Source organism: Amblyraja radiata, chromosome 12 (assembly GCF_010909765.2).
Source record: "Amblyraja radiata isolate CabotCenter1 chromosome 12, sAmbRad1.1.pri, whole genome shotgun sequence".
NCBI classification, from domain to species: Eukaryota; Metazoa; Chordata; class Chondrichthyes; order Rajiformes; family Rajidae; genus Amblyraja; species Amblyraja radiata.
The window spans coordinates 18,959,626-19,031,714 of record NC_045967.1 but is presented as its reverse complement, the minus strand read 5'-3'; the positions used below and the strand labels follow the sequence as shown (position 1 = coordinate 19,031,714).

General features: G+C 44.1%; 1 protein-coding gene and 3 long non-coding RNA genes across 4 annotated transcripts; all 4 read right to left on the bottom strand.

Annotated features, from left to right (window-relative positions):
- Nucleotides 1-2,634: 2,634 nt before the first annotated feature.
- On the bottom strand, nt 2,635-3,781 carry LOC116979381. Its single transcript, XR_004413694.1, has 2 exons — nt 3,627-3,781; nt 2,635-2,895 (listed from the first exon to the last, which is right to left on the bottom strand). It is a non-coding gene; the product is annotated as an uncharacterized LOC116979381 (long non-coding RNA).
- An 8,658-nt stretch (nt 3,782-12,439) lies between these two features.
- On the bottom strand, nt 12,440-46,539 carry LOC116978972. Its single transcript, XR_004413606.1, has 2 exons — nt 46,222-46,539; nt 12,440-13,948 (listed from the first exon to the last, which is right to left on the bottom strand). It is a non-coding gene; the product is annotated as an uncharacterized LOC116978972 (long non-coding RNA).
- LOC116978973 lies at nt 35,337-44,635 on the bottom strand. The gene is made up of 2 exons (XR_004413607.1): nt 44,514-44,635; nt 35,337-35,530 (listed from the first exon to the last, which is right to left on the bottom strand). It is a non-coding gene; the product is annotated as an uncharacterized LOC116978973 (long non-coding RNA).
- LOC116978971 (transcription factor Sox-3-like) lies at nt 38,581-42,256 on the bottom strand. Its single transcript, XM_033030296.1, has one exon. The coding sequence runs from the start codon at nt 41,948-41,950 to the stop codon at nt 41,030-41,032; it is 921 nt and encodes a 306-aa protein (XP_032886187.1). The 5' UTR covers nt 41,951-42,256; the 3' UTR covers nt 38,581-41,029.
- Nucleotides 46,540-72,089: the final 25,550 nt, after the last annotated feature.

Below are 72,089 nucleotides of genomic sequence, written 5' to 3'. Positions count from 1 at the left end.
GGGCAGAGCAATTCCCAAACCAGATGGTAATGTTCCCGGACAAGATGCTTTCCACCGCCGCTGCGTAGAAGCACTGGAGGATCCTCGGAGACACTCTGAATTTCCTCAATTGCCTGAGGTGGTAAAGGCGCTGCCTTGCCTTACTCACGAGTGCTGAGGCGTGTGATGCCCATGTCATATCCTCGGAGATGTGGACTCCCAGATATTTAAAACAGTTCACCCTATCCACAGGATCCCCATTTATCCTCAATGGAGTGTACGTCCTCGGATGATGTGCCCTCCTAAAGTCCATGATCAGCTCCTTCGTTTTTTTGATGTTCAAGAGGAGGCTGTTATCCTGGCACCAGAGTGCTAGACCAGCCACCTCCTCCCGGTAGGCCTTCTCGTCGTTGTCTGAGATCAGGCCCACCACCAGAGTGCCATCAGCAAACTTAATTAATGAGTTGGAGCTGAACCTAGCCACACAGTCATGTGTGTACAGGGAGTACAATAGGGGGCTGAGGACGCAACCCTGGGGCGATCCTGTGCTCAGGGTGAGGGACTTCGATGTATTCCCTCCCATCTTGACTACCTGGGGCCTGGCGGTGAGAAAGTCCAGGACCCAGGCACACAGGGAGGTGTTGAGCCCCAATTCCATTAGCTTCCTGGCCAGTCTTGGTGTTGAAGGCTGAACTGTAGTCTATGAACAGCATCCTCACGTAGCCCCCCTTCTGGCTGTCCAGATGGGAGAGAGCGGTGTGCAAGGCCTGGGAGACCGCATCGTCCGTGGATCTGTTCGGACGGTATGAGGCCAGAGGCCAGGTCTATAATCTTAGTAAACTATGTTAGTTTATTCACAGCAGGACAAAGAGGCCTGATTAACCTAGACTTACACATATCACATATGTAGATTTTTTTAAGACTGTTGTGCGAAGGGAAAGAGCTTTCATGAAGGAAGAATCATGATAACTGTATGGGCCCTGTCATTTCCCTTAGATTGGACACAAATGGAATTGGTATAAACCCTGCTCATTGTGGTTCTCTTTTGTGGTCTATTCTCTCAGTCGCTACACTGTAGGAATGATACTGTTGCACTGGAGAGTGCAGAGGAGATTTGGACTTTACCTGGATTGGAGGATTTACATTATAGGAAGAGACTGGATAAACTGGGCTTGTTTCCCCTGGAGTGAAGGAAGCTGGTGGATGACTTGATCAAAGTGTATAAGATTATGTGCGGGTGGTTAGTCAAAATCTTTTGTCCCTTGGTAGGGGTATCAAGAACAAGTGGGCAATGCAAAAGGAAGAAGTTTCAAAGAGAACAGAGGGATAGGTTTATTAATGCAGAGATTGGTTGAGATCTGAAACATACTACGAAAGCAAGTGGTGGAATCATAAACAATTAGTGAGTGCAAGACACTTAAAAGGACATGGTGTTGATGGAGAGAGACCTAAATGTGAGCTAATTGGAATGGGGGATGGATGGGCAGAAAGGTCGTCATGGAGATTAAACATAGAACATAGAACAGTACAGGAACAGGCCCTTTGACCCACAATGTCCATGTCAAACATAATGCCAAGTTAAACGAATGCGCGTGATCCATATTCTTCCAATCCCTGCATATCATTGTGCCTATCTAATAGTTTCTTAAATGTCACCACCGTATCTGCCTCAATACCAGACCACCAGAGATGATGGGTCAAAGGATCCATTTCTGTGCTGTGCAATTCTATGACTGCGTCACCCTCTTTCTATCTTTCACGTTTGTTCAATGTACAAGAAAAATGAGAGGAGTAGATCGGGTAAACGCATAGAGTCTTTTGCACAAGGTAGGGACACTGAGAATCAGAGGACATAGGTTTAAGGAGAGGGGGTGGGGGAATTTAACAGGAACCTGAGGGGTAACATTTTTACGCAAACAGTGGTGGGTGTATGGAGGTAGTTGAGACATGTACTATCACAATGCTTAAGAGACATTTAGACAGGTGCATGGATAGGACAGGTTGAGAGGAATGTGGGCCAAACACAGGCAGGTGAGACCAAAGATACAAGAGGAGCAAGATAGACCACTCCTACAAAATCCAATGGACTGACGTGTAGTACATAACGGAGCGGCACCTCCGCCGTTTTGGGAATAAGACACCGACTTCCGTTATGTCTTTCGCAGTTTAATCCACGTCAGCCCATTGGATGTTGCAGGAGTTTATCTTGGTCTATCTTAGCCTTCTATGATCTTTGTTTATAATAAGGAGCTTCTTTTTTTAATAAAACAAAAAGGGAAATTGCGTATAAAATGAGCGACAGGTATGTGCAATGAAAAGTTTCTGGACAATATGCATTCTATGATCTTTGGTGTAATCAGTATTGTGAGGGAACAGTATGTTTGTGTGATATAGCTCATCTACCAAATTCAATATTTGTTCATTTTCCTTTTTAATTGTTTTCCTCCCTGCTTAATCTATCTGATTCTGCCCATTTCCATCCCATCCTTCCTCGCCATCCCCTCTCTTTTTCTGCAGTTTCCCTTGTATTGCTCTAACACACACTATGCACAAATATCTTATTTTATATAAATAAACGTATATATATATATATTGATTATACACACGCACGCACGCACGCACGCACGCACACACGCACGCACACACACACACACACAAGGATAACACTTTTTATTTCTGTCATTCATGGTAAGATTTACATAATTTACATTGTTTTGTGTGCGAGATATACAGGGTTGCAGTGTTTCGCATATCAGCTAACCAATGAAAGTCATGTACAATTCCAATTTAGCCTGTTCTTGGTTTGCTTGTTGGAAAACTGGTCAAGTTTGAAGTGTTCAGAACAAAGACGACAAGTACTCTGTAGTTCCATGTAGGAGAACTGGTTGACGAGTATTCTGGATCCACTCTCGACATCTGAAATTACAGAGAATATCTTATAGGATGAAAAGAACAAATTTGATTATAACTACATACCTGCAGAATGGATGATTTATCACTTAAATGCAATTGTTTTCAGGGGTGGGGAGAGACATGTATTTTGAAGTTACATTTTTCCTCTGATAGGTCGATTTATCTTATATGTAGAAGAGCTTATTAAATGTTTCCTTCACTAGCATACATGGCTTACACCAAGAACAAAACCAAAATGTACAGCAGTGTAAAATAAATTATGTGACAACCACCTTTGGTGACAACCTTTGTCCTTCCACAACAAAGCCCTCGTAAGAAAATGTTCGATGTCATTAAGTAAGAAAGTGAGGATGTTGCCAGGACTTGATCCGTGTACATTTAACACCATTTATCCGTGTACATTTAACGCCATTTATCTGTGTACATTTAACGCCATTTATCCAGTATATTAAACACCATTGATCCGTGTACATTGTGTACATTTAACACCATTTATCCTGTATTTTAAACACCATTTTAAACCGACTTAAAAACAAGCCGATTTGGGACCTCCGCGGCTTGGAAAGTCCATGGCAAGCCCGCGGCTAGAAGCACCGCAGACCGTGGCTTCAGGATACTATATTCCGTGGGCCAGCGATTGGAGCACTTCTTCTGGCGACCCCTAGCTCCACGATCTGAGCTATAGGAAGAGATCGAGCAGGCTACACGACAGAAAGTAATAATATTTTTCTCACCTTTCGTTTTTTGTGGGGAACCTGAAGACAGATCGGGTCGGGTCATCTACATTGGCGATTCGAGCACTTTATAGCAGAACAGCTTGTAGATGTGGATGCCATGACTGAAGCCGATTCACACCAAAGCTCTGGTATCTTTGATTCCCAAGATGGCGCAAAAAAATTACCCATGACCTACTGCTACTTTTTTGGCCAAGTATCTTTTGGTGAGACTAGTGTAGATGGGACATGTTCATCTGTGTGGGCAAGTTGGGCCGAAGGATCTGTATTGACACTGTTTGACCATGACCCTATGACTATCTCCTCACCCTCAGCTATTAGGATGAATTAGATATGGAATACATATTTAAAAGGCCATTGTATGTTTGAAAGCTGTGTTACTGTAACTTAAACCTCACGTTGAACTCTCCGTGCAATACGATGTGCTGTTCTTCACACAATTACTTCTTAAATACAGTGGCCTTTGAAGGGGAGCTGCTAGGAATCCCTCAAATTAAACTGTAGATTAAATGAGGTACAAGATAAGCGGAGGTAGCACACAGTAGACGTGTAGTCACTTAGATATTAAAGAGCTTATGGTGTGATCTAATGAAATATTTAAGATGATTAAAGGATTTGGTATGGTGGATACAAAAACCCCTAGTTCTGTTGGAGCGAAGGAACAGCACAAAAGGACATAATCTTAAAATTTAAACGAGGCTGTTCAGGCGTGATGTCAAGAGCAATTCTTCATGCAAAGGAGGAACAGAAATCTGAAACCCTCTCTCCCAAAACCTGGCATGGGCTGGAGACCAGTTGATAGATTCCAAACTGAGATTGGTAGTTTTCTCAGGTAAGATTCACACACAGAGTGGTGAATCTCTGGAATTCTCTGCCACAGAAGGTAGTTGAGGCCAGTTCATTGGTTATATTTAAGGGAGTTGGATGTGGCCCTTGTGGCTAAAGGGATCAGGGGGTATGGAGAGAAGGCAGGTACAGGATACTGAGTTGGATGATCAGCCATGATCATATTGAATGGCTGTGCAGGCTCGAAGGGCCGAATGGCCTACTCCTGCACCTAATTTCTATGTTTCTATGTAAGATGGTTAAATGATGGAAAACCATGGTAGATGATGAACCATATCTTAATGAATGGTGAGATAAGGCTAAAGAAACTAAACAGCCTCTGATGTTGATACTTTTCACTGGAGCGTAGGAGACGGGCTAGTGTAGATGGGATATGTACATCGGTGTGGGCAAGTTGGGCCGAAGGGCTTGTTTCCATGCTGTATGATTCCATGACTATCTCCTCACTCTTCACTATTAGGATGGATTGGATATGGAATACAGGTCCAACTATTTAAAAGGCTTTTTTCATTAAAATACTTTATTGAACTGTACCCTCCTGATTAGTAAAAGTGTTAGGGGTTCTGGGGAGAAGGCAGGAGAATAGGGTTTAGAAGGAAAGGCAGATCAGCCATAATAGAATGGTGGAATAGATCTGATGGGCTGAATAGCATAATTCTGCTTCTTCAACCTATGAACTTGTGAAGATCATGAGGGGCATTGATAAAGTGAATGCTCACAGTCTTTATCCCAGAGAAAAGGGTTTTAAAACTAGAGGGCATTGGCTTAAGTTGTGATTGGCAATATTTAAAAGGGACCTCAGGGAAAATATTTTCACAGTGTGTAGTCCGTATCTGGAATGATCTGCTAGAAGAAGATATAGAAGTGAATCCAATTATGACTTTTAAAATACATTTGGTCAATATATGAATGGGAGAGATTAGAGGGGTATGGGCCAAATGCAGCAAATGGGACTAGTCCAATATGTCAACTTGTTCAGTGCGGAGAATGTTAGCCAAAGAGCCTATTTCCTGCTAGACAGCTCTATGGCTCTATGAATTAGAAAGGAGGACCATCATGGATGTTCTCTACCAACTCTCTCACCTGTTTATTCCAACCCTTTCTTCCTCAGATGTTGCGGTTGGTGGAGCATTGCATGGAGTATAGGTCAGCCCATTGAGATATTTATTGATGATAGGGGACTGTTGATAACTATGCAGGGTGACTGGTTGGAGGTGGCTGTTAATTATGTGCCCCTTTTACTGAACATTCTACCAGTGACATAATTTACCTCTATCCTCAGTAAAAACCTCTATCTTATCTCTAACATACTAGAGAAGGTAGAGCACCATGTAACATGTTACAGAACAGGGTGCACAGTGGCACAGCGGTAGAGTTGCTGCCTTGCAGCGCCAGAGACCATGGGTGCTTGTTTGTACGGAGTTAGTATGTTCTCCCTGTGACCAGGTGGGTTTTCTCCAGGATCTCCAGTTTCCTCCCACATTCCAAAGGCGTACAGGTTTGTAGGTTAATTGGCTTCGTTAAAATTGTAAATTGTCCCAGATGTGTAGGTTAGTGCTAGTGCTAGTAGGGCGTGTTGCTGCGATGTATCTCTAAACTACACTAAACTAAACTAAACATCTGTAACATCTGAGAAATAGCTCTTTCTGTGCAAGCTGAGATGACATAGACAAAGTCCAATTGAGGTGGAGGTGAATTGGACAACACCCTAGCTTATGGAAGGACTGTTTAGAAGCCTGATAACAGAGGGGAAGAAGCTGTTCCTGAGTCTGGTGGTGCTTGCTCTCAATTTTCTGTCTCTTCTGCTAGATGGAACCAGGGAGAAGGAATGACCGGGGAGGGAAAGGTTTTTGTGTTGGATACTTTTCTGAGATGGCATGCAGGTGAAGTCAATGGTGGAGAGTCTGGTCTGTGTGATGCAATGGATATAGAGAGAACTCCAAGCCATTCTTTCTCCTGAGCTCAGTAATACTATTCCTCATCTCGCATTCATTTCCTTGGTAATTTGTTAAATTCACCGATTACCATTTTCATTCATCTTGGGCTTCAGATCCTTAGTAAAGCCAGATAAATTACGGATATGGTAAATTGTTTGCTTAATTGCAGTAAAAGTTTATCCATAGTTTTATTCTGCCATCTTTTGATTCCAGAGATGATCTATTAATCTTGAAAAAGATAATTTAAAAAGAAAAGTTTGCTTTGACTTATCTCATTTGATCAGGTGCAGTCTGATGACGTGACATTTCAGAAAGGTCATGTCAGGTATCACTACATCACATCCCATGGTTTAACCCAGGTTCTGTTAAGATAAATCAGGAACAGTTTTAAATGTCAAGTTTATTGAGGCCTGTTTGATGAACAATGATGTATTTATCAAGGTTAGGAAAAAAACTAGCAAGGATTTACACCCCTATATAATAAGAATACGGTTCTCCTTGGAGCAATTGAAAGTGTTTTAATCAGTCGGTTGTATGAAATTTTCAATGTCAAGGATCAACATAAGCGTCCCCATATCTATTTGTATGATGTATAAGGTTATGAGGTTATCATATGATGAGCATTTAATGGCACTGGACCTGTAATCGCTGGAGTTTAGGATGAGGGAGGGCCTCATTGAAACTGACCGAATAGTAAAAGGCCTGGATAGAGTGGATGAGAGGAGGATGTTTCCACTAGTGGGAGAGTCTAGGACCAGAGGGCACAGCCTCAGAATAAAAAGGAAAGGAGATGAGGAGGAATTTCCTTAGTCAGAGAGTGGTGAATCTGTGGAATTCTGCTCCTATAACATATGAACGTATAAATCTATTCAATATATGCAGAGACAGTTGTCCCAATTACAGGAAGGATGTGGAGGCTTTGATGAAGTTTATCAGAATGCTGCCTGTATCAGAGGGTATAAGCAATAAGGAGAAGTTGGTTAAACTTGGATTGTTTTATCTGGAGCATCAGAGGCTGAGGGATGACCAAATAGAAGTAAATAAAATTATGGGGCATAGAGAGGGTAGACAGTCAGTTCTCTCTTTCCCAGAGTAGAAATATCAAAGACTAGAGAACACAGCTTTGAGGTCAGAGAAACAAAGTTTAAAGGGGATATGCGGGGCGAGCTTTTTTACACCGAGGGTGGTGGATGTATGGAACACGCTATCAGGGGTGGTGGTGGAGTGGGGTTTTAGATAGGCACATGGATATTAGGGAATGGAGGATTATGGATCACAAGCAGGCAGAGGAGATTAGTTTATCTTGGCTTCATGTTCAGTAAGGGCATTGTGGCCAAAGGGCTTGTTCCTGCGCTGTTCTGAAGTAACAACCCGGGTGGATAAAGGGGAACCGGTGGATGTGGTATACTTGGACTTCCAAAAGGCTTTTGACAAGGTGCCACATAAGAGACTATTGCTAAAAATAAAAAATTATGGGATTGGGGGTAATATATTAGCATGGGTAGAGGATTGGCTAACAAATAGGAAGCAGAGAGTGGGGATAAATGGTTCATACTCGGGATGGCAACCGGTAACTAGCGGGGTTCCGCAAGGGTCGGTGCTGGGACCCCAGTTGTTCACAATTTATATAAATGATTTGGAGGAGGGAACCAAGTGTAATATATCAAAATTTGCGGACGATACAAAAATGGGAGGAAAAGTAGGGGATGAGGAGGATAGGAAGAGTCTGCAAAAGGATATAGATAAGCTAGGTGAGTGGGCAACAACTTGGCAGATGAAATTTAATACTAATAAATGTGAAGTCATTCACTTTGGGAAAAAAAATGATAGGGCAAGTTATTTTCTAAATGAGGAGGAGCTGCGTTGTAATGCAACGCAAAGGGATCTAGGGGTATTAGTACATGAATCACTAAAAGTTAGTATGCAGGTGCAGCAAGCAATTAGGAAGGCCAATGGAGTTTTGGCCTTTATTGCTAGGGCGATTGAGTATAAAAACACGGAGGTCTTGCTGCAGCTGTACACAGTATTAGTGAGACCACATTTGGAATACTGTGTACAGTTCTGGGGTCCATACTTAAGAAAGGATGTACTAGCCCTGGAGGCAGTGCAGCGAAGGTTTACAAGATTAATTCCTGCAATGAGGGGATTGACATATGAGGAAAGGTTAAGTAGGCTGGAACTCTACTCTTTGGAGTTTAGAAGAATGAGAGGCGATCTCATTGAAACATATAAGATCGTGAGGGGCCTTGATCGGGTGGATGCACCGAGGATGTTCCCAATGATCGGGGAAACTAGAACTAGGGGACATAGTTGCAGAATAAGGGGGGGCTCTTTTAAAACTGAGATGAGGAAGAACTTCTTCACCCAGAGGGTGGCTAGTTTATGGAATTCACTGCCCCAGGGAGCAGTGGAAGCAGAAACGTTAAATATATTTAAGTCTAAAATAGATGGTTTTTTAGCTGCCAAGGGGATAAGGGGCTACGGGGAGAGGGCAGGGATATGGACCTAGGTATGGTTAGTATAGTAAGACCTGAGTGATCTCCTGGACAAGTGTCGATCGCCTGGATTGGGGTCGGAGAGGAATTTCCCGGATTTTTTTCCCGAATTGGACCTGGGTTTTTATCCGTTTTTTTGCCTCCCCCAGGAGATCACGAGGTTCTTGGGGTGGAGAGGGGTGATAGCGGTATAAAGGGGAGGGTAGTGTCTTGTGTTCTGTGTCTTGTGTCTACTGTTTGTGGGTAAGTGTGTCTGTTTAGTGTTCAGCCATGAGCGAATGGCGGTGCGGGCTCGACGGACCTGGTGGTCTACTCTCGCACCTACTTTCTATGTCTATGTTTCTATGTTCTGTTCTATGCTATAAGTACTTGTAGGAGAAAACAAAGTTGTGAGAAATGGTGAAAGAGAAGGATTCTGGGATAAAAACTGTGAAAACAGGCATAGATTATTTGGGCAGAATTCCCTCCTGTTTTATAGTCCCAGGACCCTTTGTCATTCTACAGGGGTTGTTAATGTAAATTGCATTCTGCGAACATTGATTAATACAAACTTCTTCAGTTCTCCTCTTAGAATGTCAACAAGTGTTGTGAACTAGACCAGCAAGTGGCTCATATATTGGTTCTGCAGCGAGCGTGTTACTGACCACACCGCACTGGCGCGGCATGGTGGCACAACGGTAGAGTTGTTGTCTAACAATGCCAGAGACCCGAGTTTGATCCCGACTACGGGTGCCGTCTGTACAAAGTTTGTACATTCTCCCCGTAACATGTGTGGGTTTTCCCCAAGGTGCCCCAGTTACCTCTCACACTCCAAAGACATACAGGTTTGTTGATTAATTGGCTTCAGTAAAAATTGTAAATTGTCCCTAGTGTGTAGGATAGTGCTAGTGCACAGGGATCGCTGTTCGGCACGGACTTGATGGGTCGGAGGGGAGGGCCTGTTTCCCTGCTGCCTAAACTAAACATCAGGTTAATAAGGGATGAAGTTGTGAATAATTCTACATTTATTAGTAACAGGGAAAAAAAAGTAATTGACTCAAAATAGGCCCTGTTTTCAGACATGTTGTCAATAAATAGGCACTTTTAGATAGGCCAATGGAAATGCAGGGAATGGAATGGTCTGGAACTTGTGTCGGCAGGTGAGATTAGTTTATTTTGACATCATGTTCAGCACAGACATTGTGGGCTGAACAGTCTGTTCCTGTGCTGCATCTTTCTCCATGAAAACTCATTCAGATTATGAACTTTAAACTTTTTTTACGTTTGTTGATAAACGGCAAAGAGGAATGCGGAGTATCTACATAATATGAGTGTTTTCATTTATTGAATGACACCAGCGTTCTTTTATTACACATATATTAATGTTGTGCATTCATTGGAATGAGTGTCGAGGACCTTTGACCCAGATCAGGGACGGCACGGTGGTGCAGCGGTAGAGTTGCTGCCTTACAGTGTCAGAGACCCTTGTTCGATCCTGATTGTGGGTGCTGTCTGTATGAAGTTTGTACGTTCTCCCTGTGACCTGGGGGTTTCCTCTGGATTCTCCAGTTTCCTCTCACACTCCAAAGACATACAGGTTTGTCAGGTTAAATGGCTTAATTGGCTTCGGTAAAGATTGTAAATTGTCCCTAGTGTGTAGTATAGTGCTAGTGTAAGGGGTGGGCCAAAAGGCCTGTTTCTCTATAACTCTAAACTAAATTAATCAGACATTTTGGTCGCCATGCATGAGATCTGGATGGCCAGCAATTGCTAATGGACAACTTTGTCTCACGAGCAGTGCAGATGAATACAAATAATCACTCTTGCCCTGAGGTGATCAGCGCTAACAAACTAACAGGCTACATCAAGATTAATGACTGCCGCCTTCACTCCTCAAGTTATAAAGAGCAATTATTCACAAGGCACTGTTGACAGTGAATTATGAACTGCTACCAGTGAGCAAGGGAAAAAATATTAGTAATTTAAAGCAGAGAAAATCACGAGGAAAAACCTTTGCAAAGGTCCTGTGAATACACAACAGAAGTTGGACAGTAGACAAAAATGCTGGAGAAACTCAACAGGTGAGGCAGCATCTATGGAGTGAAGGAAATAGGCAACGTTTCGGGTCGAGACCCTTCATTGAAACTTTCCGAATAGTGAAAGGCCTGGATAAAGTGGACGTGGAGAGGATGTTTCTAGGACCAAAGGACACAGCCACAAAATAAAGGGGTATCACTTTATAAAGGAGATGAGGAGGAGTTTCTTTAGTCAGAGGGTGGTGAATCTACAGAATTCATTGCCACAGATGTCTGTGGAGGCCAAGTCATTGGGTATTTTTAAAGTAGAGATTGACAGATTCTTGATTAGTTCCCCCCCCCCCCATGTTTTGTAATCTGGATTTTTAAATTCAGTGAAAAAAAAATCTATTAAAAATCTCCGCTTTCCGCGAGACAGCGGGGGTGGGACTGATGATCGAGAGTGCAGATTGGACGAGCGAGACGTAGTCAGCAGGGAGTGAAGGGGGGCGGGGCATGATGATTCAGCACGATGATTGGAGGAGGGAGGTGTCAGTCAAAGGCAGAAGTAGGGAGTGGGACTGAGGATAGAGCGCGGTGATTGGAAGAGGGAGACATCCTGGTGGAGCAGAGTTTGAATCGGCCCATTCGCGGGGCCTTTTATCACCCGGCTCGGCTTAAAATCAAACTGCTGCATCGAGGTGATCGAGGCTCCCGATGCCGGCAGATTTTAAGCCGCGCCGGGCGATGAAAGGCCCTGCGAACGGGCCGATTAAAGCTCCACAGTTTGGGGCGGACGAAGCTGCTGTTGCAGGAGTTCAGAGTCGGTCACCAACCAGGTCAGCTCCCGATGTTACCACCCACAGCCGTGGGGGGGGGGGGGGGGGGGTGGTGGTGTGTGTGTGTGTGTGTGTGTGTGTGTGTGTGTGTGTGTGTGTGTGTGTGTGTGTGTGTGTGTGTGTGTGTGTGTGTGTGTGTGTATGCTTCTACCAAGAAATTATGTCCCCACCCCCCATGTTTTGATACATTTCCATCCCTGAGAACTGTCAAGTTGTTATGGGGAGAAGGCTGGAGAATGGGATTGAGAGGGAAAGATAGATCATCCATGATTGAATGGCAGAGTAGACTTGATGGATTGAATTGCCTAATTCTGCTCCTGCGACTCAAAATGTTATGACATGCCCCAACTAAGCATACATGCTTTGAAGTAAACACATTTGAAATTATTGCTGTAGACTTGGGGTTTCTGATTTTCAACGTGTAAGCATTTGATCAGTTGTTTTGGGAATTAAACCCATGGTTGGTTTCACCCATGATGCTCCACACAGTGGCATTGAGACCTGGGTGAGGACTATGGCACTTCTCTTACCTTTTATCTAGAAGTTCACCAGTGAGGGCAGCATAGTGGTACAGCAGGTAGAGCTGCTGCCTCACAGCACCAGACGCCCAGTTCAATCCTGACCTTGGGTGCTGTCTATGTGGGGTTTGCATGTTTGAACGGGTGCCGTCTGTGTGGAGTTGCAAGAAACTTCAGGCTTTTGTTTTGTACTAATATTGTTTTTATTAATTTATTGATTTTTTTTCTAATGTGTTATCAATGAGTACTTATCTCAAGTGTTTACATTCCTGTTATGCTGCTGTAAGTAAACATTTCATTATTGCATATTCCACACATAAGGCAATTAAACACTATTGACTCTTGGCTCTCTTGCTAGAAAAGCAAGCTTCAGATAAACATTTGATTAGGGAGGCATCTCCTCAAACAGTGTCATGCTTCCTCAGTTTGAATCGGCTTCAAGGTGGGACCTTAATCCTTAATCTTCTGATTCACATCCAGGAAAGTGCAAGAATTGTACATCAAAGCTACATCATCATAATTGAACCGTTCAGAGAAGAGATATCTGAGAGTTCATCCCAGATGGCACAACCCTTGCAGAGAACGTGGTATTGGATTATTATTGCCACGTGCACCGAGATAGTGGAAAAACTTTGCTTTAATGCTATCCAGTCAAATCATACCACGCTTGAGTATGATTGAGCCATACACATGTGCAACAGGAGGTGCAAAGAGAAAAATACCAGAGTGCAGAATATATAGCATTATAGCATTACAGTTGCAGAGAAAATGTGCAAGGTTTGCAATGAGGTAGGTTGGAAGATTGGAACTACAACCTAGATTATGGGACTTCCATACAGTAGTCTGAGAACAGCGGGAAAGAAGCTGTTCTTGAATCTGGTGGTATGGGCTTTCAAGGTTTTGTATCTTCTGCCTGAATGGAGGGATAGACGAGGGAATGACTGGGGTGTAAAATGTCCTTGATTTTATTGTCTGCTTTCTTAAGATAGCGTGAAGTGTAGATGAAATCAATGGTGGGGAGTCTGGTCTGTGTGATGTATTGGACCACTTCCACAACTCTCTGCAAATTCCTGCAGACTTGGGCCGACAAAGCTGTGATGCATTCCGAGAGGATGCTTTCTACAGTACATCAGTAGAATTCGGCAAGAGTAATTGGAGACATGTGGAACTTCCTTGGTCTTCTGAAGAGGTGGCGGCATCGGTGTGCTTTCTTGGCCGCAGTTTGAATGTGATGATGAGCTCACAGTTGTGTTTGCGTTCAACAATATCCTTTGTCTGATACCATTGATGGCCAAGGGCCACAAACAACCAGTGATGAGGAGGGCAATGTATAGGAGTACGATGCCTACCAAGGGAATTGATACAAGGGAGGAGCAGAAGAAAGATAACTCACTGATTCCGCCACTCCCATCGCATTATCCTTCTTTGTAATATACTTGATAGTGAATCTTTCTTGTTGCCAAGCAATTGAACCTCGAGAGTGGTGGGGTTAAGTTGGGTTTAAATATCCGACTCATTACAAAGTTCCTTCTTTGACAGGCTGACAGTGAGGAGCCAGGAAGAATGAGACTTGAACTTAGCAGAGGAAACGGGATACTCTTCAATAATTGTGCTGTGTGAAACTAAACCGTGTCTTGCCAGCCACCAAAACATTGCACAAATCCCAGAGGGAGGGCTGGCAGAGAGAAACTACCTGGGGAGAAAAAAAAACAAACAGTAAATCATGAGTAACAGTGTAATGGAGAAGGACAAAGATAAGGCGACAGGAACTCAGGAAGGGAAATATTCCCTTGGGCACTTTCATCCCTATATGAGAAAGTGGGAGTCAATAAGGAACATACAAGGCCAGTAAGCTGATAGCAAGTACGCTGTGACAAAAGGAAATTAACTGGTGAGTCATTGATGGCTATGTACGTGGAAGGTAGCAAACCAAGGAAAGGCATCGACTCCTTAAACCCAGCACGATGGGAAATTTGGATCTGCTCAAATGTCTGAAGAAGGACAGCGTAGCGGTAGAGTTGCTGCCTTACATTGCCGGTGAGCCGGGTGTAATCCTGATTACGGGTGGTGTCTGTACGGAATTTGTACATTCTCCCAGTGACCTGCATGGGTTTTCTCCGGGTGCTCCGGTTTCCACCTACACTCCAAAGATGTGCAGGTTTGTAGGCTAATTGGCTTGGCAAAATTGTGCCTATTATGTGTAGGATAGTGTTAGTGTGGGGGGGGGGTCACATGTCGGCGTGGACTCGGTGGGCCGAAGAGTGCAGAAACAGGCCCTATCTCTAAACTAAACTAAACCCAAGGGGCTCCGACCCAAAGCATCTGTCCATTCCCTCCACAGCTGCTGCCTGACCCGCTGAGTTCCTCCGGCATTTTGTGCTTTACTCAGGATTCCAGCACCCGCAGTCTCTTCTGTATCAATGTTCTGTTTCTCTACCATGAGGTCCTATGGCACAGAAACAGGTCCTTCGGCCCAACTCGTCCATGTCATTCAAGGTGCCCCATTTGAGCTAGTCCCATATTCCTGTGTTTGGCCCATATTGCTCAAAACCTTTTCTATCCATGTACCTGTCCAAATGTATCTTTAATGTTGTTATAGTAAATGCCTCAGCTACTTTATCTGGCAACTCATACCATATACTTACCACCCTCTGTGGGAAAAAATCTGCCCTTCTGATTCCTCTCACCTTAAACCTATCCCTTCTAATTTTTGATTCCCCTACCCTCGGAAAAAGACTCTGGGGGAGAGAAACGGGTGTGAATCCAGGGAAGAGAGGAGGGGAAGTGGACAGGAGAAGGGGGGAATTGTAGACTTACTGAAAGAACCAGCACAGTTCTGATGGTGTGAGTGGACTCCTCAGTGGAGCACCTTCGTCTCATAAAATTATACAGCACGAACGCAGGCCCATGGACTTCATGCTAACTATTATACTCTCAATTACAGAAATCCTACACTAAACCCAACACTAAATCTTTCCTCCTCTCATTCCCATCAATTCCCAGTAGATCCAACATTCATCTACATGCTCTGGTTACCTTATAGTGACAAGCCAACCTACCAACCACCGTGCTTTGAGTTGTGGGATGAGACCAGAGCATCCAGTGGAAACCCACGCAGCCACAGGGAAAAAGTGCAAACTCCACACAGACAATTCTGGGGGATTGAACCTGGTTTCTGGAGCTGAGAGGCAGCTGCGCTAACAGCTACAACAACGAGCCACACCTTTTCTGAGCATCTGATAAAATGTTGTCGAGATGGTACAGAGGTGTATAAAATCATGAGGGGAATGGATAGGGTAAAAAGCACAGTCTTTTCCCAAGGGGAGGGGAATTATGAATTAAAGGGCATGTTTCAAGTGAGATGACAAAGATTTAATAGGAACATGAGGTGCATTTTTTCACACAGTGAATGAGCTGCCAGAGGAGGTAGTTGAGACAGGTACAATAATAATATTAAAAATAAGTTGGACGGGTACATGGATAGGATAGGTTTAGAGGGACGTGGGCCAAACTCAGGCAGGTGAGACTAATGTACACGGGCCATTGTTAGTTGGCATAGATGAGTTGGGCCTGTTTCCATGCTGTATGATTCATAAATAGCAAAGAGATTTGTGGAAAGTTGCAATCTAGCGGGAAATGAGATGGGGCCCCAAGTCTCATCCAAAGAGTCTGGAGTAGTGGTTCGTGGGAATGAGGCTTAAAGTGGTTTAGATAAAAGTGAGTTTAGAGAGCCATGATTTCCCTTCAGACATCCTTGACAGAGGGTTGATGTTGAGGAGGTCACAACATTGTGAAAATGTTTGGGTAAAGGGATTAAGGAAAAGTTTGGGAAGATTAACAAATGAATGTTCAACCTAAGTATTTTAGTAATTTACTTGGTTTAGTTTAGTTTAGAGATACAGCGAAGATACAGGCCCTTCGGCCCACCCAGTCCGCACTGACCATCGATCAACCATACACTCATTCTATCCTACACACTCAGGACAATTTGCAGAAGCCAAGATAATGTACAAACCCACACGGCTTGGAATGTGGGAAGAAACCGGAGCAGCCGGAGAAAACCCACGCAGTCAAAGGAAGAACATGCAAACTCCATATGGACAGCATCCATAGTCAAGATTGAACCCAGGTCTCTGCAGCTGTGAGGCAACGGCTCTACCGGTGCACCACTGTGCTACCACTGTGCATTGATATCACTTCTAATCAGTCAATTATATTAATAAACAGAAATAAAAGGAAATAAATAAATTATAAGTAACTTTGCGTGTTAGAAATAAATCTTGAACAGTTTCAGGAAGTGGATGTTAAAAATTCATAGAATTGGTCAGCAGAAAATTTGTGGTTTACAGGGATGTTATTTACACTTATTTTTAATTCTTCACTTTATCTTGGCATCATTTAAAAAGAAACACCACCATGAAACAGCAGAGAGAAGAATTTGATATGGGCATGTTAAGCTTTAGCACAATAGTACTGCTCGGGGTGAGTTCCCACCCATCACCCTAATCGTAATGGACAACCGTGGAGGAAGGAGAAACCAACGCTAATGATTCTGAGAGCCCATCAAGATTAGAAATGGTACGTCAGATCTGCTTATGAGCAAAGGCTTGTCCCATCCCCATCTCCCTCAATGCTCCCATACGTAATCAGGCATCAGCTGCATCTCAGTGGGTTGCCTCTGATTTAGTAGGTCTTTGCTTGAAGTCCCAGGTCTAGACACATGAGCAGATAATCTGGGCTGACATAACAGTACTGATGGAAATGCTGTACTGGTGGATGTGGGTTCTCTAACATCACACACATTCAACTTTAACACCACCTCATATTGTTTAGTCTCATCAAGTGGACTATACCCATGCCGTCATTCTAATGAAAAGGGAGATCTTACATATTTCCTTGCTATCTCCTAACTAACATTACTAAAGCACAGTACCATGTCATTTCATACTGCTGTTTGTGGGATCTTGCTGTGTCTTCATTGGTTGCTACATTTCCGACTATACAACTGTGATGACAGTTCACAAGTACCTTGGTGTGTTGGTGGACCATACAATGTTAACAGATATAGAAGTATTGCCATCTACAGTTGCAGAATGTTAGTGCCAGTATCAATAATGGAGACATAATGGGTTAACAAAAAAAAAAAAGAAAAGGCCTGGATAGAGTGGATGTGGAGAGGATGTTTCCAGTTATGGGAGAGTCTAGGACCAGAGGGCACAGCCTCAGAATAAAAGGACGTACCTTTAGAATGAAGATGAGGAAGAATGTCTTTATCCAGAGGATGGTGAATCGAATGGCGGAGTAGACTCAATGGACAGAATGACCTAATTCTGCTCCTATGTCTTATGATCTTATGTTCATTCCCATCAAGTCCCTTGAGATTCTGCCCCTTGCTAACAGACTAAGGGCAATTAACGGCAGCTAACTAACCCACCGAACGATTTAGTCAGTGCATTGAGGGATGTATGGAACTCGACAAGCAATTTCAACTCCTAGTTCAACCAGTGTCATGATGGAAATGCTGGAATCTTGAGTAAAACACAAAGTGCTGGAGGAACTGAATGGGTCAGGCAGCATCTGTGGAAGGAATAGACAGATTGTGTGTCAGATCAGGTATTTTATTCATAGTGGTATTCAAACTGAAGAAGGGCCCTGACCCAAAAGGTCACCTATCCTATCCACAGAAGCTACAGGTGGTTGTGGAAGCCAAGTCATTGGGTATTTTAAAGTGTAGATTGATGGATTCTTGATTAGTAATGACATCAAAAGTTAGAGTGAGAAGGCAGGAGAATGGTGTTGAGAGGGAGAAATAGATCAGCCATGCTCAAATGGTGGAGCAGACTTGGTGGGCCGAATGACCTAATTCTGCTCTTATATTTTATGATCTTATGATGAAAAATATTAAATCAATCATCCTTCCCTCGTCTGGTCTTTATATTGCTTCAAGCCCATCTGGCTAATTGACTCTTAATTGCATCATCGGTAGTCAAATATAGACAACAATGACTGGTATTGCCAATGAAGACTAGATCCCATGAACAAATTATTTTAATTGAAAGATACAGCATGAAAACACGTCGTCTGGTCCACCGAGTCCATGCCTACCATTGATCTCCCGTTCACACGTTCAATGTTATCCCACTTTCTCATCCACTCCCTACACACCAGGGCCAGTTTACAGAGACCAATTAAACTGCAAACCCGCACATCTTTGGGATGTGGGAGAAGACTGGCGAGGAAACCCATGTGGTCAGAGGAAGAACGTGAAAACTCCACGCAGTCCCAGGCACCACTTGCAAACTCCACCAGAGCTCAGGATCAAACCCGGATCCCTGACGCTAAGAGGCAGTGGATCTACCAGCTCTGCCACTGTGCCGCCTTAAGCAGTATTAAAGTACAAGAGTGTCATCACTCTGACATTCACCAGCAAAGTGGGAATTGATATAAAGACGTTAACAAACAAAACAATGACAATGCACAGGGCAAAACTGTTAGTGTTGGGTCGCCTCTGTTTCCAGTGTAGTAAGGAACTGCAGATGACAAATTGTGATAACATTCTTTTCCTCCACCATGTGAGGGTCTTACTATGTGAACCCCATTCTGTCTTTGGGTCACTCCAAGATAATAGCTCTTGACAACTTGATCACTTCCTCTCATATTTCAGGAAGCCTGATATCAAACGTTCTACTCTGTACAATGTGTGGCAGTGTTTGAGGCACTCTATAAAGTCAAGTTACTACTGTCATTAATTTCAAATTTAGATCTATTTGGAATATAAACAAATAATATCAGTATTTCATTGACACCAAATTCACTTGTGTCTGTTATTATGGATAATTGTTATAGGGAACACAATGTTACTGTAACAATGTGATCAAAGGAAAGGCTTCCAAAGTCACGGACTGTTCAGTCTGTAAATTCTTGGTACGGTGTTTTAATTTAAATTAAATTAAAATTAATTTAATTTAAATTTAAAATGGGATATAAAGTATAAAGAGACATGGGAGCAGGGAGTAGAATAACAAAATAATTCTTCCACTGAAAGAAAATCAGAAGCATTCAGAAAGCATTTGATAAGGTCCCACATAGGAGATTAGTGAGCAAAATTAGGGCACATGGTATTGAGGGTAGAGTGGTGACATGGATAGAGAAGTGGTTGGCAGACAGGAAACAAAAAGTAGTGATTAATGGGTCCCTTTCAGAATGGCAGGCAGTGACTAGTGGGGTACCGCAAGGCTCGGTGCTGGGACCGCAGCTATTTACAATATACATCAATGATTTGGATGAAGGGATTCAAAGTAACATTAGCAAATTTGCAGGTGACACAAAGCTGGGTGGCAGTGTGAACTGTAAGGAGGATGCTATGAGAATGCAGGGTGACTTGGACAGGTTGGGGGAGTGGGCAGATGCAAGGCAGATGAAATTTAATGCGTATAAATGTGAAGTTATCCACTTAGGTAGCAAAAACAGGAAGGCAGATTACTATCTAAATGGCATCAAGTTGGGAAAAGGGGAAGTACCACGGGATCTGGGGGTCCTTGTACATCAGTCTATGAAAGTAAGCATGCAGGTACAGCAGGCAGTGAAGAAAGCGAATGGCATGTTGGCCTTTATAACAAGAGGAATCAAATATAGGAGCAAAGAGGTCCTTCTGCAGTTGTACAGAGCCCCAGTGAGACCACACCTGGAGTATTGTGTGCAGTTCTGGTCCCCTAATTTGAGGAAGGACATTCTTGCTATTGAGGGAGTGCAGCGTAGGTTTACAAGGTTAATTCCCGGGATGGCGGGACTGTCATATGCTGAGAATGGAGCAGCTGGGCTTGTACACTCTGGAGTTTAGAAGGATGAGGGGATCTCATTGAAACATATAAGATTGTTAAGGGCTTGGACACTCTAGAGGCAGGAAACATGTTCCCAATGTTGGGGGAGTCCAGAACCAGGGGCCACAGTTTAAGAATAAGGAGTAAGCCATTTAGAACGGAGACGAGGAAACACTTTTTCTCACAGAGAGTGGTGAGTCTGTGGAATTCTCTGCCTCAGAGGGCGGTGGAGGCAGCTTCTCTGGATGCTTTCAAGAGAGAGCTAGATAGGGCTCTTAAAAATAGCAGAGTCAGGGGATATGGGGAGAAGGCAGGAACGGGGTACTGATTGGGGATGATCAGCCATGATCACATTGAATGGCGGTGCTGGCTCGAAGGGCGAAATGGCCTGCTCCTGCACCTATTGTTTATTGTCTATAAAATCATAATAAACCATATTTTGCACCATGGTGAAAAAAATGGAAAACAATTGATTTTAAAATGGAGAGAGATTCTTACTCATTATTGCCTCTCGCACACTTTTGTGTGAATTAAGAATCTAACTGCTTGCATTTTATATAGATAGATAGATAGATAGATAAATACTTTATTAATCCCCTTATTCAGGGGAAATTCTGATGTCCATGCAGCACACTAATAAAAATACAACACAGTATTCAAAGAAATTCAACACCAAAACATCCCCCACAGTGATTCCCACTGTGGGGGAAGGCACAAAGTCCAGTCCCCATCCCCTTGTCCACCCATAGTCGGGCCTATTGAGGCCTCCACAGTCGCCGCCACGGCGCCCGATGTTCTCGCCGGGTGATGGTACTCCGGCGTCGTGAGAACCCTCAGCAGCTTGGGGTGCCAGGAACGGCCGCCTTCCCACCGGAGCCTGCGGCTTCCAAGCCAACAGACCACGCCAGACGGAGCTCCGCACACTGGTGATCTCGGCGAGATGTTAGTTCAAACGCCGCAGCTGGCCGCTCCGCAGAACCGCGGCTCCAAGATGTTTTCCTCGGCGGTCCCAGCATACCGGAGTTCCAGCGCGGCGACCCAGGAAAGGCATCGCCCGCTCCGCAATAGCGCTCCAGCGCTGTGCCGCCGCCAAAGCCGACGTTCCGCGCCGCCGCCGCCGCCAACGTTCTGCACCGCCGCCACCGCCGATGTTCTGGCCAGGTCCTCAGGGAAACGTCGCTCCAGGACCCGCTGGTAGGCCGCGAGGACAGGTCAAAGTCGCTGCTCGGAGGAAGGCAACCCCTCCGACCAGGTAGGGACTTAGAAAAGCAGTTTCCCCCTTCCCCCCCACCACCCCCCACACATAAAAGATTTAGGCCCCCTGACTATACATTTAACGAACTAAAAATAATAAAAAAGAAGGGGAAAAAAAACGGACAGCTGCAGGACAGGCAGCCGTTCAGGACAGCGCCTCCTCCGGAATATCATGGGTCTACTGATTTAAGTAAACCTTCTCAATCCTTTAACATTCTATAAATTGATAGTACATGTACTATTTAAGCTTTTAAAAAAATGTATTAACATCTTTAAGAAGCAAATAATTTTGACTAATTTTGTTATCAATTTAAACAAAATAAATTGTAAAATAATGATTCTATTAATCTATCCACCAAAATAAAACGTATTAATTGATAGTGTCAATATTAATTGGTCACCAGGAGGGAGATACTCCTATACTCCTAAATTGAAAACCCTTCTGAAAATCTCCTTAAAATGTCTTTGCTGCTTAATTTTGTGGATCATCTCAAATTTGATTAAATAATCTGGTCTAATAATGTGAGCTTTTACAAAGCTTTTCTGTTCGTTCTGCTCTAGTTTAGTCCGTTGGGCTTCTGAACTAGCAAAAATATTTTTTCTGTTAAAATTGCTTCATAAATACAAATTATTTTTTATTTGGCACTGTATATTTTCAAGCACTACTGTGTTTGCACTCCATATCTAACACAAGCTGTTTTATTTTTATAAAATGTATTGTAATGAAACAAGTCTGGAGGAAAGAACTGCCGATGCTGGTTTACAACTAAAACAGACACAACAAGCTGGAGTAACTCAGTGGGTCAGGCAGCATCTTTGGAACATCAGCAACAGGAGTATGTGACATTTTGGTTTGGGACCTTCTTCAGTCTGCCTCTTGTAATGAGACAATTTGTCTACAGATCAGTAATGTTTCTCATATGTTCATTTATTTTACTCAATGAAATAAAAATTCAAAACCTGTGAACGAGAGTTTGTATTGGATGTTAAAAAAAATTTTTTTTTAAATCAGTGGAGTGCTTGAATTAATGAAATATGATAAAGTCCTTATTGCAAAAATGCTGGACGTCAAATTATTTCAGTAATTTGAAAGATGACCCACAAAATTAAACAGTGAAGAACATACACACAGCAGCCACAGAACAGGAACAGAATCATAAATCATTTGCTTCATATCACCATTCATTTATTTTAAAATGCAACATTAACCGCAGTCTATTCCATTCCAATTTATCCAATTTACTGTCATAACACAGTATATTTAATTCTCTAATTTTTCTAACGTTCAAGATCACCTAGTCATAACCAATTTAAATTTAACATGCAAATTTAACACTGCTTGACATCAGCTGAGCAGTAAGTAGTTCTGTTATTAAAAATAATTAACGGGACCATGAAGATGTAAATAGTTCTGATCTCGGTCTTCTAAGTAAGCCATTTGGACTGTTTGCTTCATTTGAGACTTTATCTCCTTCTCAATGGTGTGAAATTAATGTTTAATTAAAAAAACATATTTTCTTCAAAGCTTTTTATTGAGGATATCCTTTTCATCCCCATCTCCATCAACATTCACACAAGTACAGTTACTCAACTTTTCATTCGCTTTGTCAATTTTCCCATTTAGTCCTTCCCATTCCATGCCTTTCTTTAAGCATAACCTCAGTTACTATAAGAGAACAATTCATTTGACTCTCTCAATTCAGAATTGCTTACTGCATGTGGGAAGGAAATTCAATAAGAAGAAAGTGTTCAAAGGAAGCAAATAATTTCTAATCTGTTAAGGGAGGCGCAGCGGTAGAGATGCTGATTATATCGCCAGAGATCTGGGTTCGATCCTGACATCTATTGCTGTCTGTGTGGAGTTTCTCCCTATGACATTGTGGGTTTTTCCGAGAGCTCCGGTTTCCGCCCACATCCCAAAGACGTGCAGGTTTGTAGGTTGATTGGCTCTGTAACTTGTCCCCAGCGTGTTGGATAGAAGTAGTTTTCGTGTGATTGCTGGTCGATGCGGACTGGTTGGGGTGAAAGGCCTATTTCCATGTTGTATCTCTAAATTAATCTAAAATGGAAGGTGATAAAGGTAAATTTTGGTTTAGGGGCTTCTCAACCAATCTGCTGTTGAAATTTTGAGCCATGTCCATCATGTTCAGTATTCTTCCAACATTAACATTATCCTAAACATTGATGCAATTACGTAACTTGTAATAGGATCAATCTATTCATCAGCCTTCTGTTAAAGACTTGGCCTAAGGCCAACACTGACATACTTTGAACATTTCCATTCTCGTTTTCAAATCGCTGCACATTCACGTTCCTCCTTCCATCTTTAGAACCTCCACAAACCCCAATAACATTCAGAACCTCACCTGTACCTCAAGACTTGCTTCTTATTGCTTCATGATGCTAAATGCTTTTCCTTGTTTTCGTGTCTTCAGCTGCTAAGATATTAAACCTTGGAAGTCCCTCCCCAAATGGAAGTCCCTCCCTTTCCACCTTCAAGCCAATCTGTAAAACAAAGCTTGTAGTTTCTTGTCCAAATATTCCATGTGCTTTGACATCTAATTTCATTTGAACTTGCTCATGTGGGGAATCTGTTGAAGGATTTATCCTGGGATGAAAGGTGCTACATAAATGCAAGCTGGTGTTGAATAAGTTAGAGGGGGAGGGGGGTGATATAGTACAAGCTTGAAGTGATCCCTGGTGCAGATACCTTTCCAGAGGAACAGAACTGAAGGTTTGATAAGTGGGCAATAGAGCTACTGCCTTACAACCTGAGACCCAGGTTCGATCCTGGGTGACGTCAGTACTGAGTTTGTACGTTCTCCCTGTGAACGCAAGGGTTTTCTACAGGTGTTCTGGTTTTCTCCCACATTCCAAAGACCTACAGGTTTTGGTAATGTCCCTTGTGTGCAGGATAGTGTTAATGTATGGGTTGATCGCTGGTTGGCGTGGACCCGGTGGGCCGAAGAGTCCGTTTCCACGCTGTATCTCTAAACTAAAATCTAAACCAATGCATTACTTTGAATAAACAATTCCTTAAACTTCATTAGCGCTGTTTAGAAAATTTGCAGATTACACATGTGATTAGAGGGGAAACATTAATTATTTTGAACTTATGATGCATAGAAGAGCTCTGGAAAAATTACATATGAAAGATCACTTGGCAAATTGACAGGGGAGCTATAAATAAAGGTGGGGAATGTTGGAACAAGTAGCAGGTCAGTCAGCATCTGAAACAAGATTAGGCAATCAGTTTTAAATTTTCATTCAGACTAAGTCGCAATGAAGTCACGCCTGTAACTTGATGCTACTTTTCCTTGTCACACAAACCAAATGACCTCTTCAAGACTTCGATGCTGCTGCACCCGCTGAGTTTCCCCAGCAATTTTGTGTATCTTCAAGACTTCTACCATTTTCTCTCTTTTTTTAACGAGGTTTCTAGCATTAGTGCTTTTTCCCCACACAGAACCAAGTAGAACTCTTCAGAAGAACTCCCACTTGGAACTATGGATGCCGTTAGTCAATTAGTTTACAAGACCGAGGCAAATCTTTTTGTTTTGCCATACAAAGGTATCGAGAAACTGGATCAAATGTACAAAAACAATGCTGATGTTAAATCCAATAGATGGATTATAACCTCTTCCTGTTCCTATTCACTCTGCAGTTCTGTAGAGTATTGTCACAATCAAAATAAGATGATTTTTTCTGTCAAATGACCTCCAAGGTAAAGAGCTTGCACTGACACGAGTTTAGTAGCATATTTCTCATATATCCATCCGACATAAAAAGAGACAATTCAGCCCATTAGCTTCATGCTGCCCTCAATTTTATCAATCCCATTCTCCTGCTTCAAGACTTAAATTGCTAGTCAAGTTACGTTGCGAGTGAGTTTTGAGTGCTATTAATTGAAGGGGATGAACTCTAGATACAGATCATAAAATCTCAACAACACAAGAGATAGGAGGGAGAGATAGATCAGCCATGATTGAATGGCAGAGTAGACTTGAAAGGCCGAGTGGCCTAAGTCTACACCTATTCCTTATGACCTTATTAGCATTTGGCCCATCATGCTACTGCTGGCTCTGCCAACATCAATGGGAATTAAGGGGGAAATGTTCTCCCACTGAAGTTGAATCCAACACCAAAGGAGGCCACTTTTCATTGTTGGAGGTCAATTATCGGCACCAGGTAACATTGCAAGTCAGGATCCTTCTTTGGACATACTATCGGAGTTCTTTAAAGTTGTGAACTAGAGCCACAACCTTTAGCTGCTAAATCAATAACCATATTTTCCTTCCTGGTCATTGGGGGCATTTGCTAATGACTGCATCTCCTTAGAAATAAAATATTCCATATCTGTGTGCAACAAAGTCCTTGACATGGGTGGCACAATGGTGCAACTGGTAGAGTTGCTGCCTTACTGCACCAGAGAACTGGGTTCATGGGTTTCCTCCCACATCCCAAAGACTCGTGGGATCATAAGTTAATTGACCGCGGTAACATTGCCCTGAGTGTGCAGGGAGTGGATGAGTAAAGTGGGATAACATTGAACTAGTGTGAACCGGTGATCGGTGGTTGGCATGGACATGATGGGCCAAAGGGCCTCTGTTCTATGGTGTATCTCTCAACTAAACCATGTAGACAGCTTATAGACCAAGTGCTGACAAATGGGATAAGTAAAGATTGGTACTAGATCGTCAGTATTGGTGAAACAGGCCAAATGATTATCTATCTATTCTCTCAGTGTTGCATTGCTAACAATGGCTCTCCCTTTATCAACACTCTGGGGTCTTGCAGTTGACCAGAAACTGATCTGAATCAGTGGCGCAGTGTTAGAGTTGTTGCCTTACAAATCTAGAGAACCAGGTTCGATCCTGACGATGGGTGATGTCTGTACAGAGTTGGTACGTTCTCCCTCTGACCACGTGGGTTTTCTACAGGTGCTCCGGTCTCCTCCTACACTCCAAAGTCGTGTGGGTTTCTAGGTCAATTGGCTTCTGTAAATTGCCCCTAGTGTGTAGGATAGTACTAGTGTACAGGTGAACGCTGGTTGGCATGGACCTGCTGGGCAGAATGGCCCGTTTCCAAGCTGTATCTCTAAACCAAACTAAAAAAACAAATGATTCTGTAGCAGAATATTTATCAATGGTGCTAGCCACGGAAATGAAAGTGTGAACAACATATGATACAAAGTAAGCAATCTGTAAACATTAGAGATACAGAACGGAAACACGCCCTTCAGCCCACCCAGTCTGCGCCGACCAGTGATCTCTGTATTCTAGCACTATCCTACACACTAGGTACAATTTACAATATTATCAAAATCAATTAACCATCAAACTTGAATGTCTTTGGAGTGAGGAAGGAAACCGGAGCACCCGGAGAAAACCCACATGGTCACAGTGAGAACGTACAAACTCCATAAAGACAGCACCCGTAGCCAGGATCAAACCCGGGTCTCTGTCGCTGTAAGGCAGCAACTCTACTGCTGCGCCACTGTGCAGCCACCCTATTGATAATATTTCAGTTAGACTTCCCATACCAATGAGTTCAGCCACTGGCATGGACAAAGGCCGCTGGTACATGAGAACAACACCACCTACAGGTATTCCTACAAGTCACACACCAACCTGACTTGCAGTGCATTACCTTTCATTAATTCTCTCGGGATTTGCTTTAGGTTAGAGATACAGCATAGAAACAGGCCCTTCGGCCCATCGAGTCCCTACTGGCCATTAATCTTAGACAAAGTGCTAGAGTCACAGTGGGTCAGGCTGATCTCTGGAGAAAAAGAATGGGTGACGTTTCGGGTTGGGCCTCTTCTTCAGACCTGAAAATCAGGCCGGGTTGTGTTTCGGATCGGGTCCTGCCCTGAAATGTTACCTACCCATGTTCTCCAGAGATGCTGCCTGACCTGCTGAGTTACTCCAGCACTTTGTGTCTATCTTTGATATAAACCAGCAACTACAATTCTTTATTCCAACCATCGATCACCTGCTCACACTAGTTCTATGTCATCCTACTTTCTCATCCACTCCCGACACAGTAGGGGCAATTTACAGAGGCCAATGCATCTAGAAACCTGCACATCTTTGGAATGTGGGAGGAAACCAGAGCACCTGGAGAATACCCACGCAGTCACATGCAATAAAATAGTAAATTGTACCTAGTGTGTAGGACAGCACCTGAGGTCAGGATTGAACCTGGGTCTCTGGTGCTGTGAGGCAGCAGCTCTACCATCTGTGCCACTGTGCAGTCAATAGGGTCTAATTCCCTTCACCTCATGGACTGCTAAGCTTCAGGGAAGTGACTCTATCACCTCCTCAAGATCCATAACTGATGGGCAATAAATTATAGCATTGCCTGAAGCACCTATAAAATGAACAAAATTATGCAATTGAAATATGCAGATATCCATTAAAGTGACACCTATCAGGCAGAATTTACGATCTCCCACTGTTTTCAGGTAATCAAAATTATACAGTATAGAACAGAGAACATTAGAGCACGGAACAGGCCCTCCAGCCCATAATGTTGGTGCTAAACATGATGCCAAGAACCAACTCTTACCTGCCTGCAAATAATCCAAATCCCTCCATTTCCTGCATATCCATGTGTCTATCTAAAATTCCCTTAAATGCCACTATTGTGCCTGCCTCCTCCCTAGAGGAATTATGTACTCACCACCCTCTGGGTAAAAAACTCGCCCCGCACATCTCCTTTGCACTTTGCTCTTCTCACCTTAATGCTATGGCCTCTAGTATTTGATATTTTCATCCTGGGGAACATTACTTTATTTTGCACGAAACATTATACCTTTTATCCTGTGTCTGTGCACGATGGACAGCTTGATAGTAATCATGTATAGTCTTTTGGCTGGCTGGATCGCACACAACAAAATTGTACCTCCGTACACATGACAATAATAATCGAAACCAGTGGTTCCCAACCTTTTTTAGTTCATGGCCCCCTTGGGCTCTTTAATTTTTCTGTGGCCCCCCCTGACATTATTAGCGGAAAAAAAGAGGCCCCCTTCATTGAACCTGTGGCCCCCTAAATCCCCAATTTTTTCTATGGCCCCAGGTTGGGAATCACTGATCTAAACTAAAACTAAACCCTATCTATGCCTCTTACTGTATAATCCTAAGTATTTCTATCTTGCCTCATCTCAACCTCCAGTGTTCCAGCAATAACAATCCAGGTCCGTCTAACCTCTCCCTGTAACTAATATCCCAAAACCACGCATCATTCGAGTAAATCTCCTCTGCACCCTCTCTATTTCAGGGGTGCACTTTGGGGCCACCCTAGTTAGTAGGTATGTTGCAAAGCCTACCTGAAGCGTCGTTGAAAATCTGTCGCTGCGGGTGTGCGCGATTTTGGCGCCGTTTAGAGGGGGGCGGGTTTAAAACGCGATTTTCTCTAGGCTGTTCAAATCGAAGATGTTCAGCCTAGTTAATTATTAACGAAAAATCGCTGGAAGACCCCGTCGCAAAAGCTATTATTAGTTTTAAAGGCCTCGTATAATAGTTATAGTAGTTTAAAAATCAATCTCTAAACCCGCGACCGCCAGCAACCGCAGGGTCTCATAAAGCAAATAGCAGAAGGTGGGCTGTATATTTTTACATTAAAAAGGGCTTCTAAAGATCCCTTTATACAAAGTTTAATATTGCGAGTAGCTCATTTTGGGCCCATTATATCCCGCAGTATTTTTCTGGGCATTTGGGGCACAAATCTACCGCAATGTGAACGTTCTAAACCAGCGCATTCACAGGGACCCACTGGAAAACTGATTTAAATGGGCATTTATTTACAGCAATTGAACACTAAATTCCTTCCATTTGGTCTATAAATTAATGTAAATGAGATTTAAAAATCATGTTTTATTGTGAATTATTTGTGAATATTATTTGGACATTTAGGCTATTTAAAAATGTTAATCATTTATTAAGAAATGGATAGATGTTTAGATCTAGTAATTGAAGTCTGAAATTAGCTACAATTAGGTAACTAACTAATTATATGCTTTAATTTCAGGTCATCCAAGTAAGATTATTTTATATTTGTTTCAGAATGCTTCAATCTATGATAACTGAAAATTTCATTCAGTTCTCTTAATTTTTAAGAAAGTTATGGGCTTTTGACTGTCCACGATCACAGCTTTTTTGTGATGTCCATAGAAAATCAATAGGGAACAAGATGCTCATTTCCGAGTATGAAAATGGCCATAACTTTTTAAATACTTGAGATATGAAAGTGAATTAGGTGTCAAATTAAACTTATTTTTATGCTTTATCTGATGGCATAAATTACAGACTTGATTTTTTAAATCTCAAAATTTTGTAACATTGCTATAGTTAGTGGACACATAAATTTGTAAAGGATCAATGAATTTACTGGGGTCAATATTCATTTACATTATTACAATTAATAGTGATTAATATTGATATTTATGGGCGATTCCGCTGCAGAAATGTCTTCACACGTAACAATAAACTAAACTAAATAAACTAGGCTAAATTGGCTGGAAACACCAGATGTTTCAAAAATATATTATATTGTCTAATTTGTTAATTTAATTCAAGTCGTCATGAAGGCAGCTCAAGAAATGCAAGTTTGCTTGCATTCGAACGTTCAATGCTTTACAAATCAATAACAAAGAAAAGTATTTCAGGAAATTAGAAGTCCTTCGTATCATGGGAGCAAAACAATTAACCGGCTCGTACATAACATGATTACGCTGCTAATCCTGTATTTATATATTTTGCCTGCTGTTTTAAATCAAATTAAATTAAACAGCTGCTTTAGAGGCTCATTATTTTGTCCAAATATTAACTCAGTGTAATGCTCTTTAATCTAGATTAAATTATTAACATGAAGGCAGTCCCAGTGGTGATTGCTATTGACATTTCATTGTATTGCTGTCTCCTCCCATACAATATGTTCAGACATATAATATGTGGACTTGGTAATAAATGCTACCTGCAGTGCACTTGCTTTGACTACAAGGTAGAGTTGCCAATACACCTGGTGTCCCAATTAAAATCTAATCTTCTCCGAGTAAATAATTGGGAGGAAATAAACTATTTTTTTGCTTTGGCTGGTTTTGTGTATTAATTAAAACAATATTAGAAACAAAGATAGTCACAAAGTGCTAGAGTAACTCAGCAGGCCAGGCAGCATCTCTTGAGAAACATCTCAGTCTGAAGAAGGGTTCTGACCCGAAATGTCACTCATCCTTTTTCTCCAGGGATGCTGCCTGACCTGTTGTGTTACTCCAGCACTTTGTGTCTATCTTTGGTATCAACCAGCATCTGCAGTTCATTGATTCCAATGCTCCTGTCCCACTTAGGAAACCTGAACGGAAACCTCTGGAGACTTTGCGCCCCAACCAAGGTTTCCGTGCGGTTCCTGAAGGTTGCAGGTGGTTGACGGAGGTTGCAGGTAGTGGAAGCAGGTAGGGAGACTGACAAAAACCTCTGGGAACCGCACGGAAACATTGGGTGGCGCGCAAAGTCTCCAGAGGTTTCCGTTCAGGTTTCCTAAGTGGGACAAGGGCATTATGTTAGAAACATCTTTGAAAAAGGTTCCCAGCATGAAACGTCACCTATCCATGTTCTCCAGAGATACTGCCTGACCTGCTGAGTTACTCCAGCACTTTGTGTCTATCTTTGTGAACATTACTGTTGGTCTGAAGTGGATTGGCTGCTGGGTGGGGCAAGGCTTGTGATATCGCCAGGACCATGTCCACCAAGAGAGGCAACCTCACTCGGTGAAAGGAAACAGGAGAAAGGAAAATGATTGTCAGATGTTCATAGAATATAGAAGAGTAGCACAGGAACAGGCCCTTCAGCCCACAATATCTATGCCGAGCATGATGCCAAGTTAAACCAATCTCTTCTGCCTCCATGTGATCCATATCCCTCCATTCCCCACCTATCTAATAGTCTCCAATGTCCCGGTCATATCTGTCTCCACCACCCCACGACTTGGATATTGGTTTAGAAGAGGAAACATTTGTGCACATATTGAGGGAAGAGACAAGGCAAACAATCTTTTATTGCAGCCCTGTTCATAGTATTTGGACCAATTAACCTACCCTATGCTATACATTCCATGATTCTATTTTCATTAAAGAGGAAAAATTCTCAGTACATTCAAAGTCATTCCATTGCAGGTGAGCACCAGTTTTACTCCTTTAGTGAGAGAAATTAATGGCCAATTTGGGACAAAATGGCTAATCAATTTGGTCTTAGACATGTTAATTGAAAGCTAATTTTAGAGTAATAGGGGAGTGGAGCAGGCCCTTCAGCCCACTATAAAACTCTGCCTGCATGCGATCCATATCCCCGCATTCCCTCATCTCTACACCCATGAGCAGTTCCAGGGACACTTCTAAGTCTATGGAGATATAGGTTATTATATAATCCAAAGGACAACTCTTCCATCATTCTGTCCTTCAGTTCTTCTTCAGCTGAGACTGGAACCCACCACCTTTGCCTCCGGAGTGAAACTGACATCCACTGACGCAACTGAATGACGTAAAGTATTTCTGCAAGAGTATCAACAACACATTGTAAGAACAATAGCTGCGGGAAATGTTTTCAAAGCAAGAGCAAGACTTGGAAGCACCTCTGGATAAATAGGGTGCACAAACTATGTGATGTCTTTGGAATTAGGGGGTGCAAATAGATTTACCTGGTAGGGGCAGAGTTAACATAGAACAACACAACAACAGGCCCTTCGGCCCACAATATCTATGCTGAACATGATGCCAAGATAACTTAATCTCCACTGCCTGCATGTGATCCATTTCCCTGCATATCCATGTGCCTAACTAAAAGCCTCTTACATGCCACTGTTGTATCTGCCTCCACCACCACCGCTGGCTGCGCCTTCCAAGCGCCCAATCTACCCCCCACCCCCCCCCATGTATAAAAAAAACAAAAAAAAAACTTGCCTCACACACCTCCTTTAAACTTTGCACCTCTTGTCTTAAAGCTATGCCCTGTAAACTTTGACATATTTACCCTGGAGAATGAAAAAAGGTTCTGACTATCTACCCAATCTATGTTTCTCATAGTTTTATAAATACACAAATCCAAACCAGGACTTTAATCACAGTGGTGCTGGAGTACAACAGTATTGATCAGCCTTTTGATTACTAAAGAGTTGCTGGCAGGATCTGTAGGGGTGGATGCTGGCGAGCAAAGATCTGATGCCTTGTTGAATAACCTCTGCAATTCTCTTGTTGCCTTCAACATCCCCTTGAGGAGATGCCGAATAGTCAATGTACAGTGAGGCCACCCACGGTGGAGAAGGCTAGAGCCACTTCAAGGTGGTGACAAAATGAACTGCAGATGCTGGAATCTTGGGGAAAACAGAAAGTGCTGGAGTAACTCAGTTGTATCAGGAAGCATCTATGGAGTGAATGCTTAGACTAGACTCTTCTTCAGACTCCAGACCTTTCCATCTCAGAGATAGTCACCAAACGTATCGGATCAGGCGGCACCTCTGGAGAAAATATGCCAGAAGAATGGTTCTGGAGCTTAAACGTCCCCTTTTTTTTCCTTTCTCCAGGGATGCTGCCTGACCTACCAAGTACCTCTAACTCTTCGTGTTTTGCTCAGGCCCATGGCAAGTTGTTTTGTAGAAAACCAAAGGATCCAATCGATTGGGTTCAGTGCAAATATTCCCTTCTCCGAGTCGGAAGGTCCTAGTCATGAACCACATTCCAATAGAGACCGGATAGAAACATAGAAATTAGGTGCAGGAGTAGGCCATTCGGCCCTTCGAGCCTGCACCGCCATTCAATATGATCATGGCTGATCATCCAACTCAGTATCCCGTACCTGCCTTCTCTCCATACCCTCTGATCCCCTTAGCCACATCTAACTCCCTCTTAAATATAGCCAATGAACTGGCCTCAACTACCCTCTGTGGCAGAGAGTTCCAGAGATTCACCACTCTGTGTGAAAAAAGTTTTTCTCATCTCGGTTTTAAAGGATTTCCCCTTTATCCTTAAGCTGTGACCCCTTGTCCTGGACTTCCCCAACATCGGGAACAATCTTCCTGCATCTAGCCTGTCCAACCCCTTAAGAATTTTGTAAGTTTCTATAAGATCCCCCCTCAATCTTCTAAATTTTAGCGAGTACAAGCCGAGTCTACCCAGTCTTTCTTCATAAGACAGTCCTGACATCCCAGGAATCAGTCTGGTGAACCTTCTCTGCACTCCCTCTATGGCAATAATGTCCTTCCTCAGATTTGGAGACCAAAACTGTACGCAATACTCCAGGTGTGGTCTCACCAAGACCCTGTAGAACTGCAGTAGAACCTCCCTGCTCCTATACTCAAATCTATAACCTGCGCTCCCCAACAGTTTTATGTGTAATGGCAGCCCATAAAACTCGCCCTACTTATAAGAACAAATAGTGCTGGAGTAATTTAGCGGATCAGGCTGCATCTGTGGAAGGAATGGACAGTGAACATTTCATCGGTCTACAGAAAGGTCCCGGTCCAAATTCCCTCCACAGATGCTGCCTGACCCGCTGAGTTCCTCCACTACGTGTTTTGCTCTAGACTCTAATATAATTATAGCAAGGCAATAGATTTGTATTAAAAAATAAATTCCCCAGCAGATATTAGTCATCTAGTTTGGATACTAGTTTATTCCTGGTCCTGGTCCTGGAGTTTAAATCCTCCCAATGTCTCCCTCCCCTCAATTAATTGCTCCCATTAAACCATCTCCAACGGTGATATCCCCATCCCCCCCCCCCCCCCCCCCCCCCCCCCCCCCAGATGCTGTCTGATCCGTTGAGTTCCTCCAGCACTGTGCTACTTTGTTCAAGTTTCCAGAGTCTGCTGTTCCTCAAGTCTTACACAACACCGGCAAAAGGTGGTTAAGATCACGGAATGAACGGTCGCATTGCGGCCTGTCGATTAGTGCACAGAACATTCCAGACTACCACTCTGTTTCCCCCCTGGACGAGGCGAAGATATGAAAACACAAATAAAATATCTAACAAAGCAGTGAAACCACTCCGGCAGTTCTCATGTTTACTGTATGGTGTGTCACGGCTCTGTCTGGTCATTGTATCGGATTTCACAGAATCTATCAGGAATTAGATCTCATTTTATTTGCCTTCATCTTGACAATTTACTGTTGGCTCCTTCGTTATTTATTTAGCTTTAATTTAAGAGGGCACGCTTGAAATGTCGAGGCTCTTCGGCCCAACTCGTCCATGCCGACCAAGATGTTCCACCTAAGCTATTCCCATTTGCTCACACTTGGCTTACATACTTCTAAATCTTTTCTATCCATGTACCTGTCCAAATGTATTTTAAATGTTGTTATTGTATCTGCCTCGACTACCTGGTCTGGCAGCTCATTCCATATAGCCATCACCCTGTGTGTAAAATAATTTCCCATCAGGTTCCTATTAAACATTTTCCCCCTCACCATAAACCTATGCCCTCTAGTTCTTGATTCACATACTCTGGGGGAAAAACGACTCTGCATTCATCCTATCCCTTCCCCTCATGGTTGTATACACCTGTTATAAGATCACCTCTCGGCCTCTTCCGCTACAAGGAATAAAGTCATAGCCTGCTCGACCCGATAGCTCAGGCCCTCGAGTCCTGGCAACATCCTCCTGAATATTTGCCTACACTCCTTCCAGCTGAACAACACATTTTCTATAACAATGTGAACAGCACTGAATACTGAACCCATATTTTAATTCAGGAAGGGGAGATGGAGAATGGTTTTCAATTCTAACATTAGACGGTTTGTTCAACTCATCCCACCCAATTAAGGACCGACCTCTCATCAGACCACGCTGCTATAACGATGTACTGAATGTTGGAACCCGAGTTATTTGCACTTAATTTGAAAGTTGCATCGTTAAAGAAAAATTATCCAGCGATTCATGACTATCTTCCGCAGCTTGTGCGCACTTTGACTACATTTATATGAACAACAGAACGTTAGAGAACTCCAAGGCACTAGAATTCCATTGGAAGCAATAGCCTGGGTAAACGCAGGCTTTATTAATGTGTGAACTACCCAATAATTTGTGACAAGGTCGAGATACCACGACTTGCAATTTCCACCGCCGGCATTTCCGTCAACTATCAGTGTTTGAATCCACCTCTTGATCCGGCGATTTCTTCCCGGGAGTCACATTGACAACCTTTATCGTACCCTGCAAATCGAGAGACAAAATAATCGGAGCAAAAGACTTTGAGAAATAGTTATAGTTGCCAATTCTGGGCATTGGATTTACTGTTAAATTCTGCATTTGTATAGGCTGTTGGAGGACCACGCTGAATTCCTAACCCCATTGTAGCCAACGAACCAAAGTTAACCTCAAATGAACACAAAAAGCTAGAATAACTCAGCGGGCCATGCAGCATCTCTGGAGAAAATGAATGAGAGACGTTTCGGGTCGAGACTCTTTCTCAGAACCAAAATTAACCTCATAATATTCAGAACGGTCGCACAATCTGTCGGTCATTTGTTAGACGAAAGATAAAAGGTTTCATCCAATTTAAGTATTATTGCGTAATTACTGATATTTGGAGTTTTCTCTTAAATGTTAAATTAAGATATAACAATACTTCTTGACGAGGTGTCTTCCTTTCCCCCAATGGAATATGTTTCAAACAGAAATGGAAATGCAAGTTTAACAGAACGGAGAGTTAGCGGGATTATCTGAATTAGACAGAGTTACGTTCATCGCTAATCAGTCGGGACGATTGCTTTAATCGAGAGAACACTTGCAACGAACTTTCCCGCAAACACGCTCACGTAGTGTTTTTGGCTCAAACACATAGATGCCTAACAAGATCATAGGCCGGCGTTGAATACATCTATAGAACCAAGCCCAGAGGCACCGAGATATTTCACTATCACTATTATTTCCAAGACCCAAGCGTGGTCAATGAAAGTTGTACCACAACAAATGTCACTTCTTCAAACAACTTAAAACCGTGCACTTTGCCCACCAACTTATTTTCAGATTTTATCATTTGAAAATGGTTACGCGGGCAGCTGTTGTGTAATTTGCCGCCAATTAACGGGCGCGATTTGTACAAAAAAAAAGAATCGAAATTCGATAACTGCGCGCAATTTGGGGAGATTTAGGAGCGGATATGCGACGAAGATTTGGACTAGATGTTGCGCGTACCAATGTTTGGAAATTCTTGCAAAAGCCTGGATGTCGTGTTAAATGTCCCGGATTGCAATTAGCGTTGGATTACAAGAAACGCAAATTTCGTTGCACTTCTCTGAATTCAGAAATTTCAAAGATTTCTCAGTCCCAAATTTTGAATGTGTTTTCGACTTGCGGATATGGTTTAAGGGGGAGATGGGAAGAGGGGGAGGGAGAGGGAGAGATTCTAATACCCAACCCCTCTTCTCCCTCCAAAACAAAATCGTCGCGGATGCGCCCACACCGGAAAATTCGCAATACCGATTACCAAGAGTCCAGTTAAAACACCGCCGACATCTTACTTTAATGCAGGGGAGGATTTTTTTTAATTTGGAAAGACAAAAGTCCTTTGGAGGCGACAGATATTATTAAGAAGCACTTGTTCCCTCAGTTTCCGTCTGCAGGAGCAGTCGAGGAGGTCCATAGCCCCGTTTCGCTCGAGTTCGATTCCTGCCCCGGGAGAGCACGGGCACCAGGGGAATGGCCGCGGCTCTACTCAATGTAAAGGGTTCCAAGTAAACCCAAATTTAAATTGGAGCAAAGACTTATTGGATCACGGACAAGGTCTTCGCTCGAGTCAGACGGGTACCTGGTTAACTGGATTCAGAGTGGGGGGAAATAATTTCCTTTCTTTGGGCCTTTTGCGTCCTTAATGGTCTCAAGGGGATTCGCCAGCTCTGTGTGGGGCAGTGTCGCATTGAGGTGTTTTGGAAGGTCGAAAGCCCAGGAACTGAACATGTGAAACAAGGTGCAAGAGGCGTTGTGCCGCGTTAGATGTCTTGGCTAGCTGTTTATAGTTGTATCCGCCAACACAGATGCCCCCGGGGTCAACCTGCCTCAGGGTCAATTAACGAATAGGATTTGGAGGGGGGAGGAGGGGGTAACTAAGTTCGCTATAACAACGCGAGCCCCATTTCCAATGGGTTTGCCCCCCGGAAGAATGTGTGCGAATCAGTAACCGGACCCGCGGTTTGGGAAACTGCTTCCGAACAGTCCCAGCTCTCCGGCAACCTATGGTGCTCAATGAGGGGAAAGTCTAAAGTAAACTAAACGAAAAACGCGCTGTGCAAACTCGCCCGGTTTTCATTCGATTAAGCAAGGAGCAATGCAACTAGAAAATGTTCGATCTCCCCCTAACTACACCCGAAATCTGAAACGGAATTACACGCGTGAGTTAATAAACACTGGCAGATGGAGGATTTGTGGAAGATACGGCGTTTTACAAATACAGCGATGATCGCAGCTACATTCATACAGCGAACTTTTACATTCTGGAGTCCCATTCTTAAAATAAAAACTTCTCACCAAAAGCCTTTGGCCTAATCATTGGTTCTATCATTGGCATTCATTGATCCAAACCACTGAAAAATGTCACATTGTACTCGTCTCTAATAGGGTCCCCGAATGATTTTGGACAAGGTCGGCTTCCAATTGAATAGTCAGATGCTTTTAATTACAGCAGGCAGAAGTCACGGGGATGGAGGGACAAAATAATTTGTTACTGGTCTTAAAGAATTTGCTCAGATAATTCCCGGTGCTGCAACATCACATATCTAACGATGATTGGATAATTTAGCGAAGAAAGTTGAGACGTAAACTTTTTAAATTTCAACAATGTCTTCAAGCGTGAAGACGTTTAAAGCTTAAACGTTTGCCATATTTAACGTGTTTCTAACATCCACACGTAAAAATACTGTCCTCCCATCCCAAGACAATACTGTCCTCCCATCCCAAGACAAAATGAGAATTATAAGATGCATGACAAAACAAATCGCCGACCATTCAGGCCAGGATCATTCACCAAAACTACAGCGACTCATTTGCCGTACATCCACTTTATTTAAGAAGTCACTTCGGAAACGCCGTTGGCGTCTCGCTGCAGTTTGAGAGATAGTATTTTCAAATCTGGGATGGTTATGAAATAGACAACCTAATGGAAAAACCAGCGGCTGGGATTGCAATTATTAGTTGTTAAATCTTCAAATTACTCAACTTCAGATCACCTTTAAACGGCCATTCCGCGTCCATGCTATTTTTTTTTCTTTAAATGAAAGAGATTTAAAGATTTTAAATGAAGCCGACTAACCTACACGGTCCACCCTCCGCCTTCACCTCAGTACTTGTAGAGTTAGAGGTTTACGTATTTCACGGGGGGAAAACTTTTCCGCTGCCTCTGACCGAGGCAAAGCTCGCCCTACACTGCTCTACAAATTCTGGCCTCACAATTAATTCACTCTTCAATCGCGGCTAAGCGAACGAGTTTGCCCACACTTGCAGAAGTCGTTCAAAAGCACCTGCTCCTGAGCGCGGCTAGCAAAGAGTTGCAACCTCCAGAGAATAAACCACACAATTTCCAACCCAATCTGGGGCAATAAATTTAGACCGATGAGCAGTCGGCCGAGGGCAATCGAGCCGACCATAGTACATTTCTGCGCAGGTGACCCAAAATTGCAAACGACACCTTCCTCTCCTTGCTTTAAGCGTGGTGGGTACAGTTTATTTAAAAAAAAACTATCTTCAAATAAAGTGGACTGGAAGATGAAAAGTTTTGTTCGTTAAAAAAATAAAACTTCAGGGGTTAATAAGAGTCCTTAATATCATCCGACACCAATCTCAAAACTCAGTATAAATCCTGTATTAATGTCACGAGTTTGTCTTCATTTTTACACGTTACAAGTGGTCAGAAACTATAGGCAACCTGTTCTCTGCGCAGTTTACTGTGGTCACTTGTGGCGGACAGCGATTGCTTGCACGATACTGGTTGGGTAACCAATGCCGCGGGCAAGTGTATTTTCGGGCTTTACATGTAAAATTATCAGATTTCTCTCTCTCTCTCTCTCTCTCATGGTTCAATATAACACCGACAGCTGAGGAAAATTGGAGACTGTAACCGAGCGTTTTAAGAGGCAGAATGGCAGCATACCCAGGCAAAAAGGAGGGGAAGAAAAGCACAGGGGAAATCACTGCTAACCAGTGCCCGGGGTTTATAGATTAAAAAAAAAATTAAATCCCACGAGGACGGTGCGCTCTTTATAAAACGCTCCCTCTCTTAAATCACCCAGCTCTATCTCTGGGGAAGTGTTCACAACACTCACAAATATTCTCCCAGAAAGTGTTAAATTACGCCAATAAAAGCCCGGCTCGTGAAACACTTGTTGGACTGAGTTTTGCCCCCAGTGTCGCGGCTAGGTTTGTTTTGGAAGGGTGTGGGTAACGCATTAAAAACTGTGCCTTCCTAGTCACACCGCCAGCCAGCTGTAACTCGGGTCTAATCAGGGACAACCTGCCTATCTCATCAAAATTATCGTGCAAACCGCTCGAACCTTTTATTGATCGCAGCCCAAGTAACGAGGGAAACTTTAAGCGATTTTTGGAGATTGTTAGTGCTCATTATCAGCTAGTTACGGAGAGTGAGAATCGCCCGATCAAACGCAAACAAATCTCCCATTGTGACTTCTCCAAAAAAAACCAACAGGTTCTTTGGCAAACACGTTTCAAAGGGAAATGTTTTAGAGGCCCGTAGTACTACACCTGAAGAAATAGCACCAATTCAATTATAACTCCAGCCCTCGAGTAATTCAAGTTATAACCAGGAAACATTTAATGCGTTTCAAAAGATCCCTCTAGATTAATATAAACAGTTAATCGTGGCAAAGACTCACCGACAGTCCTACTTTGAATAGGAACCGCAAAACATTTGGGTCGTGTGATTTTTGTAAAAATTTATTCATCCTCATTTCAGGACCAGGAGCCAGAGTTTAAAAACACAAGAAGCCTTATTAGTAAACTAGTATATCTGCTTGTTCAATATAGTTACTCAACCAATATGGTAGAACGCTCCACCCATAAATTCACAAATCCAGAGACGACAGGGTCGGAGGGTCCAGATAGAGGTTTAAAATGTTCACAAGCATCAAGTAGTGTAAACAAAAAGATACTATAAATTAAAACTTGCGTTGCGACCCCGCAGTCGTTCAAAAAGCTAAAAACGAAGGGAGTGGGGAAGGGGAAGGCGAGGAGGTTAAAACACAAACCCTACAAGATATAATTCTGAAACCAAGTCTGGTGTCACATTATTGAACAGTTATTTACATGTACACAAATTAGACAATTCCAAAAAAGGTTTCCTCTGGATGTTACAGTTAATATTTGAAGCCATCGAAAGTTTCGGGAAGGCCTCTTCTTTTTCACATAAAACTTGGCATCTAAAAAGGGAGCCTCGTTCATGCAGAACAGATGATTGTCCCAACTGGCGCGAAAAGTGATCAACTTCAGCATTTAGAAACCAATGTTGTTGTTGTTGATGATGATTTTTAACAAGTTATACGTTGCGGAGATCATCTCCAAGGTATCGCTCACACACACACACACACACACACAAATTCAGTCTGATGGGCAAGCGTGATCAAATTATTTGCTCTCTCCTTTTTATTTTGCTCGAATGCCAAAAGTTAGTGGAGATGGCGATTTGTTCTGGTGGTTTAATTGCTGTTAGATATGGGTTAGAGGAACTGTTCCATTGACCCCTGTGCCCGCTATCGCCGCACTCTGATAGTGCTGGTGGACACTGTGAAGTCTGCTGTTCTGGGAAGAAGGGTCCCCTTCTCCTCCGGGTGGGAGATACATGCTGATCATATCCCGCAGGTCGCCCAGGCAAGCCCCCCGAGAGTGGGACGTTAGCGGCGGAGGTGTGGTGGGTTCAGTCTTCACCATGGAGCTCATGGAACCGAGGGCCATGCCCGGGGTACTTTGTTGACCGTAGACTGGGGACATACTGTAGGTGGTCGCCGCGTTCATGTAACTCTGAGCGGTAGACATCATGGGACTGTACTGAAGACTCGCCATCTCGTAACGATGCATCTGCTGTAACTGCGGACTGCTCATGCCCGGGTGTTGCGAGTATGTCAACTGGTCTTGCATCAGTGGGTAAGTCCCGTTGGCCCAACCGTTCATGTGGGGGTAACTGTCTATTCTCTGACTCACCCCCACGCCGCTGTTGATCGGGACAGAACCCGGGCTCAGGATGCCGCTGGGCAGAGAGTACTTGTCTTTCTTCATCAGGGTTTTGGTTTTGCGCCTGGGCCGGTATTTGTAATCCGGGTGTTCCTTCATGTGTAAAGCTCGCAGGCGTTTCGCCTCGTCGATGAACGGCCGCTTCTCCGAGTCCGACAGAAGTTTCCAGTCCGCACCAAGCCTCTTGCTGATCTCGGAGTTGTGCATTTTAGGGTTTTCTTGGGCCATTTTTCGGCGTTGGCCCCGCGACCAGACCATGAAAGCGTTCATGGGTCTCTTCACCCGGTCCGGGTTGTTGTTGCCGCTCTTGCCCGTGCTTCCCGGCGCCGAGTTGCCGACTGTCCCCGCGTTGGACTGGGGCCCAACCGGCTTCAGCTCGGCTTCCATCATCCCATACATTCAGCCCAACAAGCTAGAAACGGAAAAGGTAACAAAAAAAAACAGGAAGCACACAAACAATCCCCGAGGCAACTCCACCAACGCAAAAGGCACAGCGTTCACGCAAACTGCCGCGAACTCTTCTGCCAAACTTGTCCTGCCGTTCGGAGTCAATAGTTACTTATCCATGTGATGCAGATTGACGGCGTATAAATGAGATGCTGACAACCAATCGCGGCTCACTAAGGGACAGGTCTTGATGGATTGCTAGTTAACATGGAGGGCACCATCTCACTGGGTGCAAAGAAAAAGAGGTGCGATTTTAAGACCCAGTGCAGCAGCCCCGAATGAAGGCGAATCGCTGTTCGTACAATCAGATATTACATTAAAGCAGCAGCCTCAACATTCGGGAGAGGCGCTGCAGCTCTTCCTGCAGTTTGCCAATAATTTTAAAAAGTGCTTACGGATTTCAGAACGGGGTTTAAAAAAAAAGATAAATATATATTTAAAAGACATATTGGCAGTGACATGGATAGAACGGTTTAGATATATATGGGTAGTGGTGGGACCGGCAGGTGGGACAGATGTAGATGGGGCAACTTGGTCAGCACGGCTAAATTGGGTCGAAGGGACTGTTTCCGTGCAGCATAACTTTATTAAATATATGGCATAGTCGAACAGCATGGAAACAGATCCTTCGATTTCACTTGTCCATGCCAACCAAGATGCCACACACACACACACATATATATATATTTCTATATACATACATACACACATACATATGCATACATAAATATATCTTGTAATATATATATCATTTTTGAAAATACATTTAGTTCAGATTCTGTACGTGGCCAACTGTTTTGATGTGTTTTGAAATTAGTGTCAGAGCGCTCATTTCTTTTCTGATTCAAATTATTAATTTTTAATCAGATGCCTTATTTAGACGATAGAATATTCAATTCGTCTTCTTAATTAAATGCCGGTAATTTTAATCTTGCCACTGACCTAACACCCCAGACTGTGGATGCTGGGTGTGAGCTGTGAGTGCAGGTTTTGGTGCAGTGTTGTGGAGCTGGCTTCCTCTCCTTGGTGGTGGTTGGGGGGGGGGGGGTTGGAATATGGGGGGTTGGAATATGGGGCGGGGGGGGGGGGGGGTATGCGGGTGTTATGGGGGAAATGGGGAGAGAGGGAAGATATAGGGGGGAGGGATAGGGGGGTATGGGGGGAGTGGATTTGGGGAGGGAGGGTGGATTTGGGGAGGGAGGGGGATATGGGGAGGAGGGGGGTATGAGCAGGGGGGTTATGGTGAGGGGGTATGAGGAGGGGGCTATGATGAGGGGCATATGAGGGGGGGGGGTTATGGGGAGGGGGAATTTATAAGCAGATCTACCACGTGCCAATCAACTCTCTGCGGGTTAGTTTCTCCATTGGAGATTGTTTGGGAGCCTTGGCAACGGCATCGCCGCGTCACTGCTGGAGGGAGCCCGACCGACCCAGAGAGAGGGCCGGCTGAGGGCGAAGCCGGAGCTCGCCGAGAGCCCAGCGCTGCGGGAAGGCCGTGAACCTGCTGACATGCCGGAACCTCCTCCTCATGTAAAAAAAAAATCTGGCCAATTAAAAATGCACCAAACCAACATTCAGTTCACCCCCCGTCCAACTGATGCACGACCAATGCACCTATTAGCAAATAATTGTTCAATGTATAATTATAAACACAACTTTCATACAACTTTTACAAGTAAAAAATGAAAACATTTCTAAACTCCTACATTCCACCCGGTTGAAGTATAGAAATAGATCATTCAGGAGAGTCACGACCCGAAACGTCACCTATTCCTTTTCTCCAGAGATGCTTCCTGAACCGCTGAGATACTCCACAACTTTGTGTCTATTTTTGGTATAAACCAGCACCTGTAGTTCTTTGTTTCTACATGTAGTATAGAAATATATTGGGACGACTTGTCGTTTAAGTTTGGAATTACTTAACAAAGTGCATGAATAAACATGTATCTTAAATTATTGCTCGGTAAAGGGGTGTATAATCCTCGAAGAGAGCATGCAATCGAGTTGCTTGCGGTCTTTGGAAGTTAGTTATTTCCGCAACCGGCGAGAGATTAAAAGCAGAACAGGGAAGTTTGCAAAACGAGTGCTTACCGCGGCGGGCGGGATGGGACGTGTCCGGGTATATGATGAATAGCAGCTGTGACTGTCGCCGGGTAACGAGCTGCCAGCACCACGCTGCACAATCTAAAGAACGTAAATCAGAGCAGCTACAAATAGTTTGTCGACCATGACGCAGGAGACCGCCATTCGGCCCGTCGCGGTCGTTCCAGTCGAGAATTAATGTACAGTACTGAGATGAATCCTACCACACAGTATACGCATCAAGGCACTCTCCAGACATTGTCTAACTGTGATAAAAACTTTATGCACCGATCTATGGCTAATTAATGAATCATGCAGGGCGGAAACAGGCCCTTCGGCCCCTCTCGTAAATGCAGACCAAGATGCCTATTTCAAATGTGCTGTTATTGTCATATGTGCAAAGTGCAAACCCACAGTGAAATTATTTTCTTACCGACAGTCCAGTAAAGTATTCCCATATCTAAGCGCATCACCGATTAGCAAATTGTACGTAAGTAGTCTACTCCGTGTACTCTATCCCATAACTCTCTTCTAAACCTTTGCCTACGTGGGCCAATTAAAAACTCCAAAAAAAGTCTTAACACATTTGTTTTTGCAAATCAAGGGATATGGGGAAAAAGCAGGAACGGGGTACTGAATTTAGATGATCAGCCATGATCATATTGAATGGCGGTGCGGGCTCGAAGGGCCGAATGGCCTACTCCTGCACCTATTTTTCTATAATTCTAATTAGAGCGTTGCTTCGTTTTGTAGCCCTCTACCGCGCCGGTTTTGTGTAAAGCATCACCGATTTCCCCTGCTTGGGTTTAGCTCGATCTAATCAGGTTATGAAGGGGTCATGTATCTCCTTAAACTGCCTCAGTTGGAACTGTCCCTGAGCGAGTCTCTGCCGCCGCCTGCTGTTACCCCCAGTCTCTGTAGCGTAGGTTAAAAACGCCGCGTTACACAAGAGATGCAGAGGCCACCTCCCGGCGCGACACCGAAAAATACTAATTACCCGACCCTCAGACAATTTATGAAAACAAAAGTGAGCAATATGAAAAACAGCACCGGATATTTGAAGGGATGATGAATAGAGTTAAACCAGGGGCGCTTTCGTTACGGTTACACCATAACTCGACTGCCGATAACCCGTGCAAGGAGTGGACGATACACCAGACCTTGCAGTATTTGATAGCGATGTCTTGCCCCGACTCCGCGACATGGATTATCGCCCCAAAACAAGAGAGAACGAATTCCCGTACATGTTTATTACACTTAAAATTGAGCCATCAATCGAGTATCACCGCAGTGTGACAGGAACAAGACTGGGCTAAATCGTTCTGAACTACAAATATTCATCCCGCTTTCCACCATAAATGTCACATTGAACGGACCTGTTGCAGACACTATTTTCCACCAGTGAGACTCCGCTCGGCCGCGCCCGCGAACCCCAGCACAGGCGCAGGATGCGATTATTTTATTACATGCAATGCCATCGCCGAAACATCCCTATCTTGATAAAGTTGCCATTTAGAGCCATTATATTCCACTTTCCAAGAATAACATATCCCTTTAATCACAGGCTCAGGCTATGAACATGCCAGTGACCGACAATGACCATGAGATAGGAATAGGAAAAAAGACTAATGACAATTAAATTGAAAGTTCGTGTACAATCTCCCGTCAGTTGAATTAAACCAGTTTAAAAAAAAGACTTGTGTGATTTATTTTCCACTTTACCTTTTCCTCTAATTTTACAATCAAGTCTGGCTCATTAAATTGCCGGACCTCTCATTCCACGGTTGACATTAATAACCGTTAATACATAGCTAGAGAGGAAACACTCAATGTTTACCTTCAATTAATAAATACTGTCACTAGTCGTTGTTACATCTTGCCACAAGCTTTTTTTACATTTGGAAAGCCTGTTTTCCCAAGAATGACCACACGTTTTGGTGTTAGTACGGCGAGTATCTTAGGTCCTCAAATGCAGGACACACAATACTTTACATGTAAAAAGGTATCTCGTCCCCTGGAAGAGAGACAGAGGTCGCATTGTGTTACTGCCGCAGCTCCCTTGTTCCCGATAGGGAACATAGAAACTAGTAAATAAGATAAAATACTCGTGTCCTGTTACTGCTAATCTCTCCCAGTCTTACCACGTAGGTTCCAGTGAGACAGATAGACACTCTGCCCGACTTCGACCGTGGATAACATTGTCCTTTTTTACTGCGCCTCTCCGTCTTCAGGGAGGACCATTTCCTGGGCCCATTGAAGAGGAGCGGCTTCCCCTACTACCGCCGTATTGTATCATCGTGTTTAGAAAAATCCCCATCAACCAGGCTCTGTTCAACTGCCCCCAACATCATCGCGAAACACCCGGAACAGCTCCGTTCTCAAACCGCTAATTTATCGTCAAGGATTCGTAAATTCCTCGCTGTATCTTTAAATTCCATCCAACTGCTCAGTAGCCCTTTAACGATTAGGGATTCTTAAAATTATGTTGTCTGGCCGAGGGCAGGGGGGGGGGGGGAATAGAGTTGTCTCAAATTTTCAAGTAAATAAAACTTAGTGGCGTCTTATTTTGTTCTTGCTGATAATTACAAATTTAAGAGAGAGCGAGTCAGTGTGTTTAGGATCCAATTCTAATTGAAGGGAAGTTTAGATGCAAGATTTCCTTGGCGGGTTAGTCAATTGAGAATGGACAAACGAATCCATTCTCAACTCGCACCGGCCCCACACTATTCCCCGATCCGACAATTCACAGAGACAGTATGTTCAGATCTAACAATATGAACACCATGTAATCTCTTTATTAAAACGAAGTAGGGAAGCATTAAACTGGAGGTTGTAAAGGTTTTTTTCACCGCTCGCAATTAACAACAGCGAGAGAAGAGACCACCAGCGTCGGTGTAAAAACTCTGCACTCTTACAAAAAGACATTTCACAATTGCCGATTCTAAAACTATTCACACTCGGAGCACAGCGTGGACTTGACACTCCGCTCTCCAGATCTGCTTAGAATTTCGCTTTTGGGACAATTGAATGTTTCAACATCGGACGGGGAAGAGATGGGCGTTCATTTGACGTTCACTTCGCTGTGGGATGAAACGCTCTCCTCCACCACTCCTCATTTAACAATCTCAGCAGCGCAGCTCAAGTAGACTTGTGCTAGTCTCCCACCTGTTCGCAAATGAAAATCTACCAGATTGGTGTGCGATTTAACATAATAAACGGATAAAAATATATAACATCACCGAGTGTTTTGCAAAGGAAACCATTGATCCAAAAATACAAATCACAAAATAAAATGAGCGCTGCTCCCTCATTGAATGATATGTTGTCCAAGTTTAGGTTTTCAAACTTTACTCTTTATCGTTTCGTTTATCAAAGTGAATTAGCCAAATGATTTCACTTGTTTTGAGTAACTATTCCACCTGATTGTGTGAGAATGGACATTGATATACCTTAGCCGTCAATGAGAAGATTGATAATTTCATGAACTTCCTATTAAAAGTTGAAATCTTGTTCCTATGTTGATTTACGCAAAATTCACAGATATGGCCAGAACACAAATTGGAAATTTAAAATATTAAATCCATAAGAGAAGGACTGAAAGTAATGGGTGAACGATATTAACCCTTCTTAAAGCACAAGATGACCCCCGGCAGCATCTACACGTACATAACACCACCCATCGACTCTCAACTCAACCGTATAGTTTCATAATAATAATAATAATAATAATAATAATAATAAATTTTATTTATGGGCGCCTTTCAAGAGTCTCAAGGACACCTTACAAAAATTTAGCAGGTAGAGGAAAAACATGTAAGGGGAATGAAATAAATGGTAGAGACATGACTAGTACACAAAGTAAAGACAGAATTCAATTCAAAACACAATACGAGGCAATTAATGCACAGATGAAAAGGGAGGGGGACGTGGGGCTAAGGATAGGCAGAGGTGAAGAGATGGGTCTTGAGGCGGGACTGGAAGATGGCGAGGGACACGGAATTGCGGATCAGACATCAGAGGTAAACTCAGAAATCCAGAACGAAGTGTCAATAATTAAGTCGTTCGCGTTTTACAATTACCATTGCAAAATAAAACCATAGACTGCAACCTGGAATATTAATTAAACCACAGCCAACTGTTAGTTTGGTTGAGTTAGTCGAGTTTCTTTGAACCGCACTTTGTTTTGGTAGAAGATGCAGTGATGGGTTTACATTGAAATCTAACTCATTTCGAACCCCCTTTTGAACCGTTGTGAAATTCGTTTGTAATGATATTCAACTTATAAAATATATGGCAGCTTTATTTGATATACCACTGTGCATATCCCACTCCATGCCATGTAAAACTGGTAAGGATTGAAAAAACGCAGACAAATCCATTCACTTAATAAACTTTCAAACTTCAAGTATTTCGATTTTAATAAAGTGTCATAGATCAGATGAACACCAAGCGTATGCTTGCATTGGGAATCTGTTATAAGCGTTGCCATACGGTGAATAATACGAGACGATTATTTGCTAATACTAGTGCGGTTTGAAACAAATTGTTATGAAACGTTTTATTTTTTTAAAGTAGCGAACTGCTATCACGATTTGGGTTGGAATATGTTCAAGGAAGGGCTTGCCTCCAATATCGCTCTATAATGTTCAAAGCCTCTCATCCAAATTCACTTGTACTGTTTAAACACTGTGGAGATCGGGACACGTCGGTGAAATAAAACCCCCCAAGGTTCGTGAGGGGTTAAACCAGCGTTAACATTCAATAAGTTTCCGTCCTGGCCGCAGTTCAAATCGCCTGCAAATTTTCTAACCGTATTGTCCATGGATAATCTGCATTTGCAGAGTGTGATCCTATCGAGGTGCGAGCAAATATTTAAACCGGAACCCGAGCCCTTACCTCACGGTGCACCTGGACACCAGCTTTGTCCATTCATTTTCCGTTTTTAATTCTGCCTTATTTGCTGCAGTGTGAATCATACTGCTATCCGGCGGGATGGGGGCAGGTAAACGAGGGCAGAAGTCCACAGTACGCTTTTGATCGGCAGCGAACATACACGCGTTAATGTATTATCTATCAGGCTTAACAGAGGGTATCTTTTAATTAGAAGAGGACATTTATTGCATCCCTGGGACCCGGGAGTAGATTTCCTCCCCGAACGCTGATGTACTTGATTTGTTTAAACGAGAGCATTGATGTGCTAGAATTTTTTTTTTATCTGCCTCCTCTTCATTAACTTAGGTTACACAAGAGGCTCCCTCCACATAATATAACCGTGTATTAAATGCGCTGTATTACAATAACAAGGCTTAATACGAATCTTGCCTATTACAACAAGTAGTCCACCATTATTCTTTTATAAGCGACTCAGATACATAATTGCAGTAATCCACAAGACTAATTAGGTGCAAATAAACTATTCATTACGGCCAAATTAAAATAAAGCATGTGCCACGCTCTTATGAAAGCGGTGCTATTAGCAAGGCGACATCTATGTGCAAGTGTTATTAAAAGGCAGGCTCAGGGAAAAAAAACAAAACCCAGGGAAAACAAACAGGCCGGTATAATTATGTTGCACGTCTTTCGTTTGGGATAAATAATTAAAATAGATGCTGGATTAATTGACATTATTCTCGGTGAATAATGTCAACCCCCCCCCCCCCCCCCCCCCACCCACACACACACACACACACACACACACACACACTATCATCCTGAAATGAAATTACAGCTGGCTGCAAATAATAGTCAGGTCGGAGCGTGAAGAAAGCTTGGCGGAGAAGTGCAGGTTTGGAGAGAATGAATAGTCATTACGATCCTTTCAGCACGATAGGTCCTTATGATCAGAAATAAATTAGCTTCACCTCAGACAATAACGCGCGATCAGAAGAAAATAGGATGGCCCATGCTCTTAACAGCGTCTTTTTAATCCAACTCCTGCTTTTTCAATTACATCTGTTCATTTCAGGAGAGGTAGCAGAAATATGGTTTCTGCAGTCACCCGCCAACCCCTCACCGTCTGCCCCCGCGCCGCTAAAAACCGTGAGTAGCACTGGGACTCGTCCTGGCAACAGCGCTTCCCAATTTCCTCAACACTCCTCGGAGGGCAGGTGGCTGAGGGATGATCTTTGAGTCATACAGCGTGGAAACAGGCCCATCGGCCCAAATTACCCACACCGACAAACATAGAAAAATAAAAAATAGGTGCAGGAGTAGGACGTTCTGCCCTTCGAGCCAGCACCGCCATTCAATATGATCGTGGCTGATCATCCAAAATCAGTACCCCGTTCCGGCTTTCCCCCCATATCCCTTGATTCCCTTCGCCCTGGGAGCTAAATCTAACTCTCTCTTGAAAACATCCAGTGAATTGGCCTCCACTGCTTTCTGTAACAGAAAATTCCACAGATTGACAACTCTCTGGGTGAAAATGTTTTCCTCATCTCAGTCCCCAATGACCTACCCCTTATTCTTAAACTGTGACCCCTGGATCTGGACTCCCCCAACATTGGGAACATTTTTCCTGTATCTACCCTGTCCAATTCTAAGAATTTTATATGTTTTTACAAGATATCCTCTCTTCCTTCTAAATTCCAGCAAATACAAGCCCAGTCGACCAATTCTTTCATCATATGTCAGTTCCGCCATCCCGGGAATTTACCTGGCGAACCTACGCTGCACTCCCTCAATAGCAATAATGTTCTTCCTCAAATTAGACCAAAATTGCACACAATACTCCAGGTGCGGTATCACCAGGGCCCGTACAACGGCAGTAGGACCTCTTTGCTCCTAAACGCGAATCCTCCCGCAAATAAGGCCAACATGCCCTAGCTTTCTTCACTGCCTGCTGTACCCGCATGCTTACTTTCTGTGACTGATGTGCAAGCACACCCAGGTCTCGTTACACGTCCCCTTCTCTTAATCTGACACCATTCAGATAATAATCTGCCTTCCTGTTCCTGCCACCAAAGTGGATAACCTCACATTTATCCACATTATACTGCATCTGCCATGCTTCTGCCCACTCACCCAACCTATCCAAGTCACCCTGCAGCCTCATAGTATCCTCCTCGCAGCTCACACTGCCACCCAGCTTTATGTCATATGCAAATTTAGAGTTGTTGCATTTGATTTGCACATCTAAATCGTTGATATATATTGTAAATAACTGGGGTCCCAGCACCAAGCCTTGTGGCACCCCACTAGTCACTGCCTGCCATTCTGAAAATTCTCTGCCTCAGAGGGCGGTGGAGGCCGGTTCTCTTGATACTTTCAAGAGAGAGCTAGATAGGTCTCTTAAAGATAGGGGATATGGGGAGAAGGTAGGAACGGGGTCCTGATTGGGGATGATCAGCCATGATCACATTGAATGGTGGTGTTGGCTCAAAGGGCAGAATGGCCTACTCTTGCGCCTATTGTCTATTGTCTATTGTCCCGTTAATTCCTACCCTTTGCTTCCTGTCTGCCAACCAGTTCTCTATCCATGTCAGTACCCTACCCCCAATACCAGGTGCCCTAATTTTGCACACTAATCTCTTGTGTGGGACCTTGTCAAAGGTTTTTTGAAAGTCCAGATACACCACATCCACTGGCTCTTCCTTAGTCATTCTATTTGTTACATCCTCAATAAATTCCAAAAGATTAGTCAAGCATGATTTCCCCTTCATAAATCCCTGCTGACCTTGACTGATCCCATCACTGCTTTCCAAATGCACTGCTATAACATCTTTAATAATCCACTCCAGCACGTTCCCCACAACTGATGTAAGGCTAACTGGTCAATAATTCCCCGTTTTCTCTCTCCCTCCTTTCTTAAAAAGTGGAGTTACCCTCCAGTCCACAGAACTAATCCAGAGTCGAGAGAACATTGGAAAATGATCACCAATGTCCCACCTTCACTAATCCCACCTGCCTGCGTTTGGCCCACATCATTCTATACCTATCCTATTCACGTACCTGTCTAATGGAGAGGCGGAATAGGTGGGATAGATTTAATAAAGTATTTTACCCAGAACAAGGGAATCAAAAACAGAGGACATGCAGTAGGTACAAGGGGAGAGGAGAAATATTTACCAGGGACACGAGGGACAACATTCTCACAAAGAGGATGGTGGCTAAAAGGAATGAGCTGCCAGAGAAGGCAGTTGAGACAGGTACGATCACAGCATTTAAAAGACGTTTGGACGGGTACCTGGATAGGTAAGGTTTAGATCAGCATGGGCCAAACCTGTGATTACCGCAGATGGGGCATCTTGGTCAGCAGGGGAAAGTTGGGCCGAAGGACCTGGTTCCGAGATGTACGACTCTATTTCAGTCGAACCATTGGTGAGATAATTTCGAGTTTGATTTACTTCGGGCGACTTGTTCATTGAAAGCTTTAAGGCGAGAGGCGCAAAGTTTAAAAGTGATGGCCAACTTTTTTTACAGAGAGGGTGGTGTGTGTCTGGAACGGGCTGCTGGAGGTAGTGATGGAGGCAGATATAATAGTGGTGCTGAAGAGGCTTTTAGATGGGCACGTGGATATGTAGGGAATGGGGGAATGTGGATCACGTGCAGGCAGAGGAGATCAGTTTAAGTTGGAAACACAAGGAACTGCAGATGCTGCTTTTCCAAAAAAACGGCACAAAATGCTGGAGTAACTCAGCGGGACGGGAAGCATCTCCGGAGAGAAGGAATGGGTGCGGTTTCGGGCCGAGAATGGTCGAGAAGTCTGAAGAAGGGTCTCGACACGTCACCCATTCCTTCTCTCCAGAGATGCTGCCTGTCCCACTGAGTTACTCCAGCATTTTGGGTCAGGCAACGTCTCTGGAGAACGAGGATGGGCCACGTTTGGTGTCGGGACCCTTCTTCAGACTTGGTGATCTTTCCAAATACCTCCCCCCTACTATAATCAGTGTGAAGAATGGTCTCGCTCGATCCGTCGCCCATACATGTTCTCCGGCGATGCTGCCAGATCCGCTGAGTTGTTTATGTTTTTCCTTCAGTTTGATTTGACTTAATGATCTGCACAGACATCGTGGACCGAATTGCCTGTTCCTATACTGTTCTCTATTCAATAAAACGTGCAGACACACATGGCTCTGAAGACAGAGGATAGTACACATATCAAATAAATGCAATGTATAAATACAATATCCAATGCAAATACAGAAAGAATGGGACAACATTGATTAGCTGTATGTTGGAAATAGGAAGGACAAAGGTCATCCACCCATAACGTTTATTCAAAGGTAAATGTGGCTTTATACCCTGACCACGCTTTCATTTTGTTGCTACCACCGGGAAGAGGGCACAGGAGCCTTGGCTGTGACTATTCCGAACAGTGACACAAAGAACTGCAGATGCAGGAATCTTGAGCAAAACACAAAGTGTTGGCGGAATTCAGCGGGTCAGGCAGCATTCATTTGGAGTTGGGACCTTTCAGAATTATAGGAGGGAAGAGAAAGGGTCCGGTCAAAGCCTATTATCAAGTGATAGGTGGATAGATACAAAGTGTAAACTCAACGGTTCAGGCAGCATCTCTGGAGAAAAGGGATGGGTGACGTTTCGGGTCGAGACCCTTCTTCATATTGTCTGAAGAAGATGAGTCTGATGAAGGGTCCCAACCCGAAACGTCACCCATCCCTTTTCTCCAGATATGCTCTGCCTGACCCGCTGAGTTCCTCCAGCACCTTGTGTCTATCTTTGGCAGATACAAGCATCTGCAGTTCATTGTTTTTACAAGTGATAGGCGGATACAGTTAGGGGAGTGGTGGGTGGTGGGGGTGTTGGCAAATGGATGGACAAAGCGAGAGATGAAAAGGAGACAGAAAGTTCAAGAACAACTTCCTCTCAGCCACCACCAGGCTCTTGAACGCCTCACTACACCATTCCAGCAACCATGCTCTTCTCTGGACCCTGTCTTCGTTTGCACTACGGACTTGGGTTTTGCACTAAAATACTCCGGTTATATAGTGTTACAATTATTGTATTATTGATTGTTATGTATACATCTCTGTGTTGCTGAGTCTACGGAACTGTTAAGCTGCAGCGTGCGAATTTCCTCTTTCCCTGACCAATATTCTCTCTGCCTTTCAAATTATCACAGAATATGGACATCTAGAGACGGGGAGAAAAAGAATACTCGGAAATATTTCACGGGCAGGCGTTTTGTAACGGGTGGTCTTTGATCTTGGGTTAAGGCGTGTTTTAATGAACAGTGTGTGCCAGTGTGTGCTTTGACCTGTCAGGTGGGCCAGTTATATGTCTCTCCCTCGGCGGTGGGGCGAGTCGGGGGCAGGACGCAAACAGGAACAGGGGTCACTGATCGAAAGTATCTCCTTATTAATAGGTCTCCGGACCGGAAACGTCGCCTATCCATGTTCTCCAAAGATGCTGCTTCACCGGCTGAGTTACTCCAGCACTTTATGCCTTTTTTTTTGTGAACCAGCATCTGTAATTCCCTGTGTCTACTCCTCCAATATTCACTGCTTGAAGAAAATGTAGGGAGTTAGTTGACTAGTCCTGGTGCTAATAAATAGGTGTCAATCTCGCTGGATTTCGGGTTATCAACTCCCTCAGGAACCACGAATTATCCAGGTTACTTCCTATAACAGAGCAGCATTCTGCGAGTTTTGTTCACAGTGAGAACCTAATTTTAATTTTATGGTCAATTTCAATCCGACAAGCAAGCAAATATAATTCTCCGCTGTGTGGGTTGTTGTAAATCAGTCCGTTTGAAACGTCAGTGTTTGGGATTAGAGGAATGTGAGAATTCGATATCGAGGACGCCAAGACTGGTGTTCTGCATCGTAACTGCCTTTCAGTGCATTTGTGAACAACTATAAATTCTAAGACAAGTGGTTTTTGCAGATTTTTAAACAGAAATATATACCAGACTATCTCGGTCCGAAAAGGGGCCGAGAGATGCTGCCTGTCCTGCTGAGTTACTCCAGCATTTTGTGTCTACCTGCTGGAGGAACTCAGCGGGTCACAGCAAGCATCAGTGGAGGGAATGATCAGGCCCCTTTCTGTCTCCTTTTCATCTCTGGCTTTGTCCATCCATTTGCTTTCGGGTCGGGACCCTCTTCCTCAAGATTCCAGCACCTTGTGTCTCCTTAATTCAATGAGGCTGTTTCTCATTTATTTTTTTAATGTTGGGAAAATGGGAATTACAACGGGATCTGGGGGTCATTGTTCATCAGTCACTGAAAGTAAGCTTGCAGGCACAACAGGCAGTGAAGAAAGCGAATGGCATGGTGGCCTTCATAACAAGAGGAGTATAGGAGCAAAGAGATCCTGCTGCAGTTGTGCAGGGCCCTAGTGAGACCACGCCTGGAGTATTGTGTGCAGTTTCAGTCTCCAAACATGAGGAATTACATTTTTGCTATTGAGGGAGTGCAGAGTAGTTTAACGAGGTTCATTCCCGGGATGGCGGGACTGTCATATGTTGATAGATTGGAGCTGGGCTTGTATACTCTGGAATTTAGGATGAGAGGATATCTTAGTGAAACATATAAGATTTTTAAGGGTTTGGACATGCTAGAGGCAGGAAACATGTTCCCAACGTTGGGGGAGTCAGTGGCCATAGTTTAAGAATAAGGGATAAGCCATTTAAAACTTTTTCACACAGAGAGTTGTGAGTGTGTGGTATTCTCTTCCTCAGAGGGTGGTGGAGGCTGGTTCTCTTGATGCTTTGAAGAGAGAGTTAGATGGAGCTCTTGGGGATAGCAGAGTTAAGGGATATGGAGAGAAGGCAGGAATGGGGTACTGATTGTGGATGATCAGCCATGATCACATTGAATGGCGGTGCTGGCTCGAAGGGCAGAATAGCCTATTCCTGCACCTATTGACTATTGTTCATCAAGTTATATAATTATTTTAATCTACTTTTTAATGTGAAGAAAGGTCCAGACCCCAAATGTCACCAGATTATTCCTTCCAAAGATGCTGCCTGACTTGCTGAGTTCCTTCAAGTTCAAGTTCAAGTGTTCAAGTGAGTTTATTGTCATGTGTCCCTGTATAGGACAATGAAATTCTTGTTTTGCTTAAGCACACAGAAAATAGTAGGCATTTACTACAAAACAGATAAATGTGTCCATATACCATGATATAAATATATACACACATGAATAAATAAACTGGTAAAGTGCAATTAACAGAAAGTGGTTATTAATAATCAGAGTTTTGTCCGAGCCAGGTTTAATAGCCTGATGGCTGTGGGGAAGTAGCTATTCCTGAACCTGGTTGTTGCAGTCTTCAGGCTCCTGTACCTTCTACCTGAAGGTAGCAGGGAGATGAGTGTATGGCCAGGATGGTGTGGGTCTTTGATGATACTGCCAGCCTTTTTGAGGCAGCGACTGCGATAAATCCCCTCGATGGAAGGAAGGTCAGAGCCGATGATGGACTGGGCAGTGTTTACTACTTTTTGTAGTCTTTTCCTCTCCAGGGCGCTCAAATTGCTGAACCAAGCCACGATGCAACCAACTGTATGCTCTCGACTGTGCACCTGTAGAAGTTAGAGAGAGTCTTCCTTGACAATCCGACTCTCCGTAATCTTCTCAGGAAGTAGAGGCGCTGATGAGCTTTTTTGATAATTGCGTTAGTGTTCTCGGACCAGGAAAGATCTTCAGAGATGTGCACGCCCAGGAATTTGAAGTTCTTGACCCTTTCAACCATCGACCCGTTGATATAAATGGGGCTGTGGGTCCCCCTCCTACTCCTTCCAAAGTCCATAATCAGTTCCTTGGTTTTGCTGGTGTTGAGGGCCAGGTTATTGCGCTGGCACCATATGGACAGTTGCTCGATCTTTCTTCTATATTCTGACTCATCCCCATCAGTGATACGCCCCACAATAGTGGTGTCGTCAGCGAACATGATGATGGAGTTCGCACTGTGGTTCGCTACGCAGTCATGGGTATAGAGTGAGTACAGCAGGGGGCTGAGCACGCAGCCTTGAGGTGCTCCCGTGCTGATTGTTATCGAGGCTGACACATTTCCACCAAAACGAACAGACTGTGGTCTGTGGATGAGGAAGTCGAGGATCCAGTTGCAGAGGGATGCGCAGAGACCCAGTTCTGCGAGTTTGGTAACCAGTTTGGAGAGGATGATTGTGTTAAATGCTGAGCTGTAATCAATGAATAACAGCCTGACATATGAGTTTTTGTTGTCCAAGTGGTCCAGTGCGGAGTGGAGGGCCAGCGAGATCGCATCCACCGTTGATCTGTTGTGGCGGTACGCGAACTGCAGTGGGTCCAGGTTTTTGTCAAGGTAGGAGTTGATTTGCTCCATGATCAACCTCTCAAAGCACTTCATCACCACCGGCGTTAGTGCCACTGGTCGATAGTCATTGAGGCACGTCACCTTACTCTTCTTGGGCACCGGTTTAATTGATGCCCTTTTAAAGCAGGTGGGGACCTCAGACCTCAGAAATGAGAGGTTGAAAATGTCCGTAAAAACTCCCGCCAGTTGGTCCGCACAGGTTTTTAGAACATGACCGGGTATACCATCAGGACCAGGTGCTTTTCAGGGGTTCACCCCTCTGAAGGATTTCCTGACATCGGCCTCTGTGACTGAGACTGAAATGCCATCACAGCGAATGGGGGATCGGGAAGGCACATCAGTATTCTTCCTGTCAAAGCGTGCGTAAAACGCATTGAGCTCGTCAGGGAGTGATGTTACACCGACATTCGAGCTGCCTCCTGGTTTCGCCTTGTAGGAGGTGATTGCATTCAGGCCCTGCCACAGCTGCCGAACATCTGTCTCGTCCTCCAGTTTGGAGCAGAAGTCCCTTTTGGCCTTTTTGATGGCCTTACCAAGGTCATATTTGGTCTTCATGTAGGCCACTGTATCATTGGAGGTGAATGTCCTGTGTCTGGACTTCAGGAGAGTGCGGATCTCAAAGTTCATCCAAGGTTTCTGATTGGGAAACACTCGGAAGGTTTTTGTAGGGATGCAGTCCTCCACACATTTCTTTATGAAGTCTGTAACGACTGTGGCATATTCGTTCAAGTCCGTTGCCGAGTCCTTGAACATTGCCCAGTCTACAGACTCCAAACAGTCCTGGAGTTGTTCTTCTGCACTTAGTTTTGCTTATAAAATTCAATATAATTACAATGTGATAGATTTTTGCTTTTAAATAATTTCCCCATTAGATTTTATTATCGTTTATTACTTGTGTTTGAGTTCAAATCTTTAAAATATCATCTCATCTACCCTCTTCCTCTATTAATTCCTCCCATTATACAATCTCACAGATGAGGCCCTCACTTGTGTCTTCTCGGTACCCTGCAGCTCCACCCATGCTCCACTTCCTCCTGGTCACAACAGAGACAGAGTCCCCCTAGTCCTTACCTTCAACCCCATCAGCTGTCGCATACAATACATAATCCTCCGAAATTTCTGCCACCTCCAAAGGGATCCCACCACTAGCCACATTCTGCCATCTCCACCCCTTTCCCCCTTCCGCAGAGACCGTTCCCTCTGCAATTCTCTGGTTAACATGCCTTCCCACCAAAACCACCCCCTCCCCAGGTACCTTCCTCTGCAACCACAGAAGATGCAACACCTGTCGCTATACCTCCTCCCTTGACACTGTCTAGGGACCCCGATAGTCCTATCAGGTTAGGCAGAGGTTCACTTGCACCTCCTCTAACCTCATCTACTGTATCCGTTGTTCAAGATGTGGACTCTTATACATCGGCGAGACCAAATGCAGACTGGGTGATTGTTTCGTGGAACACCTTCACTCAGCCCGTGTGAACCAACCTGATCTTCTGGTTGCTGGACACTTAAAATCTCCTTCCCATTCCTACACAGACCTTTCTGTCCTCGGTCTCCTCCATTGTCAGAGTGAGGCTAAAAGCAAATTGGAGGAACAGCATCTTATACTTCGCTTGGGTAGCTTACAGCCCAGTCATATGAATATTGATTTCTCTCACTTCCGGTAGACCAACCATTCCCTCTCTCTCTCCCTCCCTCAAGTCACACTAGCTTCTCATCTTCACCCTACAAACAGCTTACAATGGCCTGTTTCATTATCATCATTACTTTTTTGCATATTTTTCATTCATTGTTCTTTATCTGTCCACACCACCGTCTAAATCTCTCATTTCCCTTATCCCTCTCTCTATGACTCTCTATGTTCCGTTTCATAAAAGGCGTGGATTTTGCCGTGATAATGTACTGGGATTATGGGTCATCTTTGGGACCTTGTTCATCGACTAGCCATTGTCAATTCAGCCCCTTGTGTCCACTCAGTTACATCTGCTGTTGACCTTGATAACACTGACCCCAAATAATCTCTCAGTCCGGGAAACCCTGATAGAGTTCCAGCATTCTTGGACTTCTGCAAATAGTAACCTGCAGAATTTGCCTTCCTTTTGTGTGGGACCATGCCCTCTGGTCATTCCCAGGCGAACGCAGCTCGAATTTCAAGATTATGTTCCCTACTTCTCAATTACCCCAGAGAAGAAATAGTTCCTCTTAATCTACCTTGGCAAATGCTTTTATCATTCTAAACACATTGATCAGATTACGCAAGGGAACGCAAGCCAACTTCAGCAAACTTTAACTGTTTCATAACTGGTGTTATTCGGGCAAACCTGCTCTCCACCCAGTTACTCCCCGTCACATCTGCAAGGGCAACACACCTCTGACCAGCAGTGTGGTGACCACACCTGGAGGAATCACAAGACCTGTTGAGCCCACTTCTGCCATTCAGTTCAATCATGACTACCCTTCTTCCGTTGTGTTATCGGATTATTGAACAATCCTCCCATAAAATAGAGTGTTGCCCCGATCTTCCAACCAACCTCTTTGCAGACATTGAACCTTTTCTCTGTAACTCTAATTCTACAAAGCTGCAAAACTATATTCTTGTCACAGTCTGCCCTCTCCTCATTCTCATCCACTTCACCTCCCAGTACTTTTCCACCGGTCCCTCCTTCTCCTCACCTGCCTGCCTGCCACTCCCCTCTCCCAGTGGACGCCTCCGACGTGGGGGCGGGAGCTGTTCTGTCCCAGCGGGCTGCCGGGGACCAGAAGCTCCATCCATGCGCCTTCTTCTCCCGACGCCTGACCCCTGCTGAGAGGAATTATGACATTGGCAACCGAGAACTGTTGGCGGTTAAGTTGGCATTGGAGGAATGGCGTCACTGGCTAGAGGGAACCGAGCAGCCTTTCTTGGTTTGGACTGACCACAAGAACCTTGAATACCTCCAGTCAGCCAAGAGGCTCAACTCTCGTCAGGCCCGCTGGTCTCTCTTCCTCACCTGCTTCAACTTCTCCCTCTCCTACCGACCTGGGTCCCGCAACGTGAAGCCCGATGCCCTCTCTTGACAGTTCTTGGCGAAGGAGGAGCCTGCCTCTGGCCCCAACACCATCCTCCCGTCCTCGCACAGGGTTGCCTCCCTCACCTGGGAAGTGCAGGAGAGGGTCAAGGCGGCCTTGGAGAACCAGCTGGGACCCAGCGCATACCCTCCTGATCGCCTGTTTGTGGTTTCTGCCCTGCGGTCCGACGTCCTTCAGTGGGCCCACAGCTCTCGACTCACCTGTCATCCCGGCATTCAGCGGACCAAGGAGATGGTGCTACGGAGGATTTGGTGGGCATCACTGGAGAAGGACACTCGGGAGTTTGTCAACGCCTGTCCCATTTGCAACCAGCACAAGGTCTCACACCAAGCTCCTGCGGGTCATCTGCTTCCACTGCCTGTACCCCATCGACCATGGTCCCACATCTCCCTGGACTTCGTTACCGGCCTGCCCCCATCCAGTGGTCACACCACCATCCTGACCGTGGTCGATAGATTTAGCAAGATGGCTCACTTCGTGCCCCTGCCCACGCTTCCGTCAGCCAAGGAAACTGCCGAGCTCATGTTACTCCACGTCTTCAGGCTCCATGGTCTCCCCGTCGATGTGGTCTCCGACCGGGGACCCCAGTTTGCCTCTGTGTTCTGGAGGGAGTTCTGCACGCTTGTGGGGGCCACCGTCTGATGAGATCTGACGTCCGGATTTCATCCCCAGTCCAACGGCCAAACTGAAAGGAAGAATCAGGAGATGGAGGCGGCGCTGCGGTGTATGGTGTCCAAGCATCCCTCCTCCTGGTCCCAGCAGTTGTTGTGGGTGGAGTACGCCCACAACACCCTGACAAGCTCGGCCACTGGGCTCTCCCCTTTCCAGTGTGCCTATGGGTTCCAGCCTCCACTGTTCCCGGCGCTGGAGAAAGAGGTTTCCTGCCCGTCCGTCCAGGCCTTCATTCGTCGCTGCCGCAGGACGTGGACCCAAGCCAGGGCGGCTCTTCTCCGCTCCGTGGACCGTTACGCCACGGCTGCCAACCGTCACCGCACCCAGGCCCCCACCTACCTCGTGGGCCAGAAGGTGTGGCTGTCGACCCGGGACCTTCCCTTGAGGGTGGAGTCCAAGAAGTTGGCACCCAAGTTCATCGGTCCCTTTAAGATCCAGAAGGTCATCAACCCAGTGGCTGTGAGGCTCAAGTTGCCTCGTTCCATGCGGGTCCATCCTACGTTCCACGTGTCCAGAGTAAAGCCAGTCCGGGAGAGCTCCCTGGTCCCCGCAGTCCCTCCTCCTCCACCTCCTCGTCTCATCGACGGAGGCCCCGCCTTTACGGTGCACCGCCTCCTGCGCTCCCGCCGTCGTGGGAGGGGTCTCCAATACCTGGTCGATTGGGAGGGTTACGGTCCAGAGGAGAGGTCGTGGGTTCCTGCTCGACACATCCTGGACGCCTTCCTCATCAGGGAGTTTCACCGGCATCATCCCGACCAGCCGTCCAAGTCCGCCACTCCTAGAGGGGTCGCCGCCCCTGAGGCTCTGTCCCCTCTTCCATCTGAGGTACCCAGTGACGACGAGACGGAGCTTTCCTCTGATGCTATGGAGGAGGATGCGGACATGGATGTCTCGGACGAATATTAGCCCTCCTCCGGTCCCCCTCCTCCCACCCAACTCTGCGTGGGATTGGGTTTATTTTCTTTATTGTTTTTTGTTGTTGTTTTGGGACGTCAGGAGCCATCCCTTGAGGGGGGGGGTTCTGTCACAGTCTGCCCTCTCCTCATTCTCATCCACTTCACCTCCCAGTACTTTTCCACCGGTCCCTCCTTCTCCTCGCCTGCCACTCCCCTCTCATCAGCCCAACTCTCCTCACCTGATGCACTCAGTTGCCTCTGATCACCAATTAACCAGATATATAGACTCTCCTCACCGTTCACACAGTGCCAGATTGTTCTCAGCATTCATGCAAGACTCTCCAGCGATTTCCCAACTTCCCGACTTCCTGCCTGGCTTCGACTCTCCTTTCGTCTGTCCCTCGCTGGTTTGTTTGCATCGTGTGTTGGATCTCCTGGTGACCGGACCTTCCGCTACCCGGACTACGTCTCCTGCCTGCCCCTCTTCGGAACCCTCGCTCTATCCTGAGCCTCTGTGTGAGTACGGTGTACCCATTCCTGTGTTACTACTCTGTGTTACATTATCGTAATAAAGTTCGTTACCAACTATACCTGCCTGATTCTGTGCTGCTATTGGGTCCAAGCTATACCCGTTACAATTCTACACTCTGGTATTTTTCCCTTGTCCTTACAAAGTATCGACTTTAGAGATACAGCGCAGAACAGGCCCTTCCATGCCAACCAGTAATCACCCGTAAACTAGATCTATCCTACACACCAGTAAAAATTTACAGAAACCAATTAACCTACAAACCTATACATCTTTGGAGTGTGGGAGGAAACCTGAGCACCTGGAGAAAACCCATGCGGTCACAGGGAGAATGAACAAACTCTGTACGGACAGCACCCATAGTCATGATCAAACCAGGGTCTCTGTTGATGTAAGGCAGCAACTCTACAGCTGTTTGGACAGATTCGGTCCCAACCCAAAACATCATCCATCCATTCCCATCACAGATGGAATTTCTTCAGCACTTTGTGTTTTAATCCAATGAGGATTAATGTTAATATTATAGATATGTAGGTACTGTATATAGAGAACTATATGAACAAAAGTTGTAGAATTAGTTTCCCTTGGTCCACACAGCTCACATTTGACAACTGAAGATCAGTTGCGGGGATGGCAGCTCTGGGGAGGGGTGGGGCGGGGGATGATGGTACTGTCTACCCTCTCTATGCTTCATAATTTTAAATATTTCTATCAGTTCTCCGCTCATCCTCTGAAATTCAAGATTCAAGAACGTTTATTGTCATGTGTCCCAAATAGGACAATGAAATTCTTACTTTGCTTCAGCACAACAGAATATAGAAGGCATGAATACAGAACAGATCCATATACCATTGTATAAATATATACACACATGAATAAATTAAACAGATAAAGTGCAAATAAACTGATAATGGGCTATTAATGTTCAGAGTTTTGTTTGAGTTGAGTTCAATAACCTGATGGCTGTGGGGAAGAAGCTGTTTCTGAACTTGGACGTTGCAGTCTTCAGGCTCCTGTACCTTCTACCTGAAGTTAGTGGGGAGATGAGTGTGTGGCCAGGATGGTGTGGGTCCTTGATGATACTGCCAGCCTTTTTGAGGCAGTGACTGCGATAGATCCCCTCGATGTTAGGGAGGTCAGAGCCGATGATGGACTGGGCAGTGTTTACTACTTTTTGTAGTCTTTTTCGCTCCTGGGCGCTCAAGTTGCCGAACCAAGCCACGATGCAACCGGTCAGCATGTTCTCTACTGTGCACCTGTAGAAGCTAGAGAGAGTCCTCCTTGACATACCGACTCTCCATAATCTTCTCAGGAAGTAGAGGCGCTGATGTGCTTTCTTTATGATAGCATCAGTGTTCTCGGACCAGGAGAGATTCAAGTTTAGATTAGAGTCATACAGCATTGCAACAGGCCCTTTGGCCTAACTTGTCCATGTGGACCAGGATGCCCCATCTCCACTAGTCACACTTGATCTGGTTTGGTCCAAATTTCTCTAAACATCCAAAGCTGCCTCTATATGGCCAGCGCATAATCATGGACCAGTCTCACCCCAGTCACTCCCTCTTCTCCTCTCTCTCATCAGGCAAGAGATGCAGAAGTGTGTAACAACATACCTCTAGATTCAGGGACAGTATCTTCCAGACAACTGGCATCAGGCAACTGGACCATCTTCTCACCAGCTAGAATTCAGTCCAGACCTCCCATCTACCTCATTGGAGACCTTTGAACTATCTTTAATCAAACTTTATCATATTTTATCTTGCACTAAATACTGCACCCTTTATCCTTTACCTGTGGATGATTTGATTGTAATCATGTTTGTCTTTTCGGCGGGATAGCCAGCATACAAAAGCTTTTCACTGTACCTCGGTACATGTGACAGTAATAAACTAAGCAGACATACCCATGGAACATCCTGACCATTGCTTAAACATGTGTGCAATTTTCAAAAGGAAAAGAATTATAAAGGAATTGCAAATTTTATCTCTTTTAGTCTTTAGAGATACAGCGCTGAAGCAGGCCCTTCAGCCCACTGAGCCTGCGTCAACCAGCGATAACCGCATACACTAACACTATCCTACACATTAGGAACAATTAATTTTTTTTAATAGAAGCTAGTTAACCTACAAACCTGCACGTCTTTGGAATGTGAGAGGAGACCAGAGCACCCGGAAAAAACCCAGAAGGTCACATGGTGAACGTACAAACACCGTACAGACAACACCCATAGTCTGAATCGAACCGGGTCTCTGGCAATGCAAAGCAGCAACTCTACTGCTCTCCAACCATGCTGCCCCTATGAGTGATTTTCTAATTTTGAAATGTACATTTCATGTGAGTCAAAGTTCTCCCACAGTGTGAGATTCCCATTTAAACTTAAGTGAAGATCAGACATCATATGTATTATTCACACAAGGAAGTAACACTAATTCTTCCTCAGCATCTTTAACCCTCAGATATTCACAGAGCATAAAACAGTACAGTTCATGAAAAGACCCTTTGGCCACAATGTCTGCGCCTAACATGCACATGCAACAATCCACAACATTATGATGAGTTAATCTCCTCTGCCTGCACATGACCCATATCTGTTTTTTCCCTGCATGTTCACATGGCTATCTGAAAGCCTCTTAAATGCCACTATTGTATCTGCCTCCACCCCACCCTGGCAGCACATTCTAGGCACCCACCACCCGCTCCATAACAAAAAAACAAAGTTCTGCACATTTCCTTTAAACTTTTCCCCTCTCGCTTGAAAGTAATCCTTTCTAGTCTTTCATATATCCATCCTGGGAAAAATGTTCTAACTTTTTACCCAATCTATGCCTCTTACTATGCCTCTACACTTTTATCATCTTCAACCTCCAGAGAAAGCAATCCGAGTTTGTCCAATCTCTCCTTATAGCTAATGCCCTCTAATCCAGGCAGCATTCTGGTAAACCTCTTGTGCACCCTCTCCAAAGCCTCCACATCCTTCCTGTAATGGAGCGACCGGAGCAGCATGCAATACTCCAAATGCGGTCTAACCAAAGTCCTCTCAAGCACCCTCATGACTTCCTGAATCTTATACTCAATGAGCCGACTGATGAAGGCAAGCATACCACTTTACCACTCTATCTACTTGTGTTGCCGCTTTCTGTGGATCTTTCATCTGGTGTTCATTTTGATTTATAATTCTTCTCTTTCCAGGACATAGTTCTATAATCCAACCTGGAGTGAAATGATCATTCTATTGAATGATTACAACCATTTACTAACAATTTTCTGTGAGTAAATCATGTTAATTATTTTTTTTTGCGTCTGAAATTCTCAGTAAAATACACAGCGCAACAGAATAACTTGTGTTTAATCTTCGCCATAATAGCAGAAAACTCAAAATGCTCTTTGCGCGGTTGCAGCCTGCAAATTTGTGAAAAGAAAATTATGTTCAGAATTCACCATCCTGTCCCCTTTAACATGGGTTTTGAGGTCAATGTCTATTATTCAAACAACCTTTTCTGTTTGAATTACTGAAAATAGTAGCAACCATCAAAACCCCTCAAAACCCTGGCTAGTTAATACCTTGCGAGACGGCAGGAGAGCAGTTGCATTTGATGAGCAAGCGTACATTGAATTAGAGAAAATTGCACTAAATTACCCAATGGATGTTTGTATATCTGCCCTAGTTATCTTCTTAATAAGTTTCTGCACTTCATTTGGTAATAAGTTTCATGATTGGAGTGCGATAGATATTTCCTTGACAGTAAACAATAATGTGTGCAGTTTGTAAGTACTTATTTCAAAAATAATTGCAAATTTTTCTGACTCTTGGAATATTGGAATAGGAGGCCACTCAGTCCATCTAACCTGTTCTAACAGTCTATTACACCCTGAAATATCTGCATCTCAACTGCATTACCCACCTTGCTTCCATATCCTTTACCATGCTTTCACACTCTCTCCATCACACACACCAACCACATACACTCTCACGCACATACACTCCATGCACACCCTTACAATCACACACTTCCACACACACACTCAAGTACATCCACACACACGCACATATGTGCACACATATTAACACACCCAGATGCACACCACACACGCACGCAATCACACACTACACACCTATACACATATGTAAACACACCTATATACTCTTATGTAGTACAATGGAAATTAAATGAAGATGAAAATATCTGAAAAATAAATGGTTTATTTCTGTAAAGTTACAGGGATACTTTCTACCCAGAAATGATTGTGGGAAGCCCTGATTATGGAGCAAATGTATTTGGTATAGTGCATTGTTAGAGAGTGTATTTAAGCACTATATCAAATAAAATTACTAGTAATTACTTAGTAATCATCGAAGTTTCTTTTATTTTAAGAGTATGTAGATTATGATATCGGTGGAAAATGGTTAATACTGTGACTAGCAACATTATAGCGATAGCATTGTTCCAGGGTTAATCACTGCTCTGTGCTGCCTTAGTCGGATTGGCAATAAGGAGGCTATACCGTTTGTTAGTTGTTGTTTGGTAGGTACTGTGGTAATCACTGAGGTAGAAGATTGTGAACGCAAATCCAATTCCAAAGATTTGAACACATAATCTATTGGTATTGATTCATTATTGTCACGTGTACCGAGATTCATTGAAAAACCTGGTATTAAGCATGATTCAGACAAATCATACCATACATGAGTACAACAGGCAGCACGGTGATGCAGCGGTAGAGGTGCTGCCGTACAGCACCAAAGACCCGGGTTTGGTCCTGACAATGGATGCTGTCTGGATGGAGTTTGTATGTTCTCCCTGTGACAGCGTAGGCTTTCTCATTGTGTTCCGGTTTCCTGCCAGACTCCAAAGATGTACAGGTTTGTAGGTTAATTGGCTTTGGTGAAAGTTGTAAATTGTCCCTAGTGTGCAGGATAGTGTTAATGTACAGGGTGATTGGTGGTTGGCACTGACTCGGTGAGCCAAAGAGCCTGCTTCCAAGCTGTATCGCTAAAGTGAAGTCTAAAGCTGTTGAGATGGAGTAAATTGCAGTTTAATGTTGGTGCAGAGTCAGAGGTGGACAATGCAACAGAGGTGAAATGTTTTGTGTACTTCAACAAGGTTTCAGAGCTAGATTTGGTTTCAGACTGTGGTTGAGATCTTCAATCTCCCCAACCACCACTTGCTTATCAAGAACAGCACATCAGGCAATTGGCGACAATGCACAGGTTAAGGGAGATGGTGCTGTAATAAATCCAGGTGCCATTAATAAACATGCAGAAACCTAGCAAGGAACTAGTAGCTAGATGCTTTAGGAAGGAAGCAGCAGATGCTGGTTTATACCGAAGATAGACACAAAATACTGGAGGAATTTAGCGGATTAGGCAGCATCTCTGGAGAAAAGGAATTGGTGATGTTTTGGATTGGAACCCTTCTTTAGATTCATGCAGAAACTGTTGCGGGTTTTCAGAAAGAGATCCCTGAGGAACACCAAATGGATGAGAAATAAGAAGGTATCAGGAAAACCTGACCTTCAGATCCTTCCAGAGAACGATAATGGTGGGGGAATGTGTGGAGGGGATGAAGCAATGAGATTCTTCATTAATCCCATTCCAACCTGATATGGTGCCAAGATTTAGACCTATCCCCATACTCTTTAACACCACAATTTCTAAGGAATGTCAGGGGATCTTAGTGGAACTCCATTATCTATAAACAGCTGGGTGTATGACCCGACCAGAGTCTCCACAAAGCCGATAGATTAAAACTAATTGCCACTCTACCCAATGAACCAATTCATCGAACATAGAAAGAGTATGGTGCAGGAATATGCCCTGCAGTCCACATTGTATGTGTCAAACATATTATCAAGTAAGGTAAGCTCATCCACACAGCAATCCATACCCTCACATAATGATCCATACCCCTCCATTCCCCACCTATCCATGTGCCTATCTTAAAGCTTAAATGCTCTCTAGCTCTGCATTTTCACCTGAGATGAACTGTTGTGAATCACTGACCATTCCTTGCTTCAGGTACTATTAAGAAAGGATTTCTCACTGTAAGACTTAATTCTTGCTGGCATCTACCCCCCTTGTCTCAAGTTTTCAGATAGATGTCCAAGTTTTCTCAGAATCTCAAACAAAGCGTTTCAATGGATTGAAGCCAAGAACTTTTTCATTTTATAATCATTGTTCAGCTTTCTTCCAACCTGATGTTTCTCAATTTAAATAGCCCTTAGCCTTGGAACCTAATCTTTGCCCAAAGACTAGGTGTCATTACATCAGCCTTCCTTTGTACTTTCTCCAGAATCTGTGCTGATTTGCACAATGGAATATGGTACACCAAATGCAGATGTACCAGTGGTTTGTGTAGCCCTAATAGATTGATGCAATTCTGGAATTATTAAGAATGAAGGAAAGGTCCTATCAGGAAATTCCTTTCAAATTATCCTCAGTCAGCAGACCAAGGGCCCTTCCATTTTGATAATGCTTGCTGGTAGGTGAATGATATTAATGGAATGTGATCTCCATTATTCAAGAATAATACAAATTTTATGGATGCATTGATGGAAAAAAAAGCCTTGGATCCCTATATCAAAGAGATTGCAAAGATAAACACAGATCAGACCAAGTCGTATCGTGCTCCTCCCGACATTAATGCCTCTTGAACAAGGCTTTCACTCCTTGTTTTCTTTATCCTCAAAGTGCTGGAGGAACTCAGTGGGTCAGGCAGCACCTGTATGAATATAGTATCATTGAATCATTAGGAAGGGAATAGACAGGTGATGTGTTGGGTTGGGATACTTCTTCAAATGGATCAGCCTGATCCTGACCCAAAACATCACCCATCACCCTCCACAAATGCTGTCCGACCCGTTAAGTTCCTCCAGCACTTTGTTTTCAGCTCAAGCCTCCAGCCTCTGCAGTTCATTGTGTCTATGTAATCCTACCCACGCTGAAACTCATTAGTTATAAAAAGCCCTGTTCCTTGTTGAGAAATATCCCTTAATGGGAACAGTGATCATTTGACTGGCAACTCAACACAGAACCCTGACATTTCTGAATGTAAATTGGACAGACTTGGATTGTTTTCTTTGGAACACTGGGTTTGTGTGGAGAAATCTGATCAAAGCATATACAATTATGAGAGGGTAGACAGTCAGTACTTTATACGCAAGGTGGGAATATCAAAAACTAGAAGGCATATCTTTGATCTTTAAGTTTAAACTTTAAGTTTTACACAGAGTGGTGGGTGCTTGGAACACGCTGCCAATGGTAGTGGTGGAGGCAGATATGATAGTGGCGTTTAAGAGGCTTTTGGATGGGCACATGATAAGCATGGATTGGAGGGATATGTTTTTTGTGCAGGTAGATGAGATCGTTTTGGCATCATGTTTGGCACATACATTGTGGGCTGAAATGGCCTGTTCCTGTGCTGTAATCTTCTATGGTTGTTCCATGTTCTGTGTTCAATAATTGGTAGCTATGATTCACTTGATTGATGGAAGAGGCTGTAGGGGCTGAGTGGTTTCTAATTGTTCCTGCATTCCTCACAGCTGACTTTATGCCAAATGATGCCTATGGCTCCCTTCCAATTCCTGCGATTCTCACTGTTGAAACTGCACAAGCACTGTCATTTTGCAAAAGCTTGGAAATAAAACTGTCTGGCTTGCAGCACTTGGATGCTTTCTCTGCAATTCTGCATGCAACAGGTTTTTAAATTAGTTACAGCAAGTCTGAATGTAGTAACAGGGCTGCAGTTGCTGGTCCACATGAAAGGACACACAAAGTGCTGGAGTAGCTCAGCAGCTCAAGCAGCATCTCTGGAGGACATGGATCAGTAATGTTTTGGGTCCAGATTAACTTGGCATCATGCCCAACAAGGATATTTTAGGCCAAAGGGCCTGTTCTTGTGCAGTACTGTTCTCTGTTCTATCTGACACCCATATTACTTTTGGAGCAGATGCTATTGCTTATCACCTTGGCTTCAATAAATGATCCCAGTTTACGTAGAACTGTGTATACTATGTAAAAATTAAGTCAATGCATGAATTGTTCCAATTGTAAACAATCGGGCTGTCAATCAAATCCACATTTTTCTTATCTATTACTTGCAAGGATTGAGGCTAGCCCAATTTGTTGGCTAATCGGCCCTCTGTAAAATTACCCCTAGTGTGTAGAGAGTGGATAAGAAAGTTGGATAACATAGAACTAGTGTGCGCAGGGTGATCGATGGTCGGCATGGACTCGGTGGGCCAAAGGGGCTGTTACAATGCTGCACCTTTGAATAAATCTAATCAATTGCAGCATCTGCTGTTCCTTGTGCATCCTTTAAAAAAAGAGGGTTGGGTGATGTGGGGCATGAGTTTTCAGAGTCCAGATTTAGAGATACAGTGTGAAAACAGGCCCTTCGGCCCACTAAGTCTGGGCCGACTAGCGATCATCGCGTATACTAGCACTATCCTACACACTAGGGAAATTTACAATTTTACCGAAGCCAATTAATCTCCAAAAAGCTGTATGTCTTTGGAGTGCGGGAGGAAACCGGAAGACTTGGTGAAAATCCACACAGTCGTAGGGAGAACGCACAAACTCCGTGCAGACTGCACCCGTAGTCAAGATCGAATCCGGGTCTCTGGTGCTGTAAGGCAGCAACTATACCGCTGCGCCAATGTACAGCAGTCAGGTGTTGTACTGGTACAACTGCCTAAAAGACTGATGTAATCACAGAAACGCATAGATAACTCATCGCTGTCACATTTGCTCGACAGAATGACGAGTTCTTGTGTGTTTCAGTGTATCATTTCATCTGAGCCTGCAGCATGACAAGAAACATGCTGACCACATAGACCATAGAACAGTGCAGCAAAGAAACAGGCCCTTTGGTCCACAACATCAGCGCCGAACATGATGCCAAGACCATCACTTATATACCTGCACATAATCCATCTGCCTCCATTCCTGCATATCCATGTCACTCATTCATTCATTCATCATCGTTGAAAACATTAGCGACGCAGTGGTGCTGGTTTCCAATGGGAATGATGACAGATGCACCACACATCTCTGTCCTCCAGTTCCTGCGGACTTCCGTCGCTGCAAGTATAGGATTTTGGTGTGTGTGCTTTATCATCATTGTGCGCCTGTTGAGCTATGTACGACAGTGATCGCAACTTCTACTGAAGTGTGGATGGCCGTTGGCTCGCTAGATGCTCATCCGCCCTTTGACAGGTCTTGTTTTTGGTCCTGCTGGGGGTCCACAGCAAACCAGGTGGGGGAGACAGTTTAGTCGCCGACTATCTGACCATGGAGCAGGTAGCACGGGATTACATGGTACCCGTGGCGAGGGAACATATCCATGTGGCCTATCCAAAAGTTTATTAAAAGCCATTATCATATCTGTCACCACCACCACCTCCGGCACCTCGTTCCAGACACTCACCCATCTGTTAAAAAAAACTTGACCTGCACATCTTCTTTAAACTTTGCCTCCCTTTACGTTAAAGCTATGTCCTGTAGTATTTGGCATTTCCATCGTGGTAAAAATGTTCTGACTGTCTACCCTTTCTATGCCTCATATAATTGTATTTACCTCTAGCAGGTCTC

What these genes read in the sequence shown, in the direction of transcription:
- LOC116978971 (XM_033030296.1), bottom strand. Translation starts at nt 41,950, where the DNA reads ATGTATGGGATGATGGAAGCCGAGCTGAAGCCGGTTGGGCCCCAGTCC.